The 52,216-nt window shown below is 34.9% G+C and overlaps 4 protein-coding genes across 7 annotated transcripts; 2 read left to right on the plus strand and 2 right to left on the minus strand.

The window, feature by feature from the left end:
* The first annotated feature begins 4,824 nt into the window (after positions 1-4,824).
* LOC100241627 (LOB domain-containing protein 20) lies at positions 4,825-5,894 on the plus strand. The gene is made up of 2 exons (XM_002271079.4): positions 4,825-5,255; positions 5,395-5,894. Exons 1-2 carry the CDS (start codon positions 4,872-4,874, stop codon positions 5,725-5,727), a joined length of 717 nt encoding a protein of 238 aa, XP_002271115.1. The 5' UTR covers positions 4,825-4,871; the 3' UTR covers positions 5,728-5,894.
* Positions 5,895-10,908: 5,014 nt separating this feature from the next.
* On the minus strand, positions 10,909-16,701 carry LOC100260473 (histone-lysine N-methyltransferase SUVR3). Its single transcript, XM_002277030.5, has 2 exons — positions 16,030-16,701; positions 10,909-11,522 (listed from the first exon to the last, which is right to left on the minus strand). The coding sequence occupies exons 1-2, from the start codon at positions 16,598-16,600 to the stop codon at positions 11,134-11,136; spliced, it is 960 nt and encodes a 319-aa protein (XP_002277066.1). The 5' UTR covers positions 16,601-16,701; the 3' UTR covers positions 10,909-11,133.
* A 904-nt stretch (positions 16,702-17,605) lies between these two features.
* Positions 17,606-49,302, plus strand: LOC100255401 (BTB/POZ and MATH domain-containing protein 4). 4 transcript variants are annotated; one of them, XM_019221628.2, is made up of 5 exons: positions 17,671-18,317; positions 38,452-38,797; positions 39,007-39,282; positions 48,582-48,629; positions 48,711-49,302. In XM_019221628.2, the coding sequence occupies exons 1-5, from the start codon at positions 17,923-17,925 to the stop codon at positions 48,714-48,716; spliced, it is 1,071 nt and encodes a 356-aa protein (XP_019077173.1). In that variant the 5' UTR covers positions 17,671-17,922; the 3' UTR covers positions 48,717-49,302. The 4 variants fall into 4 exon arrangements, with proteins under 4 accessions (XP_019077172.1, XP_019077174.1, XP_019077173.1 ...); XM_010654892.3 differs by having other exon boundaries at positions 39,007-39,286; positions 48,711-48,787; XM_019221627.2 differs by lacking the exon at positions 48,582-48,629 and having other exon boundaries at positions 17,606-18,317; positions 39,007-39,286.
* Positions 49,303-49,996: 694 nt separating this feature from the next.
* Positions 49,997-51,157, minus strand: LOC100263902 (PLAT domain-containing protein 1). The gene is made up of 2 exons (XM_002277092.4): positions 50,969-51,157; positions 49,997-50,530 (listed from the first exon to the last, which is right to left on the minus strand). Exons 1-2 carry the CDS (start codon positions 51,137-51,139, stop codon positions 50,066-50,068), a joined length of 636 nt encoding a protein of 211 aa, XP_002277128.2. The 5' UTR covers positions 51,140-51,157; the 3' UTR covers positions 49,997-50,065.
* Between the last annotated feature and the right edge of the window lie 1,059 nt (positions 51,158-52,216).

The raw sequence follows: 52,216 nt of genomic DNA on the forward strand, positions 1-52,216 counted from the left end.
TGATAGCTATGAAAGGGAAAAAGGTGAAACAATTATACACCTTGATCGGGTTGGTAGAGCCACGCTATGAAGAGTCTTTTGTTAGTGTTAAAAAAAGTTGTCAAATTATAAGAGAATGATAAGATGGACTTTATTTCTAGCTAAGAGTACTCATTGGCACAAGAATAAGTGTAACATCCCTAATTTTTAATATTTATATTATTGAAGTTTCCTTTCAATTACCTTCTTACTAAGTAAGCAAGCATCACCTTCTTACCTATCCTCTTACCAAGATTAAGGTGTCGACAAGCATGCAACCAAGCATGAGGTGTCGACAAGCATCACCTTCTTACCTATCCTCTTACTAAGATTGAGGTGTCGACAAACATGTAACCAAACATGAGATGTTCAAAGCATGCAACCAAGCATGAGGTGTCCAAGCATGCAACCAAGCAGGACATGTCCAAGGCATACAACCAAGCATGAGGTGTCCAAGTATGCAACCAAACACAAGGTGTTGAAAAGCATGTAACCAAGAGGACACTAAGCTGCCTTCATTCCTTGATACCTAGTACGACATGGTGACTCAACACGCTGTTGCACTTGCTAAGTAGCTGCAAGGATAAAGTACATGCCATGTGTCATTCCTAGCAAGCTATTACAACTGCCAAGTAGTTTCAAGGATTAAGCATGTGCCACGTGTCATCTCCAACAAGTTCCCACACCTGCCAAGTAACTACAAAAATTAAACATGTGCCATGTCTCATCTTCATGGAATAAGAGAGTCACTAATCACTTCCCTTTGATCGACACCTAGCGACGAGTCACCCATGTGTCTACTTGCTTTAGATTCCTATAAATAAGGCATTCACGTACCAGGAAATGAAACTAGAGAAGCATGAAAAACTCCTATGATGGTACTATTCTAAAGGTTGGACCTTTGAGTCCTCGTAACGGATGTAGTGCGACAATTCTAGTCTAAAAAGTGAGTGATCTTATAATGCATGATTTTACACGGTTTTAGAATTATATATCTAATGTTTAAAATGTTATATTTATTCATTAATTTTTTAAATATCATGAGATATGTTTTGAAAATGTGTTGATCAAATGCTATCTTTACAAATATGTGTTCCTTGTATCCTTTATAAATATATATATATATATATATATATATATATATATATATGTATATATATGTATATAAAAAGCTAAGATGGTTCTATGATCATGAAGGGATGGGTACAACTTAGGGAAGTTTTGTCCTCATGTTGCTTTTACTGAAAATACCTATTGCCACCAGCTTCCATCTATAGTGACCTAATTCATAGGGTTATATGAACATTTTAGGGTTTCATCCATAAGTCAAAACTTTCTATTAATTTTAGCACAAACTCAATATCCTCTCAAGGTTAGGAGTCCATGTAACATAGTAGCTTGGTGAATCATGATAACTCAATAGTTTTATATGATGATTCATCGTAGGTCTTATCTATTGTGTAACCATACATGCTAATGCACTCACCATAGGAAACTTATCTCGGCGATCAAGATAAATCATTCCTCTAATTAGGAGGTAGTGCACTATAGTTTCTATTGGAATGCCCAAATCCATAAACCAATTGTAAATAACTTATTATCTTATAAGGAACCCATGATTTGCATTTTTTGTGTAACTCAATATCAATAGATAAAAGGATAGCAAGAGGATAATGAAGCTTATTCATCCTATTGTATCTTTAAAATTTATTTACAACTAAAAGGCAAGATTTTTATAATCAAAATCAAATTTTATGCATCTCCAAAAAGATGAACCTTCAACTAGGTTCCTACAAACATTAGTTATTTTTACAAAGTTATGAGTACAATCCTAGGTTCCTTTCATTTAGAGTGACCTGGAAGCAAATAACACTCAAAATACATAAAGAAATCCACAATTAGCATAACCAACAAAAAGTCTTCAAGTTTTGCATAATTATTCAAGTATTCTTCATTTCCTGTACACCACCAACTTAATATGAAAGTTCAATTTTTAGAAAATGGGTCAGTTGTAACTCGGTAGAGAAGAGTTTATTTATTCTTAAAAGATTTCTAAAACAACTGTTCAATACTTTTTAACAACACCACCTCCAAATTCATTTAGAGACATGAATTTTCATCAAAATATACATATATATATCCACACCCCAAAATCATTTTCAGATTACCATATACCTTCCAAGAGGCTTTCATGTTTTTTCCTTTGTTTGCAACCATCGATACCTATATTTTAAGGATTCTCATGTAGGGACACACATCTATGCTTCCAATTAAATCCACTCATGATCTTCCCAAGGATGTTTTGGGTCATGGATCGTTCCCCTTATTATTGTTTTTACAAGGCCACCCATCATGGTGTATGAATTTATAGCGTTTTCAATACTCTCCATGTCGCTAATTTATAGTGCCTTGATTTTCAAAATTTATTTCTCTTTGCCTTTTATATAGCGACCAAGAATTAATTTGATGATATATAAACTTTCTTAATATTTTTTTATATTTAAATTTCCTTGTAATTTTCATTGTTGTACTTTCTTTAACCCAAAGGTAGTAAAAATCTTAGCTAATATTCATTTTTTAATAACTTGATTTTACAAAGTGAAATGAGTTTCTAAGAAGGTTTTGTGAAACATGCTTTAGAATAGAAATTTTTTTGGTGGTTTAAACATATTTCTTCACAAAATGAGGAGTATTTTCACATTTTATTTGAAAATAAAAATAAAAATAAAAAATGGATTTAATTTCTGCTTGGATCCACTTTCTATTTGTTGTTTCCAAAATATGAAATTTTATATATGAAAAAGTATAGATCATAATTCATACCACTAAAAGTATTGATAGGGCATATGACAAAAATTGCATTTTGTATTAAAAAGCTTAATTTGCCAGTGAATGTACTTTTTTTAGAACTCATATTGACATGTGATTTAATATTTTATTAAATGAATGAATATTTATGTTGAATAATTACTATGAAAATATTGGAAATATAATAAATATCATATAGAAATTAAAAAATAAAATAGAAATTCATCAAAATTGATAAAAATAATTGAAATTTTTCTAAAAAAATGATAAAAATAAGTAAGACAACACGTATTGAAGTTTTTGTTTCAAAAAGATTCTATATATGATAAAATTTGTGAAACTAACAATAGCATACATTATTTGAAAACACATTTAATATTAAAATAATGACTTATTTGATTGGATGCATTTATATATATATATATATATATATATATATATTTGTTTAAAAATGTGCATAATTTTATTTTGCAACTATATATTTCATGAATATTTAATTACTATATAAAGTAAAAAAAAAATATTAGAAAATTATTACAATCATTTTTATATTTACAGTGATTAATTTAATGAAATTTGAAAATAAAATATTTAAAATTTATTTACCTTTTTTTTTTTTTGCATGGATATAAATTTAAATTTTTAAGTTTAGGAGGCACAAAATAAGGCTGATATATTATTTACTGTTTATTTATTATTTAAACCAAAATTGTTTTGGTGGTAGAGGCATACCAATTTCACACCTTGCATGATAAATTAAAAAAATCAACAATAAATTAGTGAAAAATCGCAAAAGGCTTGGAAGGAATCATCAAATTCCACAGGCTGAAATTTCTTTGCTGATTATCTCTTCACACCACCCAAAACCTGAAATTTGGACAACATTTTAATATTTGGATCAAACTAATAAAACAATATTCACTTGCACTACTTTGGAGCATATCTTGTCCAAAGAATAAATTTATTTATATTTTTCTCTTTTTATACGTAAGTTTGTGAAATGTTAAGTTTACAATCTTCCACATTATCTATTTAAAAAAAATAAAATAAAATAAAATAAATAAAAAGAAAGAAAGACAAAGCCTACCTTCACTTGCCATTATTAATCTTTGGTTGTACCACATTCCACATCACATTTACGGGCTTGTGACTCAAACCAATGATGGATGCCAATTATTGAGTCGGGTTTTGATAATCTCATTTGAAAAATAATTGATGTTCTATAAAGATAGTTTAAATTTTTTATGACATTCAATATCACATTCCATAAACTTGTTCTAAGAGCTATCATTAAAGGGTGATATTATTACACCCGAACAATCTCCTTCACATTCTATTCTTATTGCACCACGTTGTCTTCCCATCTTCCCCATTCCCAGTAGCAGCCATGAACGACAACCATATTGCAGTAGTTACAGTAATCATAGTAGAATCTATGGTATATATACCTTGAAATGAAGAAGATGAGAGATTGATGAAACGAGGAACATGAGACAAAATGAGGTGAGATTAGGGGGTATTTTTATGAGAAATGAAGGGAAAAGAAGAGGGGGTACAGCAGACATTTTGTTTAACCAAAAATAAAAAGAGAATTTGGGAAGTTGCAGGCAATTTTTTCAAGGGACATACAAGGGAGGAAAGAAGAGGGTGAGAGAATGTGAAGCAGGACTGCAGGGTATGCTTCTTGTCGTGGATTGAGACACATGCAGGTAGGGTGAAGGGGGATGAGGAGAGGGGAGGTGAGGTGAGGGTAAGCCAAGCATCCCACACGCCACGGGCAGCACAAATCTTGTGCCAAACCATTCCTCCCATGCCATCAGGAGTACAGGAACAACCTTCTCCCCTCTTAACTCCCTTTTTTACTATTATTACTAACACTCCCTTTGCACGTGCACCTCACACTCTCCCCTCTCCCCTCTCCCACCAACCATAACTTCCCCCCTCTCTTTCTCTCACGAGACTAACATGCCTTTCCCCCTTCCTATTTATATTTATATATCCTCACCTCCACAACTCCCCCGTCACCCTCTTTTAACCCTCATCCCATGGCTGATCCGCAAGGCGACGGCACCTTGGAAAGTCGCCGGAAGGGCGTGGGGAAGCGGCCTACCGGGATGGTGGAGGACGTGGTTGAGGCGGTCGCCGTCACATCTCTGTCGCCTGCGGCCCCTTGTGGGGCTTGCAAGTTCTTGAGGAGGAAGTGTGTTAGTGGGTGCATATTTGCACCCCACTTTGGATCCGACCAGGGCGCAGCCAGGTTTGCGGCCGTGCACAAGGTGTTCGGCGCCAGCAATGTGTCCAAGCTCTTATTACACATTCCCGTGAACCGGCGCCATGATGCCGTTGTTACCATATCTTATGAGGCTCAGGCGAGGCTGTCGGACCCGGTTTATGGCTGTGTCTCCACCATACTTGCTTTACAACAACAGGTTCATTTGAGTCATTTCATGTGGGTGCATATCTGTTTGTTTCTCAGGAACTAAACTTTCACCTGATAAACAAAATTCCCAACAAGTGATAGGAAATGATCCCATTCTGAACTTGTACTAATCATTTCCATTTTTGCAGGTGGCGTCGCTACAAGCGGAGCTCGCAATGGTGCAGGCACAGCTGATAAACAGTAGGTTTGCAGTGGCAAACGCCTTCCAGAACTCTCAGCAGCAGCAGCAGCATCAGATTGCAGTGCTGCAGCCGGCATACTCCAACAATTCAACTGCATCCAATAATCTCATCAATGTCGGCAGCTTCACCTCCAATTTTGACATTGCCTCAGAGACTGCTCCATCTTCCCACAGCTTGGAGCCTCTTCAACTTTCCCAGCCATCCCAAGATGAGGACGAAGACGAGGAAGAGAGTCAGAACCCAGTCATGTTCAGCAACGAGATACTTCATCGCCGATGAGTACTTCTAGCATCGATTTTTTCCGCTCATCTTCTCTGATCAAGTGCCATATTTCTCATGCGAATGGTTTTTCGTTTTCCCCTTTTCCCATTGCATAAATGCAAATCCATGCATGTCCCAGTTCTTGTCCATGAAATCTATGTGAATTTCTGTTAAAATTTCTCCTAGATTTCCTCAAATCCTCCTCCTGATAGCCCAGAAGTCACATGAAAGAGACTATGAACCATTAGCTCTTAGATTTTCTCTTAGAGCTCTCTTTAAAACTGTACTCTAAGCAAGCAACCAACAAAAAATTTAAAGATGCATAAATGTATATTTCAATTGAATCTTGAGAAGTTAAGAACCGGCCGGTGTGATTTAAAAACATTTTTCTGCTTTTAAAAACAAAAAAAAAAAATGTTTTTAAAAATCTCTAACATTGTAATTTAAAAATAGTTTTCTAGTTTTAAAAACAAAATACTGTTTTCTTACAATTCCTAATGTTGTTTGATCATTGTTTTTTGGAAACAAATTTTAAAAATAAAATAAAATAAAATAAAATAAAGAATAGTTTTTAAAGAACAAGTAGAAGTTATTTTCACTGGTTTTTAAAAACAAACGGGAAATATAAAAAATTTAAAAAAAAACATAAAAGAAATAATAAAATTGAGCATAATATTTTTTTTTTTCTCTTCACAATTTAATACCGAAAATTTTAAAATATAATATTTATTTAAATTACACATACTTTTTAAAATCTTTTTTAACTTTTCTAAAATTTGTCATTAAGCAAATAAATTTCAAATCAAACTGTACTTGATACATAAAATTTATTAATTTTTAAAATAATTTAAAACTCAAAAATTGATTTTATTAATACGAAAAAATTCATGAAACTCAATAACCTTAGAAAGTCATGGACCACAATTTATTTTAAATTAGTTAAATAACATTTTATGCGAGTCTAGTAATTATTAAAAATAACTTAAAACTCAAATACTAAACCAATTAATACCATAAATTTATGGATAAAAATCAGTTTGAAAAGACTATGGTTTTTTTTTTTTTTTTTTACATAGAATCATTATTTTTTCGATTTTTTTCACTAGGCCAATGAACTTCAAATTAAACAAAAATTAATGCACTGGATTTATTAATAAGTCTAGTAATTTTTAAAAGTATTTTACAACTCAAATAGTGAACCATTTAATACTAAAAATTTATGGTTAAAAATTATAGAACAACTTTATTGTTTTTCTTTTACATAGAATCATTATTTTCAAGTTTTTTTACTAAGAAAATAGACTTGAAATTAAAACAAGACTTAATGTGTTGGATTCATTAACAAGTCTAGTAATTTTTAAAAATAATTTAAGACTCAAATAATGATCTATTCAATACTAAAAATTTATGAACAAAAATTGGTTTAGAATGACTCTATTATTTCTGTTATACATAAAATAATTATTTTCTATTTTTTTTCATCAGACAAATAACTTTTAAATTAAATAAGACTTAGGTGGTGTTTGTTTTTTTGGCTTTTTGCTGAAAACCATTTAGTTTTAGAATTTAGGTTGTTTGTTTTTTTACTTTTTCATGACTTATTATAAACTTTTTACTAAATAGAAAAAGCCAAAATATGTGGCTTTTTCTAAATAGAAAAAATAACACAATGATTTTTTTTATTTTTTAATACTTAATAGAAATAAAATGCTACAAAAACAAACAACCTAATATTTAATACTATTAAGTATTAAGGTTCTATTTAGAATTAAGTAAAAAAACAAACACCACCTTAATGTGTTGGATTCATTAATAAGTTTAATAATTTTTTAAAATAATTTGGAACTTAAATAATAAATTTAGCAATACTATAAATTTATCGATAAAAATTGGTTTATAATAACTCCATTATTTTTTTTTAGTATAATTATATTTTTATAAATTTTGTTACTTTAAAAATAAACTTCAAATCAAGTGATACTTTATATTGAATTTATTAATATGTTTAACTATTTTTAAAAATAATTTGAAGTTGAAAAAATAGATCTAATCATTAAAAAAAAAAAAAAACAAATCAAATCGATATATTTTGAATTATGACTTTACTAGAGATAAATTATAAATTTAATAAGACATAATTAATAATTCATATTCATTAATGAATTTTTTAATTTTTAAGAATAATTTTGAATTCAACAAACTTAACCCATTCACATATTAAAGAATTTAAACCTTATTCATTATTCATTTTAAATAAAATATTGTTAAAAATATTATTTTAAATTATTATTATTTATTTTTAACCAATAAATTTACAATATCTATATGTTTTTAACATATACTAAAATAGTATTTTTTTTTATAAAAAAATATAATTTATGATTTTTTTATAATATTATTATTTATGTTTTGCTAAAAAGTATTTATTTTTTAATTTATTTGTAATTACAAAACTATTTTCATTTTTAATAAGATTGGAATTTAATTTAATTTATATTATATAAATTGAATTTGCAATGTTTTTACAAAATCAAAACAAAAAATTATTTTTAAATAGAACTAATCCAAACAAGGTTTTTGTTTTTGTTTTGTTTTTCTAAATTTTTAAAACTGTTTTTAAAAACAATTTTTTAAACACCCTTATTTTTATAAAACATTATAAAACTGTTTTTTGTTTTTTTTAACTTAAAAACAAGTTTAAGAAAACATATCCAAATAGGCACTATTTTTTTTTTTAAAGTTCATTAAAATTATATTTGGTTCTTAAAAATCTGAGAAAAATATAAGCATAAGAGGATAAAAGAAGTAAATAAAAATTTTGAAAAATAGATATAAAGTTAATATATATATACATATATATTATGGCCCAACCAATTCCACATAAAATTGAGTAGATTCCACTAACTCATTCATATATGAGAGAAAAAAGAAGAAGAAGAAGAAGAATTTACCATGTAATATATTTTCAATAGTTAGATGTTATATAATTGAACAATGTTATATAGATTTTGAAATCTTGCTTGGATTAATTTGTTTCCTTCTTTAGTTTTAAAAATCTGAACTTTTATTCAATAAACAACCTTATACCAATACCTTAGAAAGAATAAGAAATAATATTTTTCTCTCTACTCTCTCTCTCTAACTTCAGCCCATTTAGGGTTTCTAGGAGTGTTTTTTACTTTTTTTTTTTTGGTGGCCTTCATTGCCATCATTCTTGGCCTTCATCACTGCCACTTTTTGCACCATCTATGAGGGTTCTTTTTAACCCTGATTCACACTGCTATAATAGACCTTCATGAACCTTAAGAGAGTATAGTACTTTATCTAAAGCCTTATCTTTCAAACCTTTCAAGATTTGTTTTGAAAGTATATTTAGTTAGAACAAGGGTTAGAGATCTCATCACAAAACTTCAATAAGGACTTCGCGAGATCTAAAGAGCATAGATGATTGTTACTTCGGGAACATGGAAAAAATTTGTGGATGTTGATGGTATAAAACCCTAAGAAAGTAGGTGTATTTGATATGATAAAACTATGTACTATTTTCTTATAATTACTAAATTATTTAGTGGTCAAGAAATCACTCATGGTTTTTAACATCTAGTAAGTTATTAGGTAGTTTTTCCACACTATACCTTGCATACGTATTATTTGAAATCAATTTTTATTTATCTATACATGAGATTTTTGCTCTCACTAAATTTTAATTTGGGGATTAATTTAGAGACTACCTATTCAACTCCCTTTAGGCAATTTCATTATATCAAGGCTAGACGTTAAATTTCTTTCAGGTCTCTTATTTATGAAGGATAGAAAATTGAAGTTGGAAGCCTCCATAGAGGGAAACTAGGAGAGATTTGTAATTAATAGACAATCTACTACTAGACATTGTACATTCTTAGGAGATAATCTTGTCATTTGGAGACGTAAGAAATAATCAATCGTAGTCCATTAAAGTACAAAAATAGAATTTAGTGTCGTTGGACAAGGTATTGTGAACTTCTTTAGATTAATATCATACTTGGGGATCTTAAGATCAAATTCCAAAAAACTATGATATTGTATTGTGATAATAAAATTGTCATCAACATAGCTCACAAACCAATCCATTGTGATCAAACCAAGGATGTGGAGGTTGATAAATATTTTATAAAAGTTGGATAGTGATCAAGTACGCATGCTATATATATGTACTATTAATCAGTTAATCGATGTTCCAACTAAAGGACTTAGTTAGTGTTAGAATTTGGTGATCCGAATTTTATTTGGTCCAACCCAAAAAGCTTACGGTGCAACATATGTAATGAAGTTAAATTTATGAGATTTTTTTGAGGGTCTGTGATAGCAAGGATGTGAGATTTGTTCCCCCTACATGTCTTATACTACTTTTCCATTAATCTTTAAAATGTTCCATTGCGTGAAAATGTGACTTGTTTTTCCATGTGAAGTTGATTGTCTTCATTTAATGTATTATCCTCACTTAGTGTATTATCATGTATCAAGGATAATTCAAAGATCCTTAGCCTAGAAAGGATAACTAGAATGTGTTTGTTATTCCCCATACCCACTTTCTCACTCTCATATTCAACAATGTGCTAAGGAAGAACTAACAATGCATACTAAGATCAAATTCTAGTATTTTTTTGTTTAATTAAAATTTTACTAAATTTCATTATAGATGATTGAAAATATTTATTTCCCCAATTTAAACCATAAAAAATTATGGTGTTTGTATGTGTGTATGAGAAAATAATGCCAAGAATCCATTGTCGACGGTTAGGATGTTTGGTTTTCACCAAGGAGACCCAGGTTCCATTCCCCACAATGGAAATAAAATTTTAAAAACAAAAAAAATTAGGAATAAGGTTGGCACAAAGAAAAAATGATTGAGACTTGACATTGAGGAATATGTCTACATAATTTGCTTAATACGCCATAACAGAACAGAGCACATGGCATGGCTTAAGGGCTCTACCTGAACATAGAACAACTCTTACTCTAATAGAAAGAAAATAGAAGAAAGATAAAAAATAAAAATAAAAAAAAGATTATTTCTAAATATTTCTTCAAACTCGTTTTTTCTTTATTTTATATTTCCTTGAACCAAACATAGCCTTAAACCTCTATACTAAGAGAACTTATTAATACCATCGACCCTAGATAATGCATTTACATAATTAGCTCCATACACCATGGCCACACTAGAACATTCTCAAACTGATATTATGTTCCTAATCAAAAACTCTACTGAGAGATTTGCAGAGCATTTCTATTTTTCAAATCAGTCTCTCAAAGGTTATGTTTTAGGATTACTGATACACTTGGTGCTGCACATTGGCAGCAATCATATACCTTTGCAATTGATGATACATGACAATGTACAATCAATTCCTCTACTTGGGGTTTTTCATTACCTCACTGCAATCAAGTATTTTCCGAAGGCAGAACTCCAAAACAACAAGAGCTGCCACAGAAGCAAGGCAAGCCCTTTTCCCTGATCCTAATATCCCCATAGCTGAAAGTGAGCTCTTCATCTTCTTGTATATTTTTGGAGGCAAAAAAGCAAAGGCGAGGTAACAAGGCCCCTGAGCTTCTCAGTAGTACTGTCAACAAATTGCCACCATCACAAGAATGGTTGATGAAACGAGCAACATTCCCTATTCTTGTTCCATCAATATTCATCCTCAGGCATGCTTTTCCAGATGGAAGATGCTCCCTCACAACCAAAAGAGCAGAAGAAAATCGACCACCTGAACTAAGTTCATCATATATTTGTTGCCGCCTTCTTGCTTGTTCAGTTGTCAAGAGTTCACCTATTCAAAACAATTCGACACACCCAAATTCAAAACCCATTCTCAAAGTGGGGAAAAAGGAAATTATCAAAACCTATTTTCAAAGGGGGGAAAAAAAGAAATTATTATGTTACAAGAATAGATGTGAATAAATTTCATCTCAGAAAAAACTCACAAATCGAGCAATTGTAACCATCTGATTGTAAATCTTAAGAATCATAATGAAAAGATCAAGAGATTTTACAATTCCTAAATGAATTTTGCACTAAATCTACAAAATAGAATATCAAAGTTTTAGTGTATTCTCAAAATGTTAGCAACATTTTATCAATGGATTAGTTCTAATTAAGTTTCAAATATAATAAATAGCACTAACCTAAGCAAAGTTTTTGTTTATCACTTTCCTTTTGGTTGATCTTCTGGTGCCTTTGTATGCACCATGTATGCTTTTACGCACCCTATAGTTGGGCACTATTAATATAAACGATCTTTGCCTATAAATAAATAAAGAAAAAAAAATACATCTGACCCATGCAAAGCACAAGAAACTTCAAATGATAATAATAACTTATTTCCCCCAAAAAATTGGCCATCTTCAGCATTAATTCATATAAAATCTAGCTTTGTCTTAGTTGGTTCCCACATTTTAAAACACAAAATGCATGGTAAGTTCACTCACTTGGCAAATCATGGTAACTAACTAAATGATCCCTTACAATCTCCTTAATAAGCTTTGCAATTCCTATGAAAGCTGCAATTTCTGAATAATTTTTCTGTAGAGGTGAGGAAGTTGATGAAGGGATGAAAGATACAGGGCTTTGGAGAGAGATTTTAACAATCAGTTAGAAAAGAAATGATTTAGTCATTTAATACAACTGTGAATTGGACCATATGGGTTGGGGTTAAGATTAATCCACCCACAACTCAACTTTGTGTCAGGTTAGAGGCCTTCAACCATTTTTTTTTTTTAAATATCGGTTGGCTCAATTTAGTTCATATCTTCTGGTTTTAATGTAACTTCAATTTTGCACAGACATAGCTGAATGAATGATTATATGAATCTTTATCAAATAAGTTTACAGTAACTACCTAGTTACTTTTTTTCAGAGAAAAAAATATATTTACTTTTATTCTTTATCAAATATGTTGCGTTTTAAATTTATGATAACTAAGAAATGTTACCAAGTAAATGTGTTCCATTTGAGAAATAGAAATGTAAACATAACACATCAAAACAAATAGAAGGAATGCAAATGGAAATCTAATTTCACTCAATGAAGTGATAAAAAAATATTTCACAAGCCATGTATAAGAGAAATTAAATTCCAACACATTGTCATTGCCTCAACTCAGCTAAAACATTTAAAGGGTAAGCATGCTTCCAAGTCGAGCCTTAAAATTGACCAATTTTCTTGTTTCCTCTCTTCAAGTCAGGTCTTTCTTGGACCTCTTAAGTATAGCATCATTTTCTCAATTAGAGAATTTGACCTCAAGTTTTTAAAGTACTTCCTTGACCCTCAACTTGCATCCTTTACTTAGTATAAGAAGTTTGGAGATGTTATTGTTTCCCCTACCCTTGAGGCCTGGCTCAAGTGGTAGAGGGATGGAGAGGGTTTGTGGGAGGTTCCAAGTTCAAGTCCCAATGAGGACAAAAAATTTACCTATCAAAAAAAAAAAAAAGCTTTACCCTTCCCTTAAACTAGGGTTTGAATAGCTTTTTACATGATCTACCAGAGTATGAGCCAATGAAGCCCTACGGGGGTTAGAAATGTTGGATTCCTGATATTGGGTAAAAGTTTTAGGATTGAGCAAGAAGAAAGGCCTAGGCTGAAAAGTAGAAGGAAATTGACGAGAGATGGGAACCATTAAATATTTGTGTTAGTTTGCATTATAAGGATGTGAGGATGATGGTTAGCTTCATTAACACTGACATACATATGGGATTGCATCAAGAATTAAGTTAGAGGTCGCAAATAGGAAGGTAGTGGTGCAAGCTATATCAGTCAACCCACTCTTCACATGTAGAATATGCTATGTAGGCACGCCAGGGTATTCCTACTCAACTTACTAATCAGTCATGGCTCCAAAATGATTTTTGGCCTTGATACTATGATCCAGTCCAATTTGACTTCAACAGGATCCTGTGCATTCAGGTCAAGGATCTTTATGCTTGCGTGAGGTTTTTTCTATGTCTTGCTTGTTAAGGACTTTAAATTCCTTGTCTCTGCTTAATCCTGCTGCTTAGCTTAGTATTCTGACAATACAAACACCCTAGGCCAACTGTGATGTATCACCAATTTAAGACTGGCAAAGCATAGAGCTGTTGCTTAGCCCCTTAATTATGTAGGAATAATTAGGAATATTTGAAGAAATAGTTCAAAGCCTATGAACAGTTGAGAAACTATAAAAATAAGTAAAAAAATATCTGGAATTCTTTATTGATTCATGGAGGAAGCTCCCATGTACTAGTTGCAAATATGATATCTACAGGCCTTTGTAAGATATTGATTCCCTACCATTCACATTAGTGGGTAAATCTCTTTTATTGAAGTCCTACCTTATTTGTTTTTCCCATTTAAGATAAGCATTAACAACTTAACTAACCCAACACCATACCCATCTCTCACAAGACCACCACCCTTCTTCTTCCTTCCTATAATTTCCACTTACAATCTATCCCCAAGAAGCTCCCCTTTAAATGCATATCGCCAACATCACTTGCATAAAGGAGCCTTATTAAGCAAAGAAAGGTATCTAATGTCCAAAACCCCCCTTTCTTTTCTCCATGCAAACAATTGACCACTTCACCAAATGAAGTTTTTTCTCTAAAGCCTTGACTCCCCGAAGAAAATCTCCTTTATTCTTCTTAAGCCTCATTTTTGGTGGTTAAGAACACCACTATTGAGTATAAGACTGAAATTGATTATCATGCATCAAATTGAGCCTTAAATATTCTCCCCAATGCGATTAAGTTCCTTATTAAGAACCATAAATCTTATCATCTATGTTTAAGGGGATTAAGTGGGGTGCACAAAGGTGGAGTCTTCAAGCTTAGAGTTGAAGACTTGAAGGACATTGAAGAAAGCTTGATGTGTGGTTCATCATTAAGTGCTCAATTATTGGTAACCTCTACTAACATTTACCATTTCCTAGTTGGTTGTTGATAGGAGGTTATTGGACTAAGGTTGGAAAACCCCAAGTTGGTTGCATGAGGCTTGGTCCTCTAGTTGTGTGCATTTGTGTTTAGCATTAGGTACAATAGTTTTGGGTTAACAAACAAATAAGTAAGCTCCTCTTTATATAACCAAGTGCTTTCATCAAGAACACTTGGAGAAGAACAAGAAAGTAATTGAAGGGAAGAAGGTGGACACTCTCTCCTGCTTTGACACCTCTTGCATCTAACACATCAGATACTCTTCACTATAAGTTCTCATCAATAGAACCGCATTTTAATTGAGTGTCATCATCAAATTGAGAAACCAATTACTCCAACGGACTCTCTCAATTGTTGGAGTTAAATAATAAATTTATTGATCAAAACATAGAACTCTTTGTCCTAGGACTTGGATCCTAAGAATGTGCATAATGGATTAAAAATTTATATTTATAATGTTATTAAGAAATTCTCTCATGGAGATTTTCAGGAGAAAGGTTTTCTTTTTTAAGATTTTGGTTGCACTTTTATGCACTTTGTGTATTTTAACACCCAAAATTTCAAATTCTACAGTTTTTAAATTATCATAAGGATCAACACAAATAAAAAGGTCAAAGGTCCACTACTTATCCACAAATTGTTTCCTCATGTGTCGACACTTCAAAACCTAGCAGCAACCAAATGATCATTTCAGCAATGAGATGTTAAAAACAAGATTTGATGCATGAGTTTCTTACCAATTACTTTTTTTATAATTTTCGCCTTTTTTACATGTCTATCTCATACTTGACTAGGTATACTAAGAAGATAGAAAAAACTTTCAAACACATTCCAGATCACAAGCAACAAAATGAGCATTGCCCAGTTCTATGCTACATCACATGCTCTCGGAAATGCCTCTAACTACAAGCACACAACAGCATGACATGTGGATGTTCCCAAAAATCAGAGGCAAAATACCATATCCCCATTCTGAAAAGTGCCCTGGTGAGGCTGCAAGTGTTATACACCATCAACCTATATATCATGAGGCTTTTGCAAAGTTAGAAGTTTAACCCAAAAGGCTAAGGCTATGTTTGGTTCCTAAGAAATACTTAGGAAAGAAAAAAAAAGTAAAGAAAATGATATTATCATATTTCGTTTTAGAAAAATAAAAAAATAAAAAATAATTAAAATTGGTATGAAATTTTTATATTTTATAAATGGTGAGATTAAAATAAGTATATAAAAATAATTTATTAAATTTAAATTTATTTTTTATTTTCTTGTATTTTCTTTCTTCCCCTCTATTTTCTTTCCGCATTTTCTCTCAAACTTCCCGCAGGAACATAGCGTAAACAATCAGGTAATGGAATGTATGTAAAAAGATGGTACCTGCATACTCGCAGACGAACTGCCCTTTGGGAATAAATTGAGCAGCATGCAAACCCCACCCTTTCTTCTCATCTCTAACAATCTTCAACCCAACCGAAACCCCTCTCTGGGTCACCCGATTCTCGCAATTCAACCCGCAACCACAACCTGGCCCGCACTCGCTCATCACTTCCGACCCCTCAACAAAGCCCCCACACAGGCACTCGCATCCACAACTCTCGCACCCACACCCGCTTTCTTCGCCCGTGTACGGGAGCATCAGACCCGGGGGTGGAAGGGTGCTATTCTGGTTGTTGGAGCCCCATGGCTGGCGTCGAAGAAGAGAGGACTGGGAAGGGAGGATTTGAGAAGGAGTGTAGTGGAAGTAGGCGTAGGGGTGGGCGTCGCAAGCGTTGACAAAGGGGACTGGAAGGCTCTCGAAGGATCTGGAGGCGTCGGAGGCTCTGGCGAAGGTGATGGATTTGGAGATGTGGTTTAGGGTTTTGCAGGTGGAGGAGAGCGTGGCTAGCTCTGCTGGGGTTAGCCATGGCATGGCCAGTTCCAAGCATTCAAGCAACGCATGCTCCTCCATTGTCACTCGTTCCTCTTCCCCTGCACCACCTCAATTCAATTTAGCTAATCCCATACCTTAAACCCTTGTGATTTTAAATAGCATTTCTGAATTTTATGGTTAGAAAGTGTTTTTAAAAAATATTTATAATAAATATAAGAATAATTATGATTTTTTTTAAATAAATAAATTACACCTGGTTAATTATCTATTTTTAAAATAATTTTCTATTCTAAAAAAATAAAAATAAATTTGATAATAAAAAAATAATTATCTATTTTTAAAAGCATAAAACATGCTATTTTCATAAAATATTTTAGTTATTTTTAATTGTTTTTACTTGTATTTCTTAATATTATTTTAAAAATAATTATAAAAATATTAAAAATAAAGTATTATATATAAAAATTATTTTTAAAATATATTTAAAAAATGAGTAGACATGGTATAAAGAAGAGGTTTTTAAAAAGTGTTGTAAAAAAATAATAATAGCTTGAAAATATAAAAAAAATAAAATAATATTTTTCACAAAAATAGTGTAAATTTCTATAATTTCCTTTGGGATATTCCTTTTAGGGAAGAATGTGATACCTAAGAGCATCTTTAGTGAAAACACCTAATAGATATTATTATAAAAATAAAAAATAGTATTTGTGATATTATTCCAACAAAAGCTACCATAATTCAATTTCATATCTCATAATAACTCATTTTTTAAACATAAATGTTCTTAATTATTAGAAAAAATGGTTAGTTTTATAAAAAATAATGTCAAAATGTGACAAAAAAGATAAAGAGTTAGAATTCTGAATTTGGGTTTTTAATTGACCTTTTAATCAAATAATCCTATTCCTATATTAAAAATGCTATTTTATTTTTTTTAAAAATATTGATTAAAATGAATGAAATAATACTTCCATTTGAAAAAACGACTTATATCATTTTATATGTTCCGAAATTTGAAAATTACTTGTATGATTTTATTTTTTATTTAAAAAAAATTGTTGAAGATTAATTTTATTTAAAGAAAATTATATTTCATATTTTTGAAAGATGAAAGTCATTTTTAATTAAATGTCCGTTTAGATGGTGATCCGACAAATAGCGGGGAGGAAAGACAGGCCGAATAGAAACGTTTTTCATAAGGTTAAAAATCAAATGAGCGGACAATCCATTTTCTTTTTCTTTTGTTTTTAAAGTTTCAAATCATTTCTACCAACCGAATCCAAATTTCCCAGAACCTCAATTTTCCTTCATTTTCCCCCTGAAAAGAGAACAGAAAACCGAGAAAATCGTCTTTGACCTAGGGTTTTGGGATTTCCACATCTTCTAGGGCGAGAAAAATGTCAGAATTCCTCTCGTCGAACAAGGCCTCACTGCTCTCTCCCACCAGTTCTCGGTCCGTGACGGAGACCGTGAACGGCTCACACAAGTTCGTGATCCAAGGCTACTCGCTGGCCAAAGGTATGGGCGTTGGAAAACACATTGCCAGCGAGAATTTCACGGTCGGAGGCTACCAGTGGGCGATTTACTTCTACCCTGACGGCAAGAATCCAGAGGATCATTCCACTTATGTCTCTGTTTTCATTGCACTGGCCAGCGAGGGCACCGATGTTCGAGCTCTCTTCGAATTGACGCTCGTGGATCAAAGTGGCAAGGGCAAACATAAGGTTCATAGCCACTTTGATCGCTCACTGGAGAGTGGGCCTTATACCTTGAAGTATAGAGGTAGCATGTGGTAAGTTTCTAATTTCTTAGCTCTAATTTTATTTTATTTTTCAGTTGAATTATGGGAAGTAAGTCCTTGATTTTGTATCCATAGAGCATTTTTTGGTGTGAGGATTTATATAATTTTAAGATGAATTTTAATTTTGTCTAGTTGAACTATGGGAAGCCAATTCTTGATTTTTTTTTTATTTATTTATCCATATACCATTATTTGTTGTGAGATTTGATATATTTTTTAGGTCAATTCTGAATTTTGTCCAGTTGGGTTATGACAAACGATTTCTTGATGTTATAACCATGCGGAACTTTTGGACATTTTTGGTTGTGCAAGATTGATATATAGCAGTTTTCAAATTTTTCCAGTTGAGTTATGACAAACGATTTCTTGATGTTATAACCATGCGGAACTTTTGGTCATTTTTGATTGTGCAAGATTGGTAGATAGGAGTTTTCATTGTTCTGGACTGAATTTTGTAGAGTTATGGAAAGGGGATTCTTTATGTTGTATCTACATAGCAGCTTTTGCTGCAAGCAGTAATATCATTAGTGGTGAAAATTTGGCCTTGGCATCTTAGGTGGAGCCGCATAATTGGACTAGAATTATCCACTGATTAGATTATATATACGAAAAAAGCAGCCAAATAGAATTTTAATTTTTTCTGTATTAATTTAGTCATAAAATGGGCTGAGCCTAGATGGAAAGGAATTCCACTCCGAATACCATACACTTGTTTTTTTGAATTTGACTGTATCAAGCATGCGATTCACTATGGATGATACTTTATAGATTTGAAGTACATTTTTCCCTCACAAAGTCTTGTCTAGTGCATTTGGATTATTAAATTCTTGACAAAAGTTTAGAAAAAAAAAAGGAAAATAACACTTCTACTGCTTAAGGTTGGGTGATGTTACTAGGACACTCCCTCTGGTTTCACATATTATACCAACACTCCTTATCAAAGTTTTTTACTAGGCTTTTTGGATTTGAATGAAATATAATCTAGGTTTGGAAAGTCCATAGGAATGCAACGGTTAATGAAGTGTGGGACCCAAATTTTGGTCAAGGAGGTTGGAATCTCAGATTTTCTTGAGGTTTTAATGATTGGGAGATGGATTTAATAGGAGATTTGCTTTCTATGTTGAGGGACTACAGGATATCTTTAGAGGAGGATTCAGTTTTTTGGAAGAGTGGGGGAAATGGAATTTTTGGGGTTAAGGATGCTTACAAACTGCTGGTTGCTCCCAACGATTTCGCCTTCCCGAAAAAGTGCATTTGGGTGGATAAAGTTCCAACCAAAGCTGCCTTTTGCTTGGGAGGCCACGTGGGGGAAGATTCTTACCCTAAATAGGCTTCAAAAACGGGGGTGGCAGCTCCCTAATCATTGTTTTTTGTGCGGTTGTGAAGAAGAAACTGTAAATCATATTCTTTTACACTGTATAGTAGTCAGGGTCCCCTGGGAGATCGTCCTTGCCTTGTTTGGGGTTTAGTGGGTGTTCCTAGAGACGGTTAAAGAAGTGTTATTTAGTTGGAGGGACCCTTTTGTGGGGAAAAAAAGGAAAAAGATTTGGAATTCCATTATGTTGTGTATTTTTTGGACGGTCTGGAAGGAAAGGAATGTATTAGCTTTCAAGGGAGGGGGGGTCCTTAGCTATACAGAAACTCAAAAATTCTTTTGTATGTAAATTGTGGAGTTGGGCTAGGGTTTATATTGAAGAGGGGTCCTTTTCGTTGTTAGGCTTTTTGGAGTGACTTGTGTCCACTTAAGGGTTGGTAAGGTTGTTTGTTTTTTGCGTTTTAAGGTTTAGGCTACTGTGTATACTCCCTATATGCTTTGTGGCTTTTTGCCTTTTGTTAATATATTTCGTGCTTATTTATAAAAAATAAAAATAAAAATCTGGGTTTGGAAAGTAAAGATCTGGATAAAGTAATGAAACCAGGTTTTGGAAATCTTTGGATTTGGATGAAATTTAGGGAATAGATCAAGAACTCTTTGTAGTCTTCTTTGTCCTTGTATTTGGGTAGGTGAGGAGAGTTTGTAGGGGAAACATCTCTAGTGGGTAAGTGAGATCTTCCTATAGTTTGTTTGGGTTAGAATTTTAACTTGAAGGAGATATGGATGTGTAGATTGGATATTTCGGTGCACTTGTGGGGGAGAAATTTCTTCAAGGTGGGGGCACATGTGGTGGTTTTGTTGCAGTGGATTAAGACATGACATATTGCCGCCGATACCATTCAATAATAATTTTGGTGAAAAATTTAGGGAAAGAAACATTAGGCAAAGTAGAGGTGTCGAGGAAAGATTCTTACTTCATTAAGTCAAGATAGTGAGGAGGTCTGTATGGTGGTGTTTAGAAAGGGGCTTCTTTGTTAAATCTTTTTATTCCTTTCTAGAGTGCGACATGCAACTCCATTACTTTTTGTAGTCATCTGAAATTCCTTGGTCCCTTCAAAAATGTTGTTTTTTGCTTGGGAAGCTAGTTTGGGCGAAGTGTTGACCTTGAATCAGATTCAGAAGAGATTTTGGGCTTTGACGAATAGATGTGTCCTTTGCAATTGCGATGAGGAATTGATTGTCATATTCTCATCCATTGTGATGTAGTGAGTTCACTTTGGCAGCTTCTTTTCTCTTTGTTCAATATTGCTTAGGTCCTTCCTTTGTCGATAAGAGACACTCTTTTAGGGTGGCATGATTCCTTTGTAAGGAGGAAACGTTAGAAGGTTGGGAGAGTAGTTCCCCTTTGCAATTGTTTGGACAATTTGGAAGAAGAGAAACCAAATAGTGTTTGATAGGAAGGTGCAATTTCAAGCATTGAAATGCTCTTTACTTAGTACACTCTTGTCTTGGAGTAGCATGTGCATAAAAAGGCTTTCAATCTCTTATTGATTTTTTTGTAGATTGGGTGAATTCTTGGTGAGGGACATAGTTTTGTTTTGTTTTTTTTGATAAATGGTAAGGAACATGGTTTTAAAAGGTGTAAGGAGCACATTAATTCTCCTAATTCTTCATTTTGCTTGGTCTTCTTGTTCCTCTCTTTTTGGGTTGGAAAGGGCTTTGTTTGTCACTGTTGGTGAGCCCGATGATGGAGTTGGTGCATGCATCTTGGAAAAGGAGTCCCTAAACCCATTAGGGGTAGTTTCGGTTGATGGAAGGGAGTTGGGTGGCTCTTGCTCGCCTGTTTTGGAGCTAGGGCTTGGTGAAGCAGTACCTAGGATCTTGGTGGTTAAGGAGATGGGGGACGGGTTTTTAGAGGATTTGGTTAGGCCATTAGATTATTGGTCCTCTAGTTGTTTGGTGAAGTTTAGTCACTACTTGGGGATGCTGACTAAGGGGTTTGAGTGGGAAATTTTGAAGTTGCTAAAAAAAATGAAGGAGAGAAAGGATAAGAAGGGGATTGGGACTGGTTGAAGGAGGAAACAATTGAAGTCTTCCAGGTCTGAAAGGGAGTTGCAAAAATTGGATTAGTCTGTGAACTATTTTAGATCAAGAGTGGATTGTGGGGGTAGTGTTTCCAGTGTTAGATGAGGATGCATATTTATCTTGGAATGAATGTAAGAGGGGTTAATGATAGAGACAAAAGGAAGGTTATTAAGGCTTTGATTAAGTCTCATAAAGTGAACCTGGTTTGTTTATAGGAAATCAAGATTGAAGAAATGTCTATGGGGTTAGTGTGTAGTCTTGGAGTGGGGAGATTTTTAGAGTGGGAAGCTGTGAACTTGAGGGGTATTGTTGGAGGTATTATGGTATTTTGGGCTAATAGGGTGTTACAATTGGTTGGATTGGAAGTGGGTAAGTTTTCAATTTTGTGTTGGTTTAAAAATTGCCAAGATGATATCAGTTGGATTTTTATAGGGGTTTATGGGCTGGCACCGAAGAGAGAAAGGGAATATTTTTAGGGTGAATTAGGGGCTATAAAAGGTCTTTGGAGTAACCATTGGTGTGTTGCAGACGATTTTAATATAATCAGATTTCCTCAAGGGCATAGTAGTGGAGGTAGGCTGATTTCAACAATGAGGAGGTTTTCTGAGGTAATTGAGGACTTGTAGTTGAGAGCCTTTGTTTGGGGGCCCTTTTACTTGGAGAGGTGGTCTGAATAATCAAAATAAGTCTAGTTTTGATCGTTTTTCGTGTCTGAGTGGGATAATCACTTTAACGTTCCTAGACCAATGTTTGATCACTTTCCCATTTTGCTAGATTGGGGTGGGGGGTTGTTGAGGAGAGGCCCTTTGTCTTTTAGATATAAAAATATGTGGTTGAAGGAGGAGGGATTCAAGGATTTGTTGAAATCATGGTGGGAGGGGTTCAACTTTAGCGGTTCTTTTACTTTCATTTTGGTTGCAAAGTTGAGAGCTTTGAAGTTTATCTTGAAAAAATGGAACAAAGAAGTTTTTAGGCAGACTGCAGTTGGGAAGGCTATGGCATTGGATCAAGTGGTATTTTGGGATACAAATGAGAGGTCCTGTAATCTATCCCATGAGGAGGTGGAAGCAAGAGAGGTAGTGAGGGAGGAGTTTAAAAAGTTGGTCATGTTAAAAGAAATTTCTTGGAGGTAGAAATCAAGAGAAGTGTGGTTGAAGGAGGGGGACAAAAAAACTATTATTATGATTTTTTTCCATGACATGGTTAATGCTCATAGTAGGAGGAATTTCTCGGCCAAAATTAAGATAAATGGAACATGGCTTTTAGAGGAGAAGGATATTAAGGAAGGGGTGGTTCAAGCTTTTCAGGCCCTATTAACTAATTCAGGGGATTGGAGACCATGTTTAAATGGGTTGTTGTTTGAGGGTCTAGAGGCTTAAGAGGCTATTTGATTGGAGGAGCCTTTTTGTTAAGGAGGAGGTCTTTAGTGCCCTTTCGGGTTTCAAGGGAATAAAGTGGTTATACCAAAGGTGATTTTAGAGGAGGATTGGTGATTTTAAACAACCTATGCTGAGATGTTTTTGCCCATGAAACTTTGGCATATTTTGGAAGACCATGAATTTTCGATTGAAGAGTTCAATATAATGGTTGTGAAAATATCTATATTCTAGTGTATAATAGGCATACGAAGATTCGTCATCCAATTAAGGAAATCCCCTTGTCTAAGCAATCAGAAAAAAAAAAGAAAGGAAATGCAGTTGAAAGAAGTGCTTAACATGCATGAATTTGGAAAGTATGAATTAAATTAGATGAAAGCCCCACAATGGACACAATTTTGCGATAGTTAAAGCTTGAATTGAATTTCTTGAGTCTGCCGGGTTTTATAAGGCCTATGAATAAGGCTATCCGATGTAACTAATAGAACAGTGAATGAATCATATGTTACTTTTTTGTATATTTTGCAATTTTCAATGGTGAGACTAATTGTTTTCTCTTGTAAATAATACTCCTAAAAGGCTTTAATAAGATTCTTATCCTATGTTTGATTCTTGGAAAATTTGAGTAAAAATGCAAAGAAAGGAACATAAAGAGGAAAAATTAAAAAATAGAAGAAAAGAAAAAGTGAAGGAAAAAAAAAAGATTAAAAGTTAATAAATTATTAGTACATGCTTTTTCAAACTCATTTCATTTATTTTTCTTTGTCTCTATAAAGACTAAATAATTTGAAAATGTACGAGTTTCTAATTAATTTTAATTATATTTGATTGTCTTTGGTAAAGCAAACATGAAAAAAACCATTTCTTTAGCAATTGTTCCTTTATTTCTTTTTACTACCTTCCTTGGTACTTTTTTGAACCAAACATAGTTTTAGCTTTTTCATTCCCCCCGTTTTTTTTTCCACACCTTCTTGTTCTTTTCCTCACATTTGTTTTTATTTTTTTTTCTCATTGTCCAACCTCAATTCCATGTTTCCTTGCTCAAATCTTAAGAGAATGAAGCCTTGACCCATTTATTTGATTGTAGACAACTATTTTGAAGTTGTCGTGCATCAAATTTGATCATAAATAGAGTTTCCTCTAGCTTTGTCAAGAATTTGTGGAATCCTAATAACTAGGAGTTTTTTTTCTTTATTACTATCTCTGTGTTTCTTTATTATGATTCCTGAAGATCAAATGAGCTAGAAGACTAAACATTGGACATGATTAATAACCCATTGATGTGATAACCCAACTCAACCCGTTTGGCTTTGTTCCTAGAAAAGATAGTCTAGCATCCTGTAATGATTTATGATTCATTATCCCATATGATTTGTGTGATAGATAAGAGTTAATCAGTAATGTCTTGGAATCCAATGAAAGAGGATTAGTTAATCATAATGAAAGGAGCAGCCAAAAAAGCCCCTAAGCCTAGCTTCTTACTACAAAAGTGCTCCTAGCTGGTTTAGAGCACACAAATTTGATGCTACCTGTTTGCTCTACTCATATTGCATATACACAACCAGAACATATTTCCCAGATAACTCTATTAAGATCATTTTAAGTTTATCTTCCAGCAGGAAGTTCCAGTTTCAGCAACCATGCACTGAGCTACATGTAAGCGAACAAGTTCCCCTTGTTGATCAATTATACTGCTGAATATGCACATCCAAATTATTTTGGGGATTGAAACAAAAGAAAAGAAAACTGGCATGACCCGTATATCTTCAACTAGCAAATCTAATATGTAGTCTCTCTCTCTCTCTCTCTCTTTTTCTCGCCTCCCTTATAGAACCTACAGCATGGCCGAGATAGTTCCATCCACAACACATTCTTTCTCCCCATCTCCTCAAGTCTGCAAGGGAGATTCTATAACAAAAACACCTCCTTGGAGACTGCCTGTTCCATTGTAGCAAGGGCAAACAACCTCTCTCCCTATATATAGAATATATATATGCTAAATGGTGGAATTTGTAAGGAAATTTAGTGGACTGAATGTCAAGAAACTGGAATTGAAAGAATAGTAATTCTTTTTTCTTATTTGAATGATGAACCACTAGGGAATAAATAGAGGAGAGAACATAATTTCCTTCCTCTAATTATGGGATACAGAAAATTAAACTTCCTAAACAGATTCCTCTAAAATAGGAAATAGAATAAACTAGGAAAACAAGGAATTTGGGTAACATCCTACCCAAATCCTTAATTCAAGGAAAGTCAAAACATTACACAGTAAAATCCCTTAATTCCCATGTGCCTTATTAGTACAAATATTCTTGACTTTCTACACTCCCCCTCAAGTTGGATTGTAGATGTTTATCATTCCTAGGTTGGAACTCAAATCTTCAAAATTCGTCCAAGGAAGAGCCTTGGTGAGAATGTTTAAAATTTGGTGACGTGTTGGAGTATGAAGAAGAGCTATGATCCCACTGTCTATCTTCTCCTTGATGAAGTGGTGATCTATCTTGACATGTTTGGTTTGGTCATGGTGTATGGGGTTTTTTGTGATGCTTATTGCCGCTTGATTGTCACAAAGTAGATTCATTGGTCCTTCTATTGAAATAAGCAATTCACTGAGAAGTCTCTTTGGCCATATTCCTTCACAAATTCTATGGGCCATTCCTCTAAATTTAGTTTCAGCATTGCTTCGAGCAACTAGAGATTGCTTTTCACTTTGCCAAGTTACCAAATTTCCCCACACAAACATATTGTACCCTAAAATAGACTTGTGATCTGTAATTGAACTTGCCTGTCAGCATCAGTGAAAACTTCAATCTTCCTATTTGAGTTAACCCTTTTCCTGGAGTCATTTTTGGGTATCTCAAGATTCGATAAATTGCCTCCATATGTTTCTCCGTAAGATTATTCATGAACTGACTGACCATACTAATTGGAAAACCAATATCTGGTTTAATGTAAGAGAGATAGATTAATCTGCTAACAAGTCTTTGATACTGACCTTTATCTACTGGAGCACTATCATCTTTGATTCCAAGTGTAATAGTCAAATCCATGGGAGTATTGGCCGGTTTGCACCCTAACATTCTGGTTTCTTTTAAGAGATTAAGGACATATTCGTGTTGTGAGACTGAGATACCCTTATGTGATCGAGCAACCTCCATACCTAGAAGGTATTTGAGATTTCCTAAGTATTTAATCTCAAATTCTTTGGCTAGGAGTCTCGAGTCTGCTCATTTCTTCTGCAAAGTCCCCTATGAGAATAATGTCATCTACATAAACAATTAAAATCTCTTCCGTTCTTCCCTTATTCTCAAAGATCCTATTGTTTCTCTCTTGCCATATCATCCATAACAAAGTAAGGCAAGCAATTTGCCAAAGTGTCTTGCCTCTTAATGAGTTCCCCAAGCCTTTAAAAGCAATAACCAACATGTCCTCAATACTCCTTGGAGGAACCCAAGCCAACCCTGCTAGATTGAACAACTTGTGCCAGACTCCAATGGTAACAGGGCAATGAAGAAAAAGGTAGTCTATTGATTCTCCATTTCCTTTGCAAAGAATGCACCATTGAGGATAGAGGGATTTGTAGGGTTTTCTCAATTGCAACTTGTCATTGGTGTTTGCCTTCCCATGTGCTACTAACCAAGCGAGAGCCTTAACCTTTGAGGGGGCTTTTGAACTCCACAAGAACTTGGCCGGAAGGAACAAGATAGAATTTGAGACTTTTGACAAGGTCAAGAAAAAAGATTTCACTGAAAACAAGCCTGATGATGACAAAGATCACACTCTTCAATCTGCCAAAGAAGGAGAGAAAATCACTGAACTAAGGGAGGACATTAAACTTTGAAGGAGATCAATTTCTGAATCAGTAAGATTGCGGTGAAAATTAAAATTCCAAGACAGTGGAAAGGAATTGCCAAGGACATTTGAGACAGTGAGGTTTTTCATAGAAATAATTCTATAAAGACCAGCAAATTGAGAGCACAAAGTTTGGTTACCCCACCAAAGATCTTCCCCAAAACGGATTCTCTTCCCATTACCCACCACTAGGCAAACAAAAGGGGAAAAATCCTGGAAAACTTTAGCAATTGCCTTCCAAGGACATCTATGTGACCATCTAACCACCATGTTGGCGTCCCATCCATTAGGATGTGTCCCATAAATACTCGCCATAACCTTATGCCAAAGACCACTCCTTTCTCTAAGGAACCTTCAAAGCCATTTCCCTAAGAGAGCAATGTTCCTTAGAGAAGTCTTCCCAAAACCCAAACCTCCCAACTCCTTTGATCTACTAACAACATCCTATCTGATAAGATGATCTTTCTTCCCTTCCCCTGCCCCAGACCAAAGAAAATCCCTTTGCAGCTTCTCAATCTTTGAGGCTATTGATGCTGGGATTTTGAAGAGGGAGAGGAAGTAGCTAAGGATGTGAGACAGACTTGGTTGAATTAAAATAATCCTTCCTCCTAGAGACAAAAAGGCCTTTTTCCAACCATCTGACCTCCTCGAAATTCTCTCAACCACTGGATCCTAAAAGCCTATTGTCTTTGGGTTCCCTCCCAATGGAAGGCCTAAATAAGACAAAGGCCACTCTGACACTCTGCAATAAAAAACTGAGGCCAAACTTGACAACAACTCCTGCCTAGTATTAATACCTGAAATGATGCTTTTTTCTAAGTTGATTTTTAAACCTGATACTTGCCCAAAAACCAAAAGGATAATCTTGAGGTTTTGAAGATGTTCCAGAGAGGCTTTAGAGAAAAAGATGGTGTCATTTGCAAATTGTAACAAAGACACTCTAGTCATATCCCTCCCCACAAAGAAACCCTCAGTTAGCCTAATTTCCTCTGCTCTGATCATCAACCTACTTAGAACATCTGCTACTAAAGTAAAAAGGAAAGGAGAGAGGGAGTCTCCTTGTCTCTGTAGTGCCAACGAAAGCTTTGATGCCAACAATGTTAGTTCAAGAACACAAAGATAAAACAATCACACATACGGTACACGAGGTTTTAACGTGGTTCGGCCAACCATGCCTACGTCCACGGATGAGAGAGAATAATTCCACTATACAATAGAGAATATTACAGAGGATAAAACCAGATACAACTATTGGGTTCCCGAAACATCCCATGTTTCCCCACTCCTTGTATCCATACCTTACTACGAGCCCTCTCGCTCCACCAGGTACCTCCCGTTCTTCCTCACATCTCTATCCACCTCGTATAGTCTCTATAGGCCCATCTCCATCTCATAACTTTTTCCCCTCATGACCTAGAATATTTATAGAGATATTTCCTACAACCTTCCTTATTCTATAAGGAAGTCTAATATTACAATAATATATCAACCTAGAAATATTCTATATAATATTCTTTACAAAAAAGGAATCTATACCAATTAGGAATTTGGGACACTTCCCAACAGTCTCAAACCTCTAGAGGCCTTAACCCAACCCTTTGCATTCCCATTAACTAGGATTGCAAAATTTGATGAAGACAAACATCCCCTTATCCAAGATCTCCATTTCGGGCTGAACCCCTTCCTTTCTAGCACATGATCTAAAAAGCCCCAATCCACATGATCATAGGCCTTCTCAAAATCGATTTTGAAGACTACCCCTTCCTCCCCTGACCTTCTTTTCTCATCCACCACTTCATTGGCTATCAACACAGCATCCAAAATGTGTCTCCCTTCAACAAAGGCTCCTTGAGGGCCAGAGATTGTTTCATGGAGGACTTTGCGTAAACGCTCTGATAAGACCTTAGCAATTATCTTTTATAAACTTGTAACCAAACTAATAGGTCTATAATCTGAGATTTTAAAAGTTTGGCTATTCTTAGGCACCATAGCAATGAAGGTCGCATTTGTACTTTGATTTATTATCCCATTGGTGTGGAACTCAAGAAACACCCTCATAAGATCCTCTTTGATGACATCCCAACACTCTTGATATACTGCAATAGTAAAACCATCAGGACCAGGGGCCTTTTCCTTATTCAATTGGAAAACTGCTATTCATACCTCCTCTTCAGAAAAAGGTCTGTCCAGCCAAACCGTACTCTCTCCATGAATAGAGACCCAATCTACTCCTTCAACCCTCCAAGAAGCACCTTCGGGTTTGGAATAGAGCTTTCCAAAGAAATTTACAATCTCCTCAGAGATAACCTCAATGTTGCTTAGAGTCACCCCCTTCTTAGAAATCAGAGACTTAATGAACTTCCTGCTTCGCCTTCCATTGGCCATTCTGTGAAAAAACTTAGAATTGCAATCCCCTTCTTTAATCCACTTAACCCTAGATTTTTGTCTCCAATGAACCTCTTCCTTTAATAACAAATTCTCTAGCTTCCTTCTTCTTAAGGTCCTTCCAGATACCAAATCAAGATTCAAATTCTCTTCTTGTTCAATTAGATCAATTCTACCTAAGTTCGAAAGAATGAGTTTTTTCCTCTCTCTTAAATCTCCAAAGGCCACTTTATTCCAATCTTTCAACTTTGAATTAACAAACTTTAATTTCCTCATAAACTTGTGACCTTCCCAACCTTCAAGCGTACACTCTTGCCACCAATCACTAAACTTTTCCTTAAACTCAGGATGGAGCAACCACATATTCTCAAACCTGAAAGGAGTCGGACCCCATTTTAAAGGATTAGTTTCCAAGCAAATTGGGCTATGATCTAAGGTCCATCTAGGAAGCGCCTCTTGAAGACTTTGAGAGAAAAAGGAATCCCACTCAGAAGAAAACAAGAACCTATCCAACCTTTTGCAAATAGGATCAACTTGCATGTTTGACCAAGTAAAAGCTGCATTTCTTAGAGGGAGATCCAACAAACCACTCTCCCTTATGAACTCGTCAAAACACCTCATGTTGAAAGTTAACCTAGAATCACCCAGTTTCTCAGAGATCCTCTTGATTACATTAAAATCCCCTCCTACACAGCACATTGGGAAGGTGTTGAAGCTCCAGCCAAAAGTCCTTCCTCCACAAAGGCTTATTCGGGCCATACACTGAAGTTAACCAAAAAGACCTTTCCTCACCAGAGTTCAACTTCACAGTTACAGAGAAAGATCTTAACACCTTCTCTGTACACTTGAACTTATTTGAATCCCACATAATCACAATCCCCCCTGAAGCCTCACAAGCAGGAAGAGCAGCCCACTCCATACTTCTACCTTTCCAGACACTACTCACAAACCTCCTATCCCAAATTTCTCTCTTTGTTTCGTGAAGCATCACAACATCTGGACTTTGAGAACTTAAAAAACCTTTTGACAATCCTCATTTTCTTCTTGGAACCTAATCCTCTTGTATTCCAACTTAAGATCTTCATGTAAACAAAAAAACCCAGCACAAACTGCAACCAAAACTAAGTCTCTCTCTGGGTTCCACAATCATTTTTCCTCTTCCTTCTGAAATAGACCTTGTCCGCAAAAAGAGTACTCTTGCTCTCTACTTCCGCACCTTTTCCATTATCTCTAACAATTCTAATCCTCAAACTCTCCAAAACCGACTAAACCTTGACCATCTTCCTAGGCGTGAGGCCCTCAATCTGAAAACCTTCCAACGGGAGGGTGGGAGGTTCTGGCTTTGGGGACGAGGCCTTGCTTGAGACGCAAAGCTCCTCTGGGTTACTGAGTGATTCCCTAAGGATAGGACAGTCTTTAAAATTTCGGTTAGAGGCTTCTATGGGAAACGCCACACCTTCAGAACAGGACACGCTAACATGACAACTAAGCTCAACACCAGGAGGATTTGAAAAGGGAACACCCTGAGAAGGAAAGACTGACTTCATCGGATACGAAAAAAAAGCTGACACCAAAACAAATGAATAGCAAAAACAGAGGAGAAGGGAAGAGATTTTGGAGCAAGAGCCCCAGCCAAAGGATGACCTTGCTTAGAGGAAGCTGAGAAAGGAGGACACACCTTGTTTGCCAAACTGCAACGTGAAAACTCATCACCTCCCTCTATCTCCCTGGTGAAAACTTGGGAGGTTTCTGGAGCAGGAGGAAGAACGCCCTTATTGGAAACTGGTTTGCCCCGAAAAATGGCTAGATTTGCTTCCGCAGAGCCACCCCCATCTAGGTTACGCTTCGGTGTAGAAGATGACACCTTTAGGCTCGGAGGCTAGCTTCTCGCTTTGCGCCTCGCAGAGATTGAGGGGCCTTTTAACTTTGACGACTCTTGAGAGTGAATAATCGACGTAACCTCCTTTGTGGAGGATCCTGAGCATTGGAACTTTGAGGACAAAGGCGCTACAAGGTCGCCATTAGAAGATCCTGCTTCTGTTTCATGGACTAGACCAGTAAGAGGCCCAAAACTCTTCGCCCCAAACTGGGCCTTAGCAGATCGGGCTTTAAAAAAGGCATTTGGCTTTGTTGGCCCAATAACTCTTCCCATCGTTGGGCCCAAGAGACTCCCTCCCCATCCTTTCTCCGCTTTGGAAGCCATAATTGAAACTGAGGAACTAGAATGGGAACGGTGACGAGGCCTCCAGCTGTAACACTCATTGTCCCTAGCAGTAGCTCGTAGCCCCGTAGCGTTCTTTGGCCTCTGAGAGACGCAACCTCCCGCTGACATCAACTCGTCCTTGCTGCGAGTTGACTCAGGCTTGAGAAGGTCGTCTCCTTCAACTTCTCCGACGATTGAAACCGTAACCGTAAATGACCAGGTCCCCATCTTCCACCTCTAGCAGTGCAGGTAGCACGACATTTGGAAGCATCTCCACCCACAACTTTACCTTTGACAAGTCTACAAGCTTCAGAGATTCCCATGCCACCTTTGTTACCTTCCCCCACTTCTGCAGAATGTATCTTAGCTGAACCTCGTCCCACAAATGAAAAGGAAGGCCTCTTAGTTCTAACCAACCCCTTCTAAATTTTCCTGATACAACAGTATTTTCTCTTGACGACCATCTCCTCAGAACAACAGAGCCTTCTCTCACTGTTAAACTCCCCTGTTCTTGAAACCAATCAACTCTCCTTGCAGAATCCACGAAAAAACACCCCTTGTAAGCGGAAATAGGGGTTACAGACACCATTCCTTTCGTACTCATCATCCTCGTAATAGCTTTTCCTACATAAAATCAATCTAGTACTTTTCTTTTACTTTCACAAATTACAGCTCTGGCCCATTTTCCCACTGGCAGCAGAGCTTCGTTCCTAGGTCCTTCCTCTGCAACCACATCTACATAAGACCGACCTTCTCTGTAAATGCCCTTGCTCACCTGAGAATCTTTAATCATCTCCTTCGAGGCTCTTACAGCTTGATCAGACAAGTCTTGTACTGAAGAAATCATCTTCCTAAGGGCTTCCCACCCATTGCCTTTAACACCCTTAGGAACGACTAGAACTAGAGGCTTCCTCTTTGTAACAATTTTTGTAATTTTCATAAATCCCCCTTTACTATTGAAACAAATCTCCATCAAATGAGTCCTAGTCTTGCCCCTAATCTTTCGAATAAAACCCCTGGGAGCCTCCAACTCCACAACTTTCTTCAAAAGCTCCGACAACCAATCCAACTCCTCCTCTCCAAAGCCTATTGAAACAACAAAACCTCGACTTCTCTCTATTATTGAGATCCACGTTCCCCCATTGGAGCCTTCAAACTTTACCTGGAAAGCCTTTCTCTCCACTTCAAAAAACTTCGCCATTCCTTCAAGGTCACCATTGGGGAAAGCATTCTTGACATCTAATTGGTAAAGTGGCCAATCCAAGTTAGATGCAAGGGATAAGAGCACTTGTTGGTGTTAAGTTTTGCTACAGGGGCGAATGTCTCTTGATAGTCAATTCCATAAGACTGGGTGAACCTTTTTGCCACGAGGCATGCGTTGAACCTCTCTATGCTTCCATGAGCTTTGTGTTTGATAGTGAAAATCCATTTGCAACCCACCGGTTGTTTTCCTGGTGGCAGCTCGGTAATGTCCCATGTTTTGTTCTTTTCAAGTGCTTGAATCTCCTCCAAGATGGCTGTTTTCCATTTGGGTATTTTGACTGCCTCGTGTATGGAATGTGGAACCTGTACTTGGTTGAGATTGCTGACAAAAGCACGGAAGCTAGGAGAAAGACCCTCATAGGATACAAAATTATATATAGGATGATTAGTACAAGATCTCACACCCTTTCTCAAGGCAATTAGTCTATTTAGGTCCTCACTAGGCTAGTCAACATTGATGGGTTCAGAGGAGATGTTACCTTGAGAATTTTCAAGAGTGCTTGAACTTGGGTTGGACTTCTGACCTTGCTCATGGCATGTTTGGTGCTCCACTCCTTTCTGAATGCTTTTCCTTTTGAAAAATAACAGCTCAAGGTTTTGAGAAGGTTTTGAGTAGGAGGATGGACACACTAGGAGATAAGTGTGCTAGTCAGGAGAAATAACAACTTTAACTTGAGTAGTAACAATCGGTGTTGTAGCAGCAGTAGAAGCAGGTGTGCTGGTCGGACTGGGAGATAAAGTGTGCTCGTCAAGGGAAATAACAGCTTCAACTTGAGGAGTAGTAGCAGTAGGTGTTGTAACAACAGTGGGAGTAATGTCCCAAAGCTGATATTCCTTAGAAAAATTCCCCCCCTGAATATTAGTTTTGGTGTAAAATGGTTCCTGCTCAAAGAAAGTAACATCCATGGAGTTGTAAAAGTGTCTTGTAATAGGAGAATAGCACTTGTACCCTTTTTGATTTGAGGAATATCCTATGAATATGCATTTGATGGCCATGGGATCCAGTTTACTCCTATTATGTAAAAAGGATATGGACATAGGCAGAACACTCGAACACTTTCATGGGAATGGTTGAGATAATTCTAGTGTTTGGATAAGAGTTTAGGAGTATATGACTTGGAGTTTGAATGTTAAGTACTCAAGAGGGCATCCTATTTATGAGATATGTTGCTGTTAGAACTGCTTCTCCCCGAAAAATTTTAGGAACATGTGTAGTGAACATAAGTGACCTGGCAACTTCAAGGAGGTGTCTATTTTTTCTTTCAGCTACCCCATTTTGTTGTAGAGTGTCAATACAAGAGCTTTGATGAACTATCCCTTGACTTAATAGATAATCACCTAGGATTGAGGTAAAATATTTTTTTGCATTGTCAGTTTTTAGCACTTTTATTTTTGTTTGAAATTGAGTTTGTATCATAGTGTTGAAGTTTTTAAATATTTGACCTGCCTCAGATTTCTCTTTCATAAAGAATATCCATGTGACTCTAGTGTGATCATCAATGGAGGAAATGGACCAACAAGTTCCTGTTAAACTTTTAATTCTGTGGATGGTCCCCAAATGTCAGAGTGAATCAAGGAAAAAGGATGTGATAGACTTGGATAAGGATTTCTCACATGTTTCAAGAATTGACAAACTTCACATGAAATTTTTTTTGAACTTTTATTCTTGAATAATATGGGAAAGAGTTTCTCAAGATAGAAAAACTTTGGATGACCTAACCAATAGTGACATAACATTATTTCACTATCTTTATTGGAATTAAAACATGACAAAGAGTTGTTTTGACACTGACTTGTGGACATGGCCTTGTGAGCTTGAGAGCTTGTGGAATCATCAACTTTGAGGAGATAAAGGCCCGAACATGCCTCAGCACTGCCAATCATTTTCCCCGAATCCAAGTCCTGAAATTCACAAAGATCAGGAGTAGCACTACAATTCAATAAAACTGAATCGAGGGTTAATTGGTTTGAGAAACAAACAGACCGGATTCTAACAACTTTAGATAATGAACCATCTGCAATTCTAACAATAAGTCCCTCATTTCATTGTTTATAATTTTTTAAAATAAAGACATCACCCATCATATGATCTGAGGCACAAGAGTCCACCATTCATGGCCCTTGTTTTACTTGTTTCACATTTAGGGCACTGATCAGATTACCTGTTTGAGCCAAAGAGCCTATACCTTTTATTCTGTGATTGAGTGAACATTTTCTGGAGTAGTTCTATTTGTTCTTTGCTGAACAGGTTTGGTTTTGAAGAAGTGGTGTTGTCCTTGGCAGAAGCAAGCTGTCTGCAGCTCTCTTAGTCATTGGAAAAATGTGCAGGTTTCCAATCTGCTGGTTTTCCATGGATCTTCTAGCAAGTGTCCTTGGTATGACCAGGTTTATGACAGTGATTGCACCAAGTTTGTCCCTTCCTTGGTCTGTTATCATTGTTTAGGGGCTGTTGGGAACCACAAACAGCCAAAGCAGATCCTTCTCCAGTGGATGAGGAACTTGATGATCCCATAATCACCTTTCGGTGACTTTCCTCCAAACGAACCTCTGAAAAAGCTTCTCGAACATTAGGCAATGGCTTTGTTCCTAAAACTCTTCCACGTACTTCATCAAGATCTTTGTTTAATCTCATTAGGAATTTAAACACACGTTTCTTCTTGATGATCTGTTTGTACAGTGCTTCATCTTCAGGACACTTCCACTGGTGCACTTTGAACAGGTCAAGTGTTGCCAGTGACGCCTGAGGCAATTGAAGAACTGGGTGACAGAGGAATCTGCCTATCAAAGTTCATGAAGGATGCTTTCGACAGAAAATAGTTCTGATGCATTTTCAGAACTAGAATAGGTTTCTTTGGCTGCATCCCAAATCTCTTTCGCAGTACCATAGGGTAGGAAATTTTCTCCTATCTCATTGGTCATAGAATTAATCAGCCAAGACATTACCATATTATATTCTGATTTCCAGACCTTGAACGCTGGATCTTCTTTCTTTGGAATGGTTACTGCTCTGGTGAGATGATCATCTTTGCTTTTTCCACAGATGAACATCATCATAGATTGGGACCATTGGAGGTAGTTGTGGCCATTCAATTTGTGACCTGTGATGGGAAGAAAGCTGTCTATTGAGCCTTCATTAGATCTTGTGATGACAGCTCCTGGATTGGATGTGACCTCGGATGTGGAGCTCTGCCTTTTGGTGGCCATCCCATATTTTGTCATTTAGAAGAAAAGGTTTTAGAATCACGCTTTGATACCATGAAGAAACTGCAATTGAAAGAATAGTAATTCTTTTTTCTTATTCGAATAATGAACCACTATGGAATAAATGGAGGAGAGAATGTAATTCCCTTCCTCTAATTATGGGATACAGAAAATTAAACTTCCTAAACAGATTCCTCTAAAATAGGAAACAGAATAAACTAGGAAAACAAGGAATCTAGTTAACATCCTACCCAAATCCTTAATTCAAGGAAAGTCAAAACATTACATAGTAAAATCCCTTAATTCCCATGTGCCTTATCACTACAAATATTCTTGACTTTCTACAGAATGTGTAGAAGGTTGTTAGTCTGTGGATTTTATATCTGGGTAAGAAACATTAAGGCCATGTTTGGTTGGCGGGATAGGATAGGATGAGATATGTATATATATATATCCTAGTATATGCATTTTCTATCCAATGGGATATGACATCCTTTGATATTGTATCCATCAGACATGATGTCCTAAGGTAACATATCAAATGGAATATGTTATGCTATATTATGTTTATATTTAGTTTGTGAAATGAATAAAATAAATAGCATAGAATATATATTATTTTTCAATTTTTAAAATAAAAATTATATTACATTATAATATTTTCTGTTTAAAAGAAATGAAATTTCTTACTTTTAACAATATTCATAATTAAAATATTTAAATTTTATAAATATATATTTTTATATTATGTTATTCAATATATGAAAATAATATATATTAAATAACACAAATATTAATATTATTTTATAAATATTTTTTTAGTTGTTCTTTTTTAACCACAAATTTAATTTTATAATAAAAATTTTTTATTTTACAAAATAAGTAATATAAAAAAAATAAAATATTAATAAATTTATGATACATGGGATATGCATATCCTATATTTTAGTATAGGATTAAAATATCTCATGTAGAAGAGACATAAAAAAGAGGGTAGATATTATATCCCACGATTTATCCTATCTTATGTTTAGTTGAACATAGGATAAGATAAGTGATGTGATAAATTATCCTATCCTATCACCATCCAAACATGGGTTAGAATATAATATCCCTTCTCTTATTTTATCCATTCTATATCCAGCCAACCAAACATGACCTAAAGTGTGGCAAAATGAATTCTTGGATACCTTGCATTCTGTTTGTTTAGGAGCAATTTTACAGGCTGCTGATAATTATATGGATACATGTACAGGGGAAGATGACACTAGGGTATCCTTGATGGGTATGTGTTGGACTTGCAGGTGGACCATTATCTTGGAAGTCAATTCTATAGTTAACTTCAGTATTGTTAAAAGTACAATAGAATATATCAGTAACAAAAATAGTAAAGGAAGTTCTGTGGCTTAAAGACTGGGATTTTCTTATGTAAGTTTAGAGTCATATATGCCTGTTCACCTTTATACTGGCATGTTATATCCACTAATAAAAAATATAACTAGGTCCACTCTATTCTTACATTTTGTTTTTTAATGTGTTTTTTGAGCAAATGATGTATTCAATTGCAAATTCTGGTTGTTTTTCCAAGGATATGATGGTAAGACCAAATTTGTATGCATACTTCATAATCGCGTATGTTTTGTTTGAAGGAACCTAATCTTTAACCCTGTGATTTTTTATTTCTTTATTGTTGTAAATTGAGATTGGTGATATTTAGATATGCACACTTAGCTTGTAAGCTTGTGGGGTTAAAAAATGACCTCATAATTAAAAGCTGACAACATTGATGCCCTTAATTCATGCCATATGTAGGTGAACTGATAATGAAGTTTGTTTTAAACTTCCAAAAATGAATTAAAAGTTGTGAATCTGATGATTACTTTGGAAAGAAAAAATGGAGAACAGCCTTGTGTTTTGTATTATAGGATTTCTCCCTATCGAGGCACAGGTATCTGTGACATTGCCAATGTAGGATTTCCTAAGTATTCTTTAAATGGGACCAGCCATGTGTTTCATGCTTGTTTTAATTCAAGCAGAGCGAGCCTTCGTCCAATATGAGCTCTTCTTGCGTTAAGTTTTGTTGCAGTCTTTTTCTCTCCAATCTGAACTTGAGTTTGTGTATTCAGCTGTAGATTGTGAGACTTAGATGGTTTTGCCTTCCTCTTCCCTATATGGAAAATACAGAAAAGTGAAACATTGCATTAGTCATTTTGTGCAGCTGTGTGAAAAACTGTTACAATGGGAAAAAAATCTGTTTCCTTAAAAGAAATTTGTAGCATTTTGCTTGTATTCATAGAATTATTTAGTTTCTCTTTGCTCTTAGTGGAATTTTTAGCTGTGCTTTATTTGAATTGGCGAATCCAGGTAGTGCACTTGTATGTCTATTTCTGAATTGACATGCATTAATTGTTAGATAAATTTTCATTGTTTTTGTTCCTTTAGGGGCTATAAGCGTTTTTTCAGAAGAGCTATGCTGGAATCATCAGATTTCCTCAAGGATGATTGCTTGAAAATTAATTGCACTGTTGGAGTTGTGGTTTCAGCAATAGATTGCTCCAGGTTACACCCAATACAGGTTCCTGATTCTGATATTGGAGCACATTTTGGTATGTTATTGGAGAACGAGGAAGGTTCAGATGTTATTTTTGATGTGTCTGGGGAAAAGTTTCATGCACATAAGCTTGTATTGGCTGCTCGATCTCCTATTTTTGAATCTGAATTTATCAATGGGCCAGAGGATGATAAACAGGAAATAGTTGTCAAAGACATGGATCCTAAGATTTTTAAGGTAACCAGCAATAATTTTTTTCTTTGTACTTTGGATTTTTTTTTGTAGGTAAATTTTTGTTCCCATTGGGACTTGAACCTGGAACCTCCCACTAATTTTTGTACTTTGGATTTTAGTGCTGCAATTTTGGTGGTTTATATGGCAGGAGAGCTTTCTGTTATCTTTTTTGTCTTTGATTTCTTGATATCATCTCTTATATTGTTGAGCAGGCTGTGCTGCACTTTATATACAGAGATAGTCTCATTGAAGATGAAGAGTTGCTAACATCAGGTTCATCTTGCATGGTATCTGAATCTGACACAATAGCAGCAAAGTTATTGGCCGCAGCGGACAAATATGGGCTAACTAGACTAAGATTGATGTGTGAGGCTTTATTGTGCAAGGATATATCAGTGAATTCTGTTTCCAAAATTCTGGCTCTGGCTGACCGCTATCATGCTATGGATCTAAAAGCCGTTTGCCTTAAATTTGCTGCTGAAAACCTTGTAGGTATATTTCTTTCAATGAACTTTTACCTTTTTAGGTTTTCGTTTACTCATCTTTTTTGATAAGTAAGCAATGCAGTCATTTAATGTGGAAAATTTGGTCATTCTTCTGGCTCTGATCTCCTCCACCGGGTCAAGCCGTTAGGTTGCCTATATCAGATCTATCAAACTTTAAATTGCAGACTTATTTTCCTGTGGTTTCATTTTGTAAGAAAAACCATCGCTATTAGCATTGTTGCTAAAATAATGTTAACAACATGAAATGAGTTTAATGTTTTTCCCTCACTGATTGACTGTAACTTAATTTATGCTTTTGGATGTGGAACAAAAAGATTTGGATTTAAGATATCAGAAGTTAGCTTCAAATAAATTTGTTTAAATAGCCCACTGAATTTTTATTTTTTTTATCAGAGACAGAAAATATAATATATATTGATAATAATAAAGTTAATAGAAGGATGATAGGTCCTTCCTTCAATGTACAAAACCTAATCAAAGTAAAAGTATACCCTCCACTGTACAAGGAGAAATACTTATAGAAGCATGTACAAAAACTCTCAAAAATCAAAACCAAACTCTCTCAAAAGTTATCTACCCCTTACGAATTACAAATTGAACGCCAACTAGGCAGAATAATATTAAGGGGAATTCCTCTAAAAGCAACGGTACAAGAAGCCCAAAAAGAGGAGTAGAAATAAATAAGATCCCATAACATCCCTTCCATTCTATACTTTTCCTCCAAAAATCCTAGCATTTCTCTCTTGCCACACAACTCGCAATATAGTGATACATGCAATTCATCCCACCGAATAAATTTGTTTATGAGTTTAAGACTTCATAACCTTTCCCTCATTATTTCACGATCTTCATCTCAACTTATCCTAACCATAGTTGTTAAAAACTTACCATACACAATATGATACATACAACACATCGTACAATAAATGCAATTTAATACATTTTTTATGCAATACAATATGCAATTGGTAGGTATCTCATTTTCATTGTCTTACCATAATGTACATTCACAATATAAATACATATGATGATACTACAATCTTGTATGGGATACCTTTTTGTTATTTGCTTTAACTAGAAGATGAACTTAAAGCCAAAATCATAACTTTGGAGGGACAATATTGATTTTCTAAAAGTTTCATTAAACTTGAAACAATTATTTGCATAGACCAAAAAAGGCTTCTATGGAAGTAGCATTTTCCTAATTTTCATATTAAGTTTTTATTTTTTTATTTCTATTTTTAAAGCTAAGAACTCTTTTTAATAAAATTATCAAAATAGATATAGAAGCTTGTATTCAGCTTGAAAAGGGAGCTTTTGGTTTCTCAAAAGCTAATCTAAACCAAACCTACAAGACAAACCTTTGACTATTTTTATTAGCTTTTACGAAAATCAATTTTGAAAATTTTCATGAAATATAATGTTATTATAATTGTTAATGTATAACATAAGGTTACAAATTGATGAAAAAAAAAGAAGAAATGAAGAGAGGCTTGTACGTAAATTGTCAAATGCTCGTAAGGAAGATTGAAGCTAAGTGTGATTATTGTTGCAATTAATATTTGAGATGGTATTGTATAAATAATTTAAATACTTACCTTGAGGATGAAGATGAATGTAAACCTTTTTTTTTCTGTTTTGATTAAAGAAATTGATTCATTGATATGAATTTATAATAAGGAAGAATGTGAATCCTTATAAAATTTATAATAGATGATTAAAATGAAAAAGAGAAATAGTGTATATATATATGTGACTTTTCTTCTTCAAATTATTGTTTCTATCCTTTCTTGTTTGCTTTCTTTTCCAAATTCTTCTTTTGCTTCTTTTTGGTCAGCTCTTGTTTTTTTATGAATGGTTACTTATCCTTCTTTGTATTTTCTTGTAAAATTCAATGAAATAAATAGTTTGTTTCTAATTTAAACGAAAGTGTAGTGGCACTCAACAGCATGCTTTTAATAAAGGTTGAATTTAACAATCAGCTAACTTCTTAAGAAGTGCCACTACTGAGTTCCACTATGTTGGCTTTGAAGGACAAGCCTAGAGGCAAACCAAGGCATCTTGGAACCTAACCTATACCCCTCCACCTACCCTATTGAAATCATATAACTCTTCTCTAAGTTCTTTGTCAAACTCGACACAGATTGAAAGCACAATATGATGTATGAAAGGTATTTCAATTGCCTATGCTTTCCCTATAGAAGAAACAAAAATAGCATATCTGCCTACATACATTCCCCTTTTTGTTGGAACCACTGAAAACCTCCAACATACTCCATTTTGCTGGTTGAAGAGTAACCTTCTGAAAGCCTCTATTACAATAATCAAAAGTAAAGGAGGCATGGATCATCCTGCCCTAATCCCTTGAGCTGTTAAGAACCAGCCAAACAACTACTTGTAAAAAATGAAGAATTAAAGGGTGTTTGATGAACTGAAATTTTAACATTGAAAATTCTGTTGATGATTTCAAAGCATTGATTACTTAAATGCTAAGTTTGGAGAAATAATAAACCCGTTGGTATCATTTGAAATTTTAATGCTAAATTAATTTTGTTGCAATGTAAGAATTTGAAGTTTGAAGATTGTTTTGTTTATACTTTGCCTTTGGGTTTTCATGGTGACATTCATTCAATGATATTTGTATGCAAATGTTTAAAAAATACATAGTTTTTGTAGTTAGATTATATATAATGTTTTGTTGCAAAATAAACGTTTGGAAAAAAGTTCAATTTGGGGAAAGGAGGAATAGGCCAAATTTGGACAAGGTAAACTTTTGGGTTAAGATGATTATGGAGATTGAGAAATCAACATTTTATTTAGATTGAATATTGGATTCTGCTGAGGAAAACAAAAACAAATTAAGGGTGTGTTAAATAAATTATTGTTCCCAAATCAACCTTTTTTTTTTATCATAAAGCTAATTACAATCAAATCTTTATTTATAGTAGTTAGAAGTTAAAACATATGAGACTAAGGTTAGTGTTAGGAAATAAAAGAGGAAGAAGAAAGGAGAACAAGAAAGGTTTGAAAGGTTTAAGTTTGTCTAACTTCCTATACCTTTTCAGTTATTTATATTATCAGCTAAGATTTACAAAAAATACCCCGACAACCAATACCTAAGGACAAGTGAGTTTTAGAACATAACAGAATAAAATAAATTCTAATGCTCTTCCTCTAGCTGGAGTATAAAGTTTAAACTTGTCTAGCTTTGAATGCAAGTTATGAAAGGTATTATGAGTGAACAACTTCATAAGGATGTTGCCCAAATGGTTATCAGATTGGACATAAGGATCACAATTTGCTTTTGCATCAAGAAATCTCACATTAAATGACAATTAACTTCTATATGCTTGTTATTCTCATGAATGACAAGATTATTTGCAAGAAGATAGCAAATTGTTTGTTATAATGTGTCAACATGGGAGTGTGAACATAATAACTTGCAAATAACTCTTAACATGGCATAACAAAATAAAATAAATTCTACCACTTGGCTTCAAGTTGGAGAATAGAGGCTAAACATGTCTAGATTGGAACACAATTTATGAATGGTGTTACAAGCCAACTGCTTTGTAAGATGCTGCCCAAATGGTTATTACGTCGAATATAACGATTTCATCCAATTATCGAACCTTCTAGTTATCCTATCTATCACAAGATCCCAAGGATAAGGAGGCCCTAATGAGAAGATGAAGAACAACTGGAGAAGAATTTGCTTAGTAGAGAGGAAGACTTTTGAAGTAAGGTTTGTAGGAGAGAGTGGAGGGCCATGGATTACACTCATCACAGAGAGGAGCTACTTTCCATGGGCTTCAAGAAAGAAGGGATTGAATGGCTTTTGGACCATTTGAAAAAGGCTTCAAAGATGGATGGATGCTTGGGATTTAATCACAAATATAGGAAAAATACTAGAGTGAACCTTTTGGAGATTAAAAGGAACCCCAATGGCAGATTTCTGCAAATCACAGAGTTCATGGCAAGTGGGAAAACAACCTTCCTGGTGATCTTAAAAGGATTAAAAAGCAATGGATGGGAAACATTGAGCCATAGCATCTATTAATTTTTCTCCCTCTCAGGCAATAGTTACAAAGGAAGCACAAGTAATCAGAGATGGCAAGAAGAAAATTTATGTTGACACCTTGAAATGCAGTTACGCTAGCATGGTGGTTGAGGAAGGGCCAAGAGGATGAGGTTACGAACCAGTGGGCAGGTGTGCAAATTCTCAGAAGCAATTGCGTGTAGGACAACAGTAGGCAGATCTTTAGCTAGATATTTGGGGAAGAAAGAGGTGGTTTCCATCAACACGTCTTTGTGTCACAAGGGTTCTTTATGAATTCGATAGATGACGCAAAACATATTCATAAGAAGAGGTTCATCTCGGTGTTCAAAAAGATAAACACTCAAGTGTATATATGGTCATTGAGGGTGAATGTAGTGATTTTGGGATCATTTCAAAAGGGGTGGATTGAGGTGCAAGGAGTGCCTTTTCATTTGTGGGTTGAGAAACATCTATTGCAAATGGTTGATGGGTGGGGGAAGGTTATCGAGATTGACTACCACATAATAAAACTGGTCAACCTTTCCAATATTCACCAGAGAATGGAGGTGAGGGAGAATGTTGTGATTCCAGCAAAAGTCACACACGGTGCTTGGATTTTCACTGCAACAGTAGCATTGTTTGGAGAAGGCAAAATTCTCCAAGAGGAAAACTCTTGGTTGACTCAAGGAAAGAACAAGCTCACCTCATTAGGGCGTGGCAGTCATCAAGGGTATGGGAGGTGGAGACTTGCGAAGGAGGCTTAGTAGGTGGAGGTACTTGGATAAGAAGAGTAGGAGAAGGTAGTAACTATTGCTTTCAACATGGGTCCATAGACAAAGCTTGACCAGGTGATGAAAGTACGGGGATTAGAATAAGAAAATGTAAAATCAATACTCACAAAATATCATTGGGACTTAGAATTGTAACAATGTATGCTTTTTTAGTATGAGTGTCTCCAAGAAAGATACACATAGTAAGCAAGAGGAGAGAGTTTGTCACAATTAGGGTAAATTGTGAACAAAGGCAAGACAACCAGATGTATGAGGAGTGAGTTGAAAAGGAGCGAGACCTAGATGTAAAAGGGAAAAAAGAAGTCTGATAATTGATAATAGCAACAGACATGCAATTTATGAGATGATAGGTGGTGTGAAGAGCATTGGCTTAAAAATTATTTGGTACTTGCATGTGGAACAGTAAAGCATAGTAAAAAATGAATAAGTGGTGATTCTTCCTCTTAGCCACACCATTCTGTTCAGATGTGTGAATGAAAGTTGTTTGGTGAATAATACCACAATTAACACAAAATGAACTCATGATAGCTTGTCAATATTACATTGCATTATTAGATCAAAGAACTTTAATATGTTTTCCAAAAGGAAAAAAGAACTTCATTTTAGAATTTAGAAACAATTCTCTTTTTCATAAGAAATGACTGTCACCTGAGAGGAATCATAAAAAATAAAAAAAAAATTACAAAATAAAGAAATTCATTCAAACTTGTACGTTAGAATGGATCCTGAATGTTTGTGGTAGACAATAGCAAAGGACTCAAATTGACTACTTTGACTATGACTTTGTTGGGAAATACAAATATGCTTGCCTAACTAACAAGCTTCGCATTAAAATCTAAATGTAGAGCTTAATATGGTATAACTGAACACAACTTTTGCCAAAGATTGATCCCATCGGTGGAAATGCGATTGAAGAGGCGAGATAGCAACACACAATACTAATGAAGAAGGTTAACCAAGATCTAAATAATACAACCATCTTTCTCATGCCCTAAGCTAATCATCTTCTTTGTTATGAGGTCTTGAAAAATGCATGAAGTGGGAGGAAAAGTAGTGGAGCAGTTTAAGGCTTTAGCATGCTTACTTACAGAAGCAAATTAAATGGAAATTTAGGAATGTAGAGAGTAGACGGTAACGATAACAAGTATCATTAGGACATATTGTTTGAGAATAGACTTCGAAGTGTCATCGACTAAAACAATTTGATGATTAACATGTTTAGATTACAGGAGAGATGCTTTGCCAAATATTTGGAAGTTAATTCTAGAGTCAACTCAGTCAAGGACTCAGGATGGAAAGAATTGGGTCTCACATGTACTGTTATTTGACTTGGCTAAAGAAGCAATAAAAGATTATGGAAAAGTAACTCACCATGTTGGGATGAACTCACTAAGTTGAGGGAGAGGTCAAATGTTTTAGTAGATGGATGGCGATTATGCAGGAAACCTAAAGAATGTCAATCAAGAGGCAGAGTGAGATGAAATATTATGTGGGAAACCTAAAGAACTGATGATGATTATGCAAGAAACCTAAAGAATGTCGATCAAGAGACACATAGATTATATATATATATATATATATATATATATATATATATATTAAATATAAGAAGGATAAACATCTTCAAAGATGTACAAAATATGGTAGAAAGTAACCTAGAACTAGAATCACGAAAAGTAGCCCCTCATAAAAACCTGCATATATACAATAGAACAATAATTGGACACACAAGGGGGAAGGAAATTTCCAACAAAGGAGGTCATATGCTTTGCTCCTTATTTGGCTAATTGATTTGCAACCTGGTTAGTTGAACAAGAAATCCATGAGAAAGAACAATCCAACTCATTTGCAGTATTTATGATTTTGTGCATCCAGTTATCAAACTTCCTTGAACCCCTTTCCCTATTATTCACTGACGATATTACAGTTGCAGAATCTCCCTTTACAATTAGATTGGATATATATGAAGCTTTTGCCTACATCAAACTCTCCAATAAAGCCAAAATCTTTGTCTTAATGGCCAACCCCATTTTAGCATGCTTAGAGAAAGCTCTCCATACCATACCAGAATGATCTTTAATCACACCTCCAATACCTATCTATCTCAGATTCAGGCTTAACTATTGAATATCTGTCAAAGTTCAAATTTACTGAACCTACTTGGGGGGGTTAACCAATCAATCATTGCCTTCTTCAAATTGATTGAGTAGCAAGCACCCTTCCAATTTAGCATTAAAAGATAAAATGGAATATCCACAAAAGGCTTGGTGACTGAGGTTTATAGGGAGGAGAAAAAGAAAATTGAGTCCCAAATGTCATCCACTAATCTCCATCTATCCTAAAAAATCCTTGCACTTCTCTCCAACCAAATGAACCAAATCAAAGATAAAGCAACCACTTGCCAAAGAATCTTCCCTTTTGGAAGGCTTCCAAAGGCCTTAAAGGAAATTCCTAACATCCCTGCTATACCTCTAGGAGGAACCCAATCAAGATTAGCAATGTTGAGCAATATGTGCCACGGCACCAATGCCATGGGACAGTGAAGAAATAGATGATCGGTTGATTCACTACACTTCAAGCACATCACACAATGGTCCAGATTAAAAGCTTTGTTAGCCTCCTCAATTGAAGCAAGTCATCGGTGTTGAGAGACAAAGATCAAATATTACGTGGGAAACCTAAGGAATGGATTATTATGCAGGAAATGTAAATAATGTTGAGAGAGAGGTCAAGTATTTCCATCAACCCAATGATGATTGTGCAAGAAACCTAAAGAATGTCAATTGTGATCGATCAATTGAGACCTAAACAATGTCAATAGAAGTATGATTGTGCAGAAAGCCTAAAGAATGCTGATCTCAGTCAAAGAATGTCAGTGGAGTGATGCTTGTATAGGAAACCTAAAGAATGTCGATTGAGAACGATGTATTGATCACAACCTAAAAAATGTCAAGAGAGAGAGTATAACCAAATCATTGATGATAATTATGCATTGGGAGGAAGGGATAGATATATAACCAGATCTTTGATGATAATTATGTGATGGGTTACTGCAAGAGCAAACCGAATTTAGGTTGTTATCACCAGGAAGGAGGAGGTGATAGATGGATAGTCAGATCATTGATGATAATTATATAATGAGTCGCTGCCAGCTGAAGCAAGGTTGTCAGTGCTGGATGATAAGATCATACTGTTTTCAATTATGTAGCCATTTTAATGCACCTTCTTTATGGAATCTCTATTTTGCAACATCCTAATGGAACCTGGACAGGGGTAGGACTGGAGTTGGTATTTGGTATTTGGTATTTTCTTCTTCGTGATTAAAAGAAAGTATATAGAAACTTACTCTAGAAATTCACTATTCAATTTCAGATAGTGTCTAGTTCCGCATAATGCTATGTCATCATGCCAGAAAACATTCATATTATTATGTTACCTTATCACAGGCTAGTTGAATGTCAAAGATAGAAGAGAAATGGGAAAGTTATCTGATAAGAGGACTTTTCCTTTCACAGTAAAAAAAATTCCTGTATCATTCAAACCTGAACGCTTCCTTTCTTCTCTCCAATGAATCTCCTACTGGGAGTGACCTCTCCATACCATCTTTGAAAAATCTCTGACTGCAGTGTTGCTGCTTCCAAGAAACAAGACATTAAAGATTTCAAGTGCTCAATACTGTTGTTTCTTGTTTCAAAGTAGATACCACAAGTTATCAACATAAATAAGTTAAGTTATTACAGAATAGACTAACAAATAAGAAAACAAGGAGATGTCTTGGTAGATATGGTTTGGACAGTGAGTTTGTGAGCCAGGCAGTTGACCAAGAGAGAGAAAGAGATGAAACTTCTTGAATTAGATAATTCATTAAACATATTTTTGCTTGCAAAAGATGATCCAGAAACCTTTCCTTTGACTCATTTATAGCTGGAAATTTGTATGCATATGGAATATGGGGCTCTACATTCGTCTTTTCATCTGGATGGGTATGGCATTTGGTCAGTCTGTCCATGTATCCGCATTTCATGCTTGATGAACTTTTTAATGCTTCACATTACCAGAAAGGCTTTTCAAGGAATTTATCTGGTCCAATTATGAAAATCTGACTTAATTAACTTTTTCACCTCTGTACCTTGCTTTTGATATTAGAATGTAGAGTAGGCATTGAACTTTGTTTCGATGTTGCATATTGGTTATTGTGGCTGTAGCATCTGTTTCTCTTGTCATGGGTACTTACCCCTGGCATAAACCACTTGAGCTTTTCTCTCTAAACCTATTGCTCAGTCTACTGTTTATTATTTCCTTTGACTTCACCAGTTATGGGGGATTCAAGTAGCATGTTCATTGGTTTTAGTTATTCAAATTGGATAAACTTCTAATTTTCTAAAGCTTGGTGTATGAGTGAAGTTGATGTTGTCATGATTAAACTGTTTATAAGGTTTTTTATTCTTCAGGAGGTCCCCAAGTTAATGAAAACCCGGGAATCGAGAACGGAGCCTAAGGTTTCCATTGTTTCTATGAGCTACTCTTTTCTTCCATGTTCTTGTTGTTTCTGCATTCCCTGATGGCCGCTTTTGATGCAGCTGTAATGCGATCAGATGGATTCGAGTATCTTAAAGCAAACTGCCCGTTGCTGCAGTCAGAGCTCCTGAAGACAGTAGCTGGGTGTGAGGAAGAATTTAGTGGTGGGGGAAAGAGCCGAAGTGTCTGTGCCCAGTTTTCTGACGGTGATGATGAAACAAATGCTAGAAGTGTAAGGCAACAAACCTGGGAATGTAGCAATGGAGGAGAAAGAAGCCGAACCTTTTGGGTCCAGCTTTCTGATGGCAGTGATGAAGGTGGTAGGAATGCAAGGTAATAGGCTGATACAGTAATAACGCCTTATTTTTCTTTGTCTAACGACCGTATTATGGCATGAATGGGAAAAGCAAATTGAAGAAAACAAATGTGTAAAAGGAAAACAAAATGAAAGAAAAATAAATGCTTAGAAAGGTAACATGGCCTCTGCTATGCTAATCCCTTTTCTATATATATGTTCCATGACTCGGACGACAGTAATCTGATTGTATAACTGAATGATGGTTCAATAGTATATTGTAGTAGCAGGTAACATTTAAGAATCTTGTACTTCTTGGCTCAACTGGAAATCATCATGCGATTTTTAGGATTATTAAACTTGGTAGTTTTCATGCTACTTTTGAGATGATGTCAAAGGATTCTGTAGTGAAATTGTCCAGAAAGTGTTCAAAGTAACTTGGTAGGCTTCCACAAGAACTTTTCAGGAGATAGATTTTTATCTTTGTTACTTGTCTAATGTTAATCCCCTTAAAACAGAAGCATGGTTTTTTCTTTGGATATTACTTTTGAAATAGTCTCTTGACCATTCAAATTGAATACAGCAATCAACAAGATTTCTTTATGATGATGTCTCATGTGTGTTGTGAAAGAAGCTGAATTATGGAACTTCTACTTGACATAATCTTTCATAGAAAATTCCAATTACTACCTTATCTTTGGCTGGGCATGTCTAAAAGTTTCATCCCATGTGTTTCGAAGAGGGCTAAATGGTCATTTCAACCCTAAAAAGACCCCTTGAATCTTCTTACCATGGCATTTTCCTCAGGCTTGTCATGTGCACTGAAGTTATGTTTCACGACAATAGGTTTGCCTCAAAGAGATTGAAATCACATTTCAATGTCCAAAATATGCTTTTCCACTAAATATCTTGATTTGTTTGCCTTTTTAATTTTGATTATTTTATAAATATATTATTTTTTTATTTAGAAAAAATCAAATATTTCCACGAACCAATATTTTGACTTTTTTGGTTCAATAAAAAATTTAGGAAAAAGAAAAAAACGAGAATTTAAAGAAATAAATTAATGTCTCTCCTGTGACAAGGCATGCAAACCGGATTCAAATCATGAAAATCTCCGCATCACATTGAAGCAGATCCCAACGAATTTCTCAGAACCAACCGCCCAGATTTTGCCGCAATATTCTCCAGTCTGCATCCATCGACAACGGCGGTCAACTGATAGGGAGGAGCATCGGAGGCAAGCCACTGATCAACGTAGAAGATGGTCTGCCCACAAGGCCTGTGCGGGCCAGTCGCTGTAACCTCAACGTAGTCACAGTACCACCCATGGTGCTCACCTGACCCGTCAGAGGTTAGGTTGAGGCGACAGATTGGTGCACCAATGCATGGCCCTCTGCCGCTGAACACGTCCATGTTGCCCCTCTCGTAGTAGTTGTGGTTGGACCCCATCAGGCCCCAAGACTCCAGATCGGAGACCCGCACCGACTTCCCACCAGGGTCGCTGAGGGTGATGCTTATGTTTGAGTCCGTTCCTGCCTTCGGGACTGAGCCTGTTTTTACATATAGGGCGTACACGCAGTTGTCCTTCATGGTCACATACAATACAAAATCCATGTACTCAATGGTGAGAATGTTGCTCTATAAACTGCACCACTTTAAGTTTTTCAGTATGAGACACGATAAGTTAGTAGTCTGACTATAACATCGAAAAAACATTATCAATCAAGTATTCATATTTAACTATCGAGATATTTTGTTTGATAGATATTATTATAATAACTTAACATTTTTCATAAAATCAATCAGACTGAAGTTTTACATAAAATCACATTGCATGCTATTGTCTCTTGTGAAGAAACGAATTAGAACGCGTCATCATTTTCTCTTGTAGTCTTTCATGAGATCGGCAATTATTATATGGTTAATAAATTAGTTGATGATGATAATTAATCAAACCAATATATCTAAACACAAGTGGGAAAAATGAGATCAATGATGAAATAACTGAATTAGTGTACTCACAGAGTTGGAGTTTCCGGGGCTTGAATATGATAAGACGATGACCAAAATGAATAAGCAGAGCTGCCCACTTCTCTTCTCTATCTCCATTTCCCAATCTATGCATTCAAATTTGGATATTTGATTTGTGAATGGAAGGGCCCTCTTTATATAGAGGAGAGTGATGCTCTGCATCACCAACTGATTTTGAATTGCTCCACCGAGTACACCATTGAAATGGCATTGATCTTGTTAATATTTACAATTGATGCCTTGGCACAGTCCCATGGAGCATTACAGAGTCTTTGGATTGCCAAGACTTTTTATTTTGTCTTTATGTATTCATATAATTTTATTATTTTAAGATTATTAATTTATTAAATAAAATAGTAATTTATTATTATTTTTTAAAAATTATCTTCATTGAAAGTAAGACTAAGACTCTTAAGTTTAAATATATAATTTTTTTATTATTAAAATATACATTTTTAATTTCACCTAAATAAGAGTATTAATTTTACTATACCTACCAAAAAATTATATTTTGATAACTAGAAATGATTTGCTCTTTGGGGAGGGTGGTCCTACATCATTAAAGATTATTATTTAAATCAATACTTTTATTTGTGTGAAGTTCGAAATATATGTTTTAATAATAAAAAATTTAAGTATTAAACTTAAGAGTCTAATATTACTTTCAATAAGGATCATTTTTAAAAAATATAATAAATTATTTTTTATTTATAAATAAATTAATAATTTAAAATAATAAAGTTAGATGAATAAATAAAATAAAATAAAATAAAAATAAAAATAAAAATCATAAAAAACATATAAAATTGTAAAGTTAAAAGTGGAAAAAATTCAAAAATAAAACTATATTTAATAAATGCAGTTTCAACCTAAATAAAATAATAATAATGAGATGATGCTTACGTGGCAACAAGGGATGTACTTTTTTCTCATTCATAGAATTCAATAATTGTATCTAGTTTTCGTCATCTATAATATTCTTGATGGTACAATAAATTGATTCTTTCTCATTCGTAGATATAGGCATGACTGACCAATGTTATGAAAAACAAAGATAAGCAACAAAAAAAAAAAAAAACAGAATAAGAACATATAGATTTATGTGAAAAACCCCTAGGTAGGAAAAATCGTGAGTAGAGGAGAAAAAAATCCACTATGTTAAAAATTGGTATAAGAAGGGAGAGATACAAGTGGCTACTGCATAGGCATAAAAATCATATATATATATATATAAGCTTC

Source organism: Vitis vinifera, chromosome 8, assembly GCF_030704535.1.
Source record: "Vitis vinifera cultivar Pinot Noir 40024 chromosome 8, ASM3070453v1".
Lineage (NCBI taxonomy): Eukaryota > Viridiplantae > Streptophyta > Magnoliopsida > Vitales > Vitaceae > Vitis > Vitis vinifera.

Excerpts from the sequence above, each read along its gene's own strand:
- LOC100263902 (XM_002277092.4), bottom strand. The coding sequence starts at position 51,139 with ATGCAGAGCATCACTCTCCTCTATATAAAGAGGGCCCTTCCATTCACA. Across the intron at positions 50,531-50,968 it reads GCCCCGGAAACTCCAACTCT|GACAACTGCGTGTACGCCCT; the intron begins GTGAGTACACTA and ends GTGACCATGAAG.
- LOC100255401 (XM_019221627.2), top strand. The coding sequence starts at position 17,923 with ATGTCAGAATTCCTCTCGTCGAACAAGGCCTCACTGCTCTCTCCCACC. Across the intron at positions 18,318-38,451 it reads AAGTATAGAGGTAGCATGTG|GGGCTATAAGCGTTTTTTCA; the intron begins GTAAGTTTCTAA and ends TTGTTCCTTTAG. Across the intron at positions 38,798-39,006 it reads TGGATCCTAAGATTTTTAAG|GCTGTGCTGCACTTTATATA; the intron begins GTAACCAGCAAT and ends ATTGTTGAGCAG.
- LOC100241627 (XM_002271079.4), top strand. The coding sequence starts at position 4,872 with ATGGCTGATCCGCAAGGCGACGGCACCTTGGAAAGTCGCCGGAAGGGC. Across the intron at positions 5,256-5,394 it reads TACTTGCTTTACAACAACAG|GTGGCGTCGCTACAAGCGGA; the intron begins GTTCATTTGAGT and ends CCATTTTTGCAG.
- LOC100260473 (XM_002277030.5), bottom strand. The coding sequence starts at position 16,600 with ATGGAGGAGCATGCGTTGCTTGAATGCTTGGAACTGGCCATGCCATGG. Across the intron at positions 11,523-16,029 it reads GTTCGTCTGCGAGTATGCAG|GTGAACTCTTGACAACTGAA; the intron begins GTACCATCTTTT and ends TGTTTTGAATAG.